This window comes from Lagenorhynchus albirostris, chromosome 10 (assembly GCF_949774975.1).
Source record: "Lagenorhynchus albirostris chromosome 10, mLagAlb1.1, whole genome shotgun sequence".
NCBI classification, from domain to species: Eukaryota; Metazoa; Chordata; class Mammalia; order Artiodactyla; family Delphinidae; genus Lagenorhynchus; species Lagenorhynchus albirostris.
In genome coordinates, this window is record NC_083104.1 from 84,117,956 (window position 1) to 84,190,044 (window position 72,089).

At 42.3% G+C, this 72,089-nt stretch overlaps 1 protein-coding gene across 1 annotated transcript; it reads right to left on the bottom strand.

Annotated features, from left to right (window-relative positions):
- Positions 1-3,490: 3,490 nt before the first annotated feature.
- Positions 3,491-40,896, bottom strand: SCGN (secretagogin, EF-hand calcium binding protein). The gene is made up of 11 exons (XM_060164255.1): positions 40,815-40,896; positions 39,814-39,884; positions 35,661-35,753; positions 31,947-32,036; positions 27,993-28,049; positions 27,606-27,683; positions 16,410-16,465; positions 10,899-10,944; positions 10,597-10,656; positions 8,797-8,865; positions 3,491-3,619 (listed from the first exon to the last, which is right to left on the bottom strand). Exons 1-11 carry the CDS (start codon positions 40,894-40,896, stop codon positions 3,491-3,493), a joined length of 831 nt encoding a protein of 276 aa, XP_060020238.1.
- Between the last annotated feature and the right edge of the window lie 31,193 nt (positions 40,897-72,089).

Consider the following 72,089-nt stretch of genomic DNA (forward strand, 5'->3'; position numbering starts at 1 on the left):
GGCTCTCTGGGGTGCCATCACACCTTTCCCCAACCCATCAAATATTTACAGCATGGGCTTTGATAAGAGACTTCTGCCTTCTGTCAGTCCCTTATTCAGCACTCTGTTCCCCTTTGGTGCTCCAGCAGAGGGCTAAGACCAGTTATTTTCCTTGGCCATTGCTATAGACTGAATGTTTGTGTCCCTCCAAAGTTTATATGGTGAAGCTTAATCCCCAACATGTTGACATTTGGAGATTTGGCCTTTGGGAGGTGATTAGGTCACAGGGCAGAGTCCTCCTCATAAATGAGATTACTGCCCTTATAAAAGAGACTACAGAGAGCTTCTTTGCTCCTTCTACCATTGGAGGACACAGGAATAGACATCTGTCTATGAACCAAGAAGCAGGTTCTCACCTGACACTGAATCTACCAGGACCTTGAACTTGGGACTTACCAGCCTCTAGAACTGTGAAAAATAAATGTTCGTTGTTTAAGCCACCCAGTCAATAGTATTTTTGTTATAGTAGCCAGAATGGACTGAGGTAACTATCCATTAGTGAACATACCAGCACCTATATTATAGGACATGAGGCTCAAACTTCTTGAGAATGTTTTTGAGTGAACTCATTCCTTAAGTGGAACAAACCCACCTTCCTTCCACTTAAAGATCTCCACCAGCCCTTTCTTTGGATGCTGGGAAAGGTCTTTGCCAGCCTAAGGTTATGACTGGGAAAGAAACCTGAGAGCTTCTGATAGAATCTCAGCCATATGCCATGACCGAAAGCTTGCTGGTGCTCAAGGCAAGTAGCTGCCCTCAATGAATCTTAACAAATTACCCTTAAAAGACTAAAGCTTCCCTTCCCCACTCACTTCCACCTCCGTTATCTCCAGAAAGACACTGAGGACTCTTTGGCTAAGAATTTATACAGTCATGGCTGGAGCAGTAACCTCAAAAGTTATTCTCGGGCTTCCCTGGTGGCGCGGTGGTTGAGAGTCCGCCTGCCGATGCGGGGGACACGGCTTCGTGCCCCGGTCCGGGAAGATCCCACATGCCGCGGAGCGGCTGGGCCCGTGAGCCATGGCCGCTGAGCCTGCGCGTCCGGAGCCTGTGCTCCGCAGCGGGAGAGGCCACAACAGTGAGAGGCCCGCGTACCGCAAAAAAAAAAAGTTCTCCTCATATATCTAAAGGGAGATTCATGAATTAATATATGTCAGCTTTGGGTCCAGTTTTTATTTTTTCCTTCTTGTGAGCTTAGGTTGTCTCAACCCTGGAAACAAATGTTTGCTCTTTGAAGGGTGTGTGGGTACACAGTTAGCTCAACATTTGGACAATGAGGAGAAGTCTGCCTTCTTGGCTTGCCCTGTACTCCTTCCTGGGCTCTCTTCAAGCTCCCATGAAGCATTAATCCACACTGAATGACCCAGACTTAGATAAATGTTCTGCTGAGGGCTGCTGTGGACCCCACAGTGAGACCAAACCTGTGGGGAAGGGCCAAGGTTTCCTGAAAGATGACCATTATTTGTATATATGTCCCACATCTTTATCCATTCATCTGTCGATGGACATTTAGGTTGTTTCCATGTTTGGGCTATTGTGAATAGTGCTGCTATGAGCATAGGGATGCATGTATCTTTTTGAATTATAGTTTTTTCTGGGTATATTCCCAGGAGTGGGATTGCTGGGTCATAGGGTAATTCTATTTTCAGTTTTCTGAGGAACCTCCGTACTGTTCTCCATAGTGGCTGCACCAACTTGCATTCCCACCAACAGTGTAGGAGGGTTCCCTTTACTCCACACCCTCTCCAGCATTTGTCATTTGTAGACGTTTTAATGATGGCCATTCTGACAGGTATGAAGTGGTGACTCATTGTAGTTTCGATTTGCATCTCTCTAATATTAGATTAGTGATGTTGAGCATCTTTTTAGTGCCTACTGGCCATCTGTATGTCTTCTTTGGAGAAATGTTTATCAAGGTCTTCTACCCGTTTTTCAATTGGGTTGTTTGCTTTTTTGTTGTTGAGTTGCATGCACTGTTTGTATATTTTGGAGATTAAGCCCTTGTCTGTTGCATCATTTGAAAGTCGGCCATTGTTGACTCCCTGACTCCCAACCTCTGATATGTATGAGCACAGACATGCTGCTTAGCTTCTATTTGCCTCCGTTTCTTCATCTCTAAGGTGGGTGTTGTGAGAGTACCTACCTCATAGGGTTTGCTGAGGACTAAATTAGTTACGGTACGGAAAGCATCTAGAAGTACATGGCACGTAGAAAGCACCTGATCAAATAGTAATTGTGGATACGACTTATCTCTATGTTGGAAGTAAGGGGCACCTAAGAGGAAGGGAACCAGGTTAGGACCTGTGTGCCAGTGAGGGAGATCTGTGAGTGGTAGGGTTTCTTGGGTTATGCTCAGCTCGGAGTGAACCATGCTACACTGTAATTTTTCTGAATTACCTACAACACTTCGTTAAACCTGAAATTCCTACACAGTCTGGTATAAGGTAGGGGTGTCCTGGAAAATAAAGTGTCAGGACAGCAGAGGAATCAATCTGTCTGCCCCTGCCCCAGGGGGACTGAGTCAGAGTTCCAGGAGTGAAGGGAGGGGGTCTGGTCCATGGGGGAGCCAGCAACCTGCAGAGGGGCCCACAATAGTCACAGGCATAGGAGGAGGCCTCAGGGGTCCCAGATTTGCCAGAGGAAACTGTTGGAAGGGGAATGGTTGGAGGGGGTGACGGATGCTTGGGTTACCTGGGAAAGATTTTCTCCATATTTCTTCTGTATTCCTGCCTGCTTGGCCACAAAGCACCTAAGAGCAAAACCCAGCCCAGGATGAATGTTCTGGTCTCCTCCACGCAGTGAGATGAAAATGACAATTGGCAACTCCTACTTTGACTCCAACTCATCCGGGCACCTGAGAACTACAGGGCTGGTGATGTGGACTCCATCCAGGATCTTGCCCTTCTCTCTCCTTCTTCTCTTTCCCCCACCCCAGTTAGAGAAGTAGTTCATCCATCCAGCCATCAGGTAGAACCCTCCAAAGGTCACAGCACAAAAGCAGTTCGCAGCGCATCTTTGTTTCCAGTTGCAGCTTTATTTCCACTTCAAAATCTATTTGTAAAAGTCACGGGACTGCCACGAATGCCACATACCATTCAGCAGAAAGCCGAAAAGAAGAGCACAGGTAGATGGACTCAGCTGCCCCACCTCCCCAGTGACTGGGGGAGGACAAGCCGAGCAGATCCTGGAGGTCAGCTGAGTCTTTAGCGGAACAGGAAAGCCCAGGGTCAAGGGGAAAATAACACAGACCCTGCATTGGGGGCTTCCAGTAAAGGCAGGAAAACACCAGGACATTAAAAAGAAGGCCCTCAGGTCCCTCTCCTTGCCCAAGAACACCACACCATTTGTTAGAAAGTTTGCCCACTGTGTCCCCAGTAGCAAAGCACAGATACAGTTTTACCAGCAGGAGCTCAGAAACACGCTAAGAGCCAAAGGCAAAGGGGTCTGGGGATTAGGGGTTGATTTTCAGCCCAAGACACAAAGCCAGCTCAGACTTCTGAATTTTTCCATCCTTATTCACATCGCAGTGACGCAAAAGAATCTCCCGGAACTTATCAAGGTCCACCCCGCTGATGCTGGGCTGAGGACAATAAAAATAACATGTCAGTAGGCAAGCCAATGGCAGCCCCACCCTTTCATGCCACCCTGCCTCCCCTCCGTGTTTGCTAAGCTTAGGGGACAGCCTGCCTTCTGAGAGCCCCTCCCTGGAGACAGGCCACGAGGGGGTGATTCTGTCTCCTCATCCCACCAGATGTTGCCAAGGATAAGTTTTCTGCCAACAAGCTCATTTCTCAGCATGTCCCTTCAGGCAAGAGAATGTCTATTCCCACATCACTTCTCTGCAGTTCTAACAGAAAGCCGGCCTTTTTCTCAACCATAATAAAGATATTTTGCCTTAGAGCACAGGATCGTCACCAAAATTCTGTCTCACTACGCTGCTGAGAGAAGGCACATTTATTATCTCCCCGTGGGAGGTTTCTGTGCCTCTAGTTTTTAAAAGGGTTACAATGCATGAAAATCTAACTAAAGACTTACGTTGTTGAGCTAGATAGGCCCCATCACATTTATTCCAAGGGACTGTTTCAGGGGCTAAGAAGGAATTGTGAATCAGGTCAGCTAGGAAAATATTCTAAACTCAAAGGCCTGCAAAAGTGAGCAATGCCGGAGCTAAGTGATTCTCCCTCGGTTATTTTATTTAATCCTCGCGGTAACTTTGCAAAGTAAATGATTATGCCTCGTTTACAGATTAGGACACGGAAGCTCAGAAAGAGCTGAGACATCTTGCGAAGCTAGAAGGTGGCAACAGCATTTTTGATCCCAAGTCTTTTGTCTCCAGCTAAGTGTTCATTTCACCAGTTCTCTCTGCTCTCATGGCGAAATCGCTGGCCTAAGGAAGCTGTATGAATGGTGACGAATCTAAATTTAAAAGTCAGCGTCTGGAGAGAAAGGAAAAAATCATATTTCCAAACCCCTTGATTGTGGACTAGTTATGAGTGAGCAGCAGAGGCTCACTCTGCAGGATTTGATTTCAGGAACCCTTGGAAGCAGCCCTTATCACCCAACCCCACCCCAAGGTTTCCTCACTTCCGAAGAAAGCTCTAGAAAACCTGCAGTAGGAAACAAAACCTTTCATTCTGCAACTAGACAGCCATATTAAGACAAGCTAATTTGCAGTGTCCCACAGGGTAAATGACTGACACGAAATCTACCCCTGATAGCAGGTGTTAACAGAGCGAAGGAGGGGAGAGAACAGCAGGAACGGGGAGCCATAAGGCAGAGCAAGAAGAAAAAACGCAGAAGCGGGGCAGGATTCTGGGAGATATCAGGAGGTGAAAGAGCCTGGGGCCAGAAGCTAAACTTGGCGAACTTCACTCCTCTGCCGAGAATCCCTGAGTGATTGGACTAAGAGGCTAACGCGTAACACATTGTCAATAGGTTCTCTTGTCGGGGCTCTAGAAGATAGCTCCCTGGGTGTCAGTGCCAGGCAGGTATCGATGTGGCCTGAGGAAAAGGGGCCTAGAGGTCCTGAACACAGCAAGCCACACTCTGTGGCTCTGTATCACAGGCTCATTTGTTGTACGGTTACAAGTGGAGATATTTGGTTTTCAGTATCCTCAACCACTTTTGCTAAATCCTTTCTGCAGCAAGTGACACCCTGCCCCAGGATCCTTCTAGTAAATTCCCACACTTAGAAAAGACTTGGGTGGTAGTCATGTACATACTAGCATATATCAATTTGCCAAGGCATTTATGCAATACCAAACTATTCTAAGCTCTTTTTTTAATTTTTTCTAATTTGTTTCCTTTAAGTGAGTAGAAATATCTTAGGTTGTGTGCAGGCATGTGTTGGGGAGGCAGTTGTGGGTATGAATGTGGGTGTGTGTGTAAAGGAAGTTTCTTTGGATCTTTTGAGTTGTGGGTTTTGGGTTTTGTGGGGGGTTAATTAATTAATTAATTTATTTTTGGCTGCATTGGGTCTTTTTTGCTGCACGCGGGCTTTTCTCTAGTTGCGGCGAGCGGGGGCTACTCCTCGTTGCGGTGGGTGTGCTTCTCATTGTGGTGGCTTCTCTTGTTGCGGAGCACGGGCTCTAGGCATGTGGGCTTCAGTAGTTGTGGCACGAGGGCTCAGTAGATGTGGCTCGCAGGCTCTAGGGCGCAGGCTCTAGAGATGTGGCTCGCAGGCTCTGTGGTGCATGGGCTTAGTTGCTCCGCAGCATGTGAGATCTTTCTGGACCAGGACTCGAACCCATGACCCCTGCATTGGCAGGTTAATTCCCAACCACTGCACCACCAGGGAAGCCTTTGAGTTATGTTTTTAATGCTTGACAAATCACCAGGAGTCAGGAGGACTGAATGCCACTGCTAAAAAAAAATGCTTGGATCACAGAAGACAAATCATTTGAAACCACTGAGGGCTTCCATTTTAATAGCAAGTTGCCAATATAAATGTATGCAGGTTCCTGATCTAAGGCCTCTATGAGTCCCCTCTTGCCAACAATCTTCTTGTCAACAACAGAGAAAATCAGATGGTGTACCTAGCAGGGAAAAGAATAAACTTTTGGAGGCCTGGGGGCAGGACCTCTCATCATCTCCAGGCAGACACCCTGGTCATCTCTGGCATCCCTTTTATTTGGCTTCCAACATTTTTGTTCACATTGCTACTTCTTGGTGGGTGCTTGGAATCTTCGATGTCTTGCCTTCCCACTTTCTAGTTTAGGTTGTAGATTCTTGTGTTGATTTCCTTGCTGTGCTAAGTGAGCTACAAGCTTTCAAAGACTTGTGTAGAAATTATGGTGTCTGCTCCCTTAGGGACTTGCTATCTGATCACACTGTTGGAGGACAGCCTTGGGTAGCATTTTCCAGAGGTTAAAGAAAAGGATGGGTGTTCTGGTAACCAAATAATTTTGTTAACACAAATTCAACATATGCATCATATATGACTGTACAAGAATTAAAAGGCTACAAAATAAGCTTACTTCAGGGTTATTATTGCAAACATCGGGGATCCTGACCAGGACGGTATGTTTAGAAACTGAACCAGCTCCCTGCTGACCCCATGGCATGCTCTGATAGTTGCTTTTAAAATAAATCCCAGATACTAGTTTAATTGTCCTGTGGCCCTTTCTTATAAGATGAAAATAAAGAAATAAGTCACAGGAGATGGCTCTACTTTATGAAGCTGAGAAATGTCAGATCCTCAGTGGTCTCAGTGTCAGGGTCTCAATGACCCAGTGGTCATACTTCACTACATCTTTCAAATTGTATGTGAATATATATTTAAGCAACCTGGAAGACTAGAAAGATCCAATAAAGATAGGCACCCTCAATCATCTGGCTTCAGGGGAGAACTAATTACTGTAACTAATTACTGTGTACATACTTTTTAGCTCAACAGATCAGCCTCCTATAAACTGCTTTTGTATTCCTGACCACAGTCTGACCCAATCCTTAGAAACCAGCTGTCTCAAATTGTCTGGTACTGACACGGAGAAGTGCTTTTTTGTTGCCCCAGTAGCCCCACAGAAATAGAGGGACAAGGACAAAAGTGGTGGGGATCCTCTGATTTCCCATAGAGGTGATATAAGTCCATCAAAGAGTGAGGCGGATTTCTGCCTCCAGCTCAGGTTTTTAGATGGTCATGAATTTTTCCCTTTAATTTTCTCTAGAAAAATGTCTTCTCTGCTCCGTTGCTGGTTTAGGTTTTACTTCCATCATCTCCCATTAACCTTTGGAAGCCATTGCCAAACCCAGAGACAGTTGAAAGATAATTGAAAGGATCTGAAGCCTCTGGGCTCTACACTCAGGCAATCAGGGGCCCTGGCTCCACAGCAAAGAGGAGGCCACACAGCTCTGGAAAACAGGTTCCCCATCCCATTTATTCTATCAAAAGCAAATTAAAACTTCAGTTAGGCAAGGCCTTCTGCTGTGCACCTTTAATGTCCCATAGATATTGCTCACTTTCTATTATAGAAGTCATTCTGGCATTAAATAGGTAATGAGTGAAATGGGATTTTAATTTAGCAAGCAGTGTAAAAGGCAATATCACACCAACGCCCAGCAACTATTCTGACTCTGCAAATGTTGGTGAAATCTCCAACAGGAGCACCACGTGAAGGGGACAAAGAAGTGGCAAGGGGCCAGTTGGGATGGGACTAATGAGAGTTAGGCATCCTGATAAGAGACATCTCATCCGTGCCTGCTTAACTGCAGTATGTAAACTTCCTGGAGATTTACGCAAAAATCGGTATCTGGGCATTTTTCCACGGCAAAACTCCATAGTTGTTTTGTTTTTTTTTTTAACATCTTTATTGGGGTATAATTGCTTTACAATGGTGTGTTAGTTTCTGCTTTATAACAAAGTGAATCAGTTATACATATACATATGTTCCCATATCTCTTCCCTCTTGCGTCTCCCTCCCTCCCAAAAACCCCATAGTTTTAATGAGATTTTTCAAAAAGGTCTGAGACTCCAAAAACCGTTACTAATTGTTGCTACTCAAATTTATTGCCATCTGGGCCAATCAGGAAATGACGATTATGTCCTATACAAACCTCAAAAGAAATCCCTAAGGATATGAGACTATGAAATTCAGTGTCTATACAGTCTCATAGAAAAACACCCACACAGGAGTTGGAAGGTATCTGTTTAACTGGATCGTGCAGCCAGTCAGTACAATTCATCAGGATCTCAAAGGAGATTGCTTTTTTAAACATTGTTTACCCTACGTGAAACAGCTCTGTGATGTAGATATGATCTAAATATCATCAGTCCCAATCACTGCCTTGCTAGGCAAAACAGCCATCTTAGGCTAGGTGTTAGAGCAGCCCCTTGGTGTTTAAAAAAAAAAAAGAGAGAGAGAGAGAATCCCAAGTACGGGATTTATTACATGAAATTAAAAGTTTTAGTTATTCTAATAACCAAGTCCACAGGAGAAGGACTTTCTGTAATGAAAAAATAAAGCAGTAAGATATATAGTGGCACTGTGCTCCTTTGGTAAAATAGATGACATTCAAATGATGGTAACAAGAAGCTTCTATGGGGGCTTCACTTAATTGAAACTACAAATGATCTTAAGAGAGAAGAGAGATTTTTGGGGCTTCAAAGTTTGAAAGCTCAAAGTTTGTTAAACAGACTACATCCCTAGATTTTCTCCAGCATTAATCTTTGGCCCTACTGATTCCCCAAAATAAACAGTGGAGTCAAAACGGCAACCCCAGTCCATGATGGGGCTGATCTACACAGCCGCGTGAAGTTACCTGGACAAGCTCCATCATGTCTTTGACAAACCCATCCACTTCCGGGCCTTCTAGGGCTCCAGTTTTACTCTGAAAAATAAAAGATCCAATCAACCAAATATCGTTTTCTTAAGTCAGAAAGCTTAAAGAATAAATTATACAAATAGACCAAATCTTTTGTGACTGCAAACAAGTTTGGAAATGGCATGTTCCAACTTATGGTCTCTGTGCAGGATGTGAACGCGCCACATAAATCAGAAGCACGCCCTGTAAATAACTCCCTCCATTTAACCAAATGGGAAGCAGTAGTTTTGAGTTCCTTGGCTCTTACAAATAGCATTACTATGACATGTACCGACTTTATTTGCTTCCTAAATACTAGGACTCAGTTCAGACTAGTGCTAATTGAACATCCACTGATCCTTTGAAGGCTAGATTGACATTTTTAAATTTTGCTTTATGATTTAGCAATGATTTAATGAGCATCAAAACACATTTTAAATTCAAGAGAGACTAGATTGAGTGAGCATATTAGAATTACTATATGGTTCATGCATAAAATCTTTTATTTTTTCTACCCATTTTATAAGAATGCCTATAAAATAAAATACATATTAACATATTTCAGTTTCTTCTCTAAAGTTCCAGTTAATGATAAGTCATCCATTCTCCTCAAGTTTTTCTAATCCTGAACCTTTAACATATTATAAAAACTCATTCCCTTCGTGTATTTACCAGACACTAATACAGTACTTGCTATATGCCAGGAACTCCTCGAAAAGCTTACGAACATGAATTCATTTAATTCTCATATAACAAGCCCATGAGGTAGGTATTATCATTATCCCCATCACCCTAATTTTATAGATAAGGAAACTGAGGCACAGGGAGGTTAACAAATTTGCCCAAGGTCACACAGCTCATGAGCCGTGATTCAAACCCAGGTAATTGGTCACAGAGTCCTATATACTTAAACAGTTTGCTAGACTGCCTCTTCCAGGTGATTTTCTTTTCTGCTTAGAATATGACACACAGATATCCAGTCTGATTAGTTTCAGGATCTCTTATGACCTTTCTCAACTTTCTTTTTGTTTTCCTTGCTCCGTGCATTATCCCACCTTGTCCTGAAGAAATTCAACCTCTTTGCCATACTTCCTTCTTTAGAATTATTATTTTCTCCCCTCTAAAGAAGGACCAAATAATAGGCTTATAAGAGAAATAGATTTTGTGCCAAATATGTCTGACTTTCCCCCTATTTCTTTAGGTTGGTTGTGTTTTTTTTATTTGACTGTTTGCTTTTGTGTTTGAGCATACTATGATAGATAGAGACCAAGAAGGAGAAACTTTCTTTTAGCTTGGTTACAAGGAGCAAAAAAATAATAATAGGGCTTCCCTGGCGGCGCAGTGGTTGAGAGTCCGCCTGCCGATGCAGGGGACACGGGTTCGTGCCCCGGTCCTGGAAGATCCCACATGCCGCGCAGCGGCTGGGCCCATGAGCCATGGCCGCTGAACCTGCGTGTCCGGAGCCTGTGCTCCGCAACGGGAGAGGCCACAACAGGGAGAGGCCCGCGTACCGCAAAAATAATAATAATAATGTTATTTTATTCTCTTCTCCACCATAAGTACTACTCCTATGTCTGTTTTTACTTAGTTCTCAGAAGTTTCATAGAGAAGCTGGGTACCTTGACATAGCAACACACACGTGCGATTGCTGTTCGTTATATAAGTTTAGGGTCTGTAAGTAGGATGACCCCACATAAGGGCTAAAAAAGCTTCCTACCTAAAGATGGCCAGCACAATATATTGAAAAGGCACACTTACGACATCATAGTGAGCAAAGATTTTCTCAAAGTCCCTCTTTCTTTCTTCAGTGGAACAAGCCTGTATATGGAGAAAGCATCATGTCAATCAGCAGTGTGAAACTTGTACATTTCTTCCACGGTCTTAGACAACTTTTATAAACTTTGAGTCAACAGTTCCTCATCCCTTAATTCTGACACTGAGCCTTATCAGTCTCTAGATAAATTAAAGGCAATACAATTAGATACCTTTCTTCCCTCCCTCTCAAATCTGTAGAGCAACATGAATGATACAAATCCACCTAGAGAAATGTCACCACTTACATCCATTTTAAATTGGAGAAGGAAGTTTTCCTGAAGAGCCAGAATCCTAAATGGGGGGAAAAAATTCAAAAAACGTTATCCACATGATATCTATCACCTCTCAATTACAAGTAGATTTATAACTCTGGTGTGAGGAAAAGGGCAGGCAACTTCCAGGTTATTCTGCAGAATAGGGTAGGTGCTTAAAAAGGAATTTGTACAATATAAAAACAAAAAGACGGGAAGGACTTTCACAAGGATTAGTAGTCACCATAGACAGACATCTAAAAATTCCAGCAAGGTTGCAGGTACACGATCAATATGCAAAATTCAGTTGCATTTCGATATACTAGTAATGGCCAATCCAAAAAAGAAATTAAGAATACCATTCCAGGGCTTCCCTGGTGGCTCAGTGGTTGAGAGTCCACCTGCCGATGCAGGGGACGCGGGTTCGTGCCCCAGTCTGGGAAGATCCCACATGCCGCAGAGCGGCTGGGACCGTGAGCCATGGCCGCTGAGCCTGCGCGTCCAGAGCCTGTGCTCCGCGACGGGAGAGGCCACAACAGTGAAAGGCCCGCGTACCGAAAAAAAAAAAAAATACCATTCCATTTACAACAGTATCAAAAAGAATAAAATACTTAGGAATAAATATGGCAAAAGAGACCTAAGACTTATAGACTGAAAACTATAAAACGATGTTGAAGAAAAACAGAGAAGAATTAAATAATAGTATTAAGGACATCCTGTGATCATGAGTTAGAAGACTTAATATTTTTAAGATGGCAATGCTCCTCAAATTTATCTACAGATCCAACACAATTCCTATAAAAATCCCAGTTGCCTGTTTTTGCAGAAATTGGTAATCTGATAATTGATGATCTGCAATTAATGTGGAAATGCAAGGGATTCAGAATAGCCATAGCTATACTTTTTAAAAGGGTAAATTACATAGTATATAAATTATACTCAATAAAAAATTATGTATTTCTCTTTCCTGCATAACTACAATTATACTTCAGTGGAATAGAATCAGTTTCAAAAGACTGAAGCATTGGATTTGTGTCGACTTTATAATCATGGGTATATAGAGAGAAAGGCAGAAAAAAATATCATACAACAATTTGGAAAGTTTTACTCCTTTGGATGCCCAGGGTAGAGAGAATTAAGTTGAGCCAAATAGAGGGTAGAATACCCTGAGACCCTGCAAGGAATACTGTCCTCATCTCTTTGCTGATACCAAGCCGTCTAAAGTGTATTGCCAGTCAGAGGACATATACTCTAGAGGTGATTGTCTAGGAGTAATCGGGCTACATTTCACTACTGGGGGCAGAGAAAGAAGATTCCCATGTGTAAATGTTTTAAGACCTTTTTGTCATTGAATTAGTTTCTTATTGCTGCTATAACAAATTACCACCAACTTAGTGGCTTAAAACAACACAAATTAATATCTTATAGTACTGGAACTCAGAAGTCTGAAATGGATTTCACTGGTGTTTCAAGGTGTTGACAGGGCTGTATTCCTTATGGAGGCTCTAGGGGAGAATCTGTTTTCCTGCCCTTTTCAGCTTCTAGAAGCTGCCTGCATTCTTTGGCTTATGGCCCCTTCCTCTGCTTCAAAGCCAGCAATATAACATCTTCAAATTTCTCTGTGATTCTGATCTTCTGCCTCCTCCTTCCATGTTTAAGGGACCCTCGTCATCACACTGCACCTACCCAGGTACTCCGGAATGATCTCTTTATTTTAAGGTTTTTAATTAGCAACCTTAATTCTATCTGCAACCTTAGTTACCTTTGCCATATAACATAAAATATTCACTGGTCCTGGGAATTAGGACATGAACATCTTTGTTTTACTTACCCCAATTGTCATTTTCAAATTCCATAGCAAATTGGTTTTAAAATAATGTAGTAACTGTCTTATTGCTTTGCATCTCTGCTCAATGCCACTTAACCCTTTCTTCAGTCCAGAACTATTCACTGAATCCTCCCATGTACATAACACTCCACTGCGTGAGAAGCTATTCAGGAGATTAAGGCATAGTCCCTACCAGCTAGGCAGGACTATAGTAGAGGGTGTTTGTAAATCTGCAGGGGAGCTTTTTGTTTATCACAGGGATAGAATGGCCATGACTAGTGCTCTGCTTCACTGTCCAGTGTACAATTGCCATCCAGCCTGACCCTGAGGAACCTGGTATTATAGTTGCTCCCTCTAAGGGTTCTATCCATGTATTTTTTTTTAACATCTTTATTAGAGTATAATTGCTTTACAATGGTGTGTCAGTTTCTGCTTTATAACAAAGTGAATCAGTTATACATATACATATGTCCCCATATCTCTTCCCTCTTGCATCTCCCTCCCTCCCACCCTCCCTATCACACCCCTCTAGGTGGTCACAAAGCACCGAGCTGATCTCCCTGTGCTATGTGACTGCTTCTCACACATTTGGTAGTATATATAAGTCCATGCCACTCTCTCACTTCATCCCAGCTTACCCTTCCCCCTTCCCGTGTCCTCAAGTCCATTCTCTACGTCTGCGTTTTTATTCCTGTCCTGCCCCTAGGTTCTTCAGAACCTTTTTTTTTTTTTTTAGATTCCATATATATGTGTTAGCATATGGTATTTACTTTTCTCTTTCTGACTTACTTCACTCTGTATGACGCTCTCTAGGTCCATCCACCTCACTACAAATAACTCAGTTTCATTCCTTTTTGTGGCTGAGTAATATTCCATTGTATATATGTGCCACACCTTCTTTATCCATTCATCTGTCGATGGACGCGTAGGTTGCTTCCATGTCCTGGCTATTGTAAATAGAGCTGCAGTGAACAGTTTGGTACATGACTCTTTTTGAATTGTGGTTTTCTCAGGGTATATGCCCCGTAGCGGGATTGCTGGATCATATGGTAGTTCTATTTTTAGTTTTTTAAGGACTCCATACTGTTCTCCATAGTGGCTGTATCAATTTACATTCCCACCAACAGTGCAAGAGGGTTCCCTTCTCTCCACACCCTCTCCAGCATTTATTGTTTGTAGATGTTTTGATGATGGCCATTCTGACCGGTGTGAGGTGATACCTCATTGTAGTTTTGATTTGCATTTCTCTAATGATTAATGATGTTGAGCATTCTTTCATGTGTTTGTTGGCAATCTATATCTTCTTTGGAGAAATGTCTATTCAGTTCTTCTACCCATTTTTGGATTGGGTTGTTTGTTTTTTTGGTATCAAGCTGCATGAGTTGCTTGTATATTTTGGAGATTAATCCTTTGTCATTGCTTCATTTGCAAATATTTCTCCCATTCTGAGGGTTGTCTTTTCATCTTGTTTATGGTTTCCTTTGCTGTGCAAAAGCTTTTAAGTTTCATTAGGTCCCATTTGTTTATTTTTTATTTTATTTCCATTTCTCTAGGAGGTGGGTCAAAAAGGATCTTGCTGTGATTTATGTCATAGAGTGTTCTATGTTTTCCTCTAAGAGTTTAATGGTGTCTGGCCTTAAATTTAGGTCTTTAATCCATTTTGAGTTTATTTTTGTGTATGGTGTTAGGAAGTGTTCTAATTTCATTCTTTTATATGTAGCTGTCCAGTTTTCCCAGCACCACTTATTGAAGAGACTGTCTTCTCTCCCTTGTATCCTTGCCTCCTTTGTCATAGATTAGTTGACCGTAGGTGGGTGGGTTTATCTCTGGGCTTTCTATCCTGATCCATTGATCTATATTTCTGTTTTTGTGCCAGTACTATACTGTCTTGATTACTGTAGCTTTGTAGTATAGTCTGAAGTCAGGGAGTCTGATTCCTCCAGCTCCGTTTTTTTCCCTCAAGACCACTTTGGCTATTCAGGGTCTTTTGTGTCTCCATACAAATTTTAAAATTTTTTTGTTCCAGTTCCGTAAACAATGCCATTTGTAATTTGATAGGGATTGCATTGAATCTGTAGATTGCTTTGGGTAATATAGTCATTTTCACAATATTGATTCTTCCAATCCAAGAACATGGTATATCTCTCCATCTGTTTGTATCATCTTTAATTTCTTTCATTAGTGTCTTATAGTTTTCTGCATACAGGTCTTTTGTCTCCCTAGGTAGGTTTATTCCTAGATATTTTACTCTTTTTGTTGCAGTGGTAAATGGGAATGTTTCCTTAATTTCTCTTTCAGATTTTTCATCATTAGTATATAGGAATGCAAGAGATTTCAGTGCATTAATTTTGTATCCTGCAACTTTACCAAATTCATTGATTAGGTCTAGTAGTTTTCTGGTGGCATCTTTAGGATTCTCTGTGTATAGTATCCTGTCATCTGCAAACAGTGACAGCTTTACTTCTTATTTTCCAATTTGGATTCCTTTTGTTTCTTTTTCTTCTGTGATTGCTGTGGCTAAAACTTCCAAAACTATGTTGAATGACAGTGGTGAGAGTGGGCAACCTTGTCTTGTTCCTGATCTGAGTGGAAATGGTTTCATTTTTTCACCATTGAGGATGATGTTGGCTGTGGGTTTGTCATATATGGCCTTTATTATGTTGAGGAAAGTTCCCTGTATGCCTACTCTCTGGAGGGCTTTTATCTTAAATGGGTGTTGAATTTTGTTGAAAGCTTTCTCTGCATCTATTGAGATGATCATATGGTTTCTCTCCTTCAATTTGTTAACATGGTTTATCACATTGATTGATTTGCATATATTGAAGAATCCTTGCATTCCTGGAATAATCCCCACTTGATCCTGGTGTATGATCCTTTTAATGTGCTGTTGGATTCTGTTTGCTAGTATTTTGTTGAGGATTTTTGCATGTATGTTCATCAGTGATATTGGTCTGTAGTTTTCTTTCTTTGTGACATCTTCGTCTGGTTTTGGTATCAGATTGATGGTGGCCTCGTAGAATGAGTTTGGGAGTGTTCCTCCCTTATCCATGTATTCTTGATCCAATGATTTCAACTCTCTATCTGCTCAGAATCTCTTTTTACCTTTTTGTGGACAATCAGAGGTGGTTTTGTGTTCGGCTAGACTTGACAGAAACATGCTGACATCATCATGTGTCACCACAATACCAGCCTCACAGAGAGCACTTTTGCAGATACTGGACCTCTTCTGCTGTCATCCTCCCCTCTTCCACTTCTAACCTGCAGGCACTTGGCGCCCCACGGAGGATACACCAACACTCAGAGACCACAGGGTGCAGCTGTGAGTCTGATTCTGTTGTTATCTGTCCTGAACTAACGATTCAGTATTCTCAGAACCGTTGAATGGGATTCAGGACTTTTTTTTGTTGTGGGACACTTATGTAGGACCATGAATGTCTGGCCTTTGAGGGCAGGGCTGGCCCATTTATAAAATATTTTGAAAATGTTGTGCATTGTGCTTTTCTGGGGAGAAGTGCTTTTATGATCTTCACAAAGATATCTGTTACCCCTAAAGATTCACCTATTCTTTAAGACTTCAGGTGAGACTTGATCTCTGCCTTTCAAAAAGAAGTGTATGGTGTCAGCAAACCCCTAGGAACATGTTTCTGAATCTATGACACCATTTTCACACTACTCACCTTGCCAAGTCATTAAGATCCAACCGGCCATCATTATTTTTGTCAAAGATCTTCATCTGGAATGCAGAAGGGGAAAGGAGTGTAAGAAATACTTGCAATGGAAATTTATTTTAAAAGTCGTTAAAGTGCTTTTCTGTTTTGCTCTTCTGGTTATATATTTGTCTAAATTGGCTGAGGTTGACTCATATCATAGAGTACTCTCTGTAGAGTATAAAAGAAATAGTGTTCCATGAAGGCAAAAGTAGCTGAGGAGGATATGATGTAGGAGAAAGGCTGCCTTGTGTAGGCCTCAGAGGATTGTAGGAAGGAAAAGAGAGAGAGAAGCAGAGATGGCAGAGTAAAGTAGATGTGTGACCTAGCTCTGCTGGAAGGGGATCTGGAGGGAGAGGAGAACTAGCTAAGGAAGGACAACTTTGAGCGGACAGAGTTGCTGGGGCTTAGCTTTCCTGGGACCCTCTGAGCACCCAAGGGTTTGGAGGCTGAGTCAAGGACCAGTGGACCTTCTATGGGGCTAGCTGCGTATGAGGTGATGCTGGAACAGAGGGTGGGGGTGGATCACTGAGTCAGCAAGCTGGAAGGAGGATATGGCAGAGAATTAGTGGTCTGCATCCAGCAAGAGTTAGAGGATGGCTTCAACCATGAATGTCAGCCAAGTAGCAGCAACTGTGTGTTCAACAGGCGTCACCATGGAAACCAGAGCATTGTGCCTTGGGACCTCGACTCCTCCCCTTCACCACGAGGTCCAGTAAGCTGCTTTTTCTCTCCTTACCCAGCTTGATGACATTTTTAGAGAAGGGTCTTGGTTGGATCCAGAGGACAGAGAAATCTAAGAGACTGAGCTTTTCCTTTGGCAGAGACTTAGCCTTATTCAAAGAGGCTGTTTGAATTTATTAGATCAGGCTAAATTTTTTTTTTAACATCTTTATTAGAGTATAATTGCTTTACAGTGGTGTGTTAGTTTCTGCTTTATAACAAAGTAAATCAGCTATACATATACATATATCCCCATATCTCCTCCCTCTTGCGTAGATCAGACAAAGTTTTAAACAAGATATAAGAGGTTTGTTCTTAGAAAGCTAGATTATCTTGAGTTTTAAGCAAATAGTAGCTCAGCTTGAAAGACATGGGCCCATCTTTATTGCTGTGCAAACTTACACAGCACGTGTAAGGGGGAAAAGCCCTTTGCTCAAAATTGGCTCAAGGAAGAACTGAACACTAATGTGTAAATTATGCTTCTGCCCATCAGAAAATTGGTTATGTGGTTCACGTAAGAATCAGAATCAGAAAAAAAAATCACTTGCTTAATTTTACTACCCCTGTGTGTGTACACATGGGGGTGATTAATACACATATTCCCGTGTGTCTACTCTTCTAGTTGACTGGGATATCTTTGACTACAAGAAATACACATAACAAGGGAAGCTTGAGACATGCCTATTGCACCAGACCAGAAATCAGACCTCTTGTCACATTAGTAAAGTCATATGATCTCTTTGGGTGCAGCTTCTCCAGCTATAACTGTGCCCATGATTTTAACTCTCCTTATCAGAAGAACCCTATTTTCAAATGAAATTCTGCATGGTGCTTGAATGTGTAAAGCAAAGAAATGGAGCTGTACAAGTAGTGGGTGGAAGTGGGCTGGAGCTTTGTCCTCTAGGTTCCCTCTCAATCCTGAAGTGTTGCCTCTGAACCCAACAGTCCAATAACCACTGACCGAATTAGGGCCCAGAGTGCATCCAGCTCTGAAAATTAATGATTTCATGACTTTGTCAAAGCACTTGAAGGGGAGTAAGATTGATGCTGAGCACTTTTCCTGGTAAAGTCAGCAAACAGAGTCCTTCAGAGCAGGTTCCAGTGTGGCTAATGGGAGGACTGAGTTCTTGGGAAGACTGGGTTCTTAGGTATCCAGGGACCTCAGTGGCACCTGTCCTTGCACTTCACCCCTGAGTAATCGATGGTCAGCATCTCCTCAAAGGATGCTGTTTGACTACTGAACGGTGGTGTTCAGAACACCCAAATTACATGCACCACAGCACTGTTTCATATGCAAGTTCACTGCAACCGCCACGAGGGTATCTTCCACCAGAAGCCATCAGTAGAGTAGTAACTGGTTGCTAATCCAGGTATATGAATTTACCAGGATTTTCTTCCTCCCAAAACTTGATTATGAAAAAGAAAAAGCCTCAGAAAATGACCGGTTTCTAAGAGGGAGGGAAGAGTAGGCTCCTAATAGTTCATGATCTCAGTAACTGAGAAAGTTGTTTGTAAACAGGTCCGTACTAACTCACGGAAGTTACTAACGACCTTTGATGAATTTTGAATGTTTGGCAATTTGGGGTGGAGGGTGGGTGGGCATAATGGCTTCTTAATTTTTTAAACTCTAATAGTGACCATTTGTAGAGCAGCCAAAACTTTGTATGTTATTTCATTTAATCATCACCACATTCTCTGAAGGTAAGAAAGAGCTGCATGCCACACACGCAAGAAACTGGAATGTAGAAAGATTGATTTGTCTAAGAAAGTAGCAAGCTTTGAATCCAAGCATATCTGTCACCAGAGCTCTAGAGCTCTTCCCATAAACCAGGCTCTTAGCTTTATAGAGTCTGGGTAGCTTAGAGTTAATGTAGTTTGCTTCATGGTTGGTTATGAAATAAAACAACTGGTGCTATAGATTATGCCAGAGATGTGGTGTTTACCTTTTCTAATTGCCCTTCTTTCCCTGGGAAAGCAAAAAAAGATTCTATTTATGTGAGTTTCCCTCTGGCCTTAGTGGTCACGTGCTCGTGGCACAGGTCCCTCCTGGAGGGCTGTGGTGACTCACGGTGCTGGCGGTGGGAACAAGATTCCATTCTGAAGGGCTGATTGTTGAAAAGTTGTGAAGGGCCCTTAACCACTGTTCTCACTTCTGCCACTGCCTTTTCCAAGATTGAACATCCACACATTTTTGAGTACTAAGTACATGAAAGGTTCTATAAGGTCTCCTGGAAATGGAACACAATGACTTACTGACAAACTCCTTAAAATTCTGTAGATCTATGGCTCCCCTCAAGAGACCCTTCAGAGACTGTAGATCTACCCAGCATTCTCCTTAGATTGAATAATAGGTTTACCTTAATTTTTCGATTACTTAAAGATGGCATGGTGATTGTGAAATGCAAATTCATTTAAAACCATTACTGGGTTAATATCGGGTTGGCCAAAAAGTTCATTCAGGTTTTTCCATGACATCTTACAGAAAAACCTGAACGAACTCTGTGGCCAACCCAAATAGTAACTTCTTACCAGAAACAGTAGATCCAAAGTATGACTGTTGTCATGTGGTGGGAGAGGCAGTCCGTGAATTTTTTAAACAATTGATAATTTGAGTTGCGGTGCAAGGTCAAAATTATGCAGATAGTTCAGCAGAGTGAAGAGTACAAAGTATAAGTCCTTCCTGTCCCTGTTGTAAAGGTAACTACCATTCACAGGACTGTGTATCCTTCCAGAAACTTTTTAAACATTTTAATATGTCCATCTTTATTTTTTTGGACAAATAGGACCCCATTCTATGTATTATTTTCCAACTTGCATTTTTTCATTAAGCAGTATTCTTAGAAATCACTCCTTATCGGTTATCTTTTTTTTTTTTTTTACTTAAAAAGAGTTCCTCATTAAAAAGTCTGGAAGTTGTTGCCATACACAATCTCAAAAAGGATTTAGAGGGCCCCCCCCATATTACTGAATCAACGATTGTATGTTGAATAAGTACCATGTGTCCGTCAACACGTGAGGCACTGTGAGAGATTCTCAGACATCATTAAGGTGGTACAGGCTTTTAGGAGCTTACAGTGTAATTGGAGAGGCAAAAATGAATATCTGAAGTAAGATTCAACATTATCTCCATGACCACTGAGTCAAAGAAACAGAACAATATGTTAGAATATTGACAAACACTGAGAGAGGAGATGGGACTTCAGATAAATCTCGAAGGAGGGGCAACTTGAAAGGTATGGTTCACATCCACTGGGGTGAGGAAGATCACCAATGGAACAGGACTGTGGGGGAAGGTCAGAATGTCAGTTTGGGACATGCTAAGTTTGAGAGGCTTATTGGTCATCCAAGTGGAGACACACATCCAGGTATATGCAGGCAGCTCAGAGAAGTGCTCTGAGTCAGAGATATAAATTGGAGGCAGTCACCTTTAGTTAGTATTTAAAACCATCAGACTGGTTGAGATCAACGGTAGAGTGAGGGTGGACATGGAATAGAAGAGATTTCAAGACAGCCTGGTGGCGGAGCGGGGGATAAATTGGGAGATTGGGACTGACATATACACACTACTATATAAAAAATAGATAACTAATAAGAACCTACTATATAGCACAGGGAACTCTACTCAATACTCTATAATGGCCTATATGGGAAAAGAATCTCAAAAAAGAGTGGATATATGTATATGTACAACTGATGCACTTCGCTGTACACCTGAAACTAACACAGCATTGTAAATCAACTAGACTCCAATAAAAGTTAAATTAAAAAAGAAAAAAAGCACAGACATGTCTCAGATTGGCCTGGATCAGAGACCTAGGGGGAAGGAAGCAGGTGCTTTAATCCAGGCATGAAGGGATGAGAGCTGGGACCAGGGTAGAGGCTGGGGGTATTCTCTTTGCCTGCCACATTCTCAGATTTTACTTTATTGTTTTACAGTAGTTCAAGTTCCATGCTCTAATTAGGGACATGCGCTTAATATCTCCCACATGTATTAGCTTACATTTTACAAAGCTCAGTATTACCAAATAATATTCTATTCAGACAGCTAATCTTTCCCCCTGCCAGGTGTTGGCAGCCTCTCTTAATTAGATGTCATAATTGGATTTTGTTAATAGTTTCCTTCCTTGTACAGAACATTAATTACGAGTTTACATGAGACAAGGTCTGCAGACCTCAGCTTTTCTCTTCTGATTGGATGTTCTGCCTTGACTTGTTGATTGTTATGTTTCAGACAGCTTTCAAGTGTGCCAATCCTTATTTGGGTCAATTTGAATTCATTAGTAGGTTACATCTCTTAAGTGAAGCATTTGATGCTAAACCTCAGAACCAAATCTTTAATGCAGTGCTGCTGTGACTGTGTCCATTGCTCATTAAAAAGCCATTAAAGCAGCCTTAAAGTGATTTCACACTTGGTGTATCACTTAGAGCTCGGATCCTAGAAGGTTTTTCTCAGAATGTTGAGTTTCTAAAAGTCAGTATACCCAGAAGTCTCTAAGGAAATGTAAAGAGTCTTTAAAAAAAAACAAACAAACTGTAGTCCAGTTCCCATATCTGTTCATTGGAAAAGTATAAGTCGCCTTTACAATTTAAGAAAGAAAAATGAAATAGGTGGGCCAAAATCTCATTAAACTCATCTAGTCTTGAGGGCAAACTCAGATCCTTGGGTGGAAACTCTTTCACTGGATTCCTCAACACTTACCTATCACCCCAGCACATAAAGAACCAGTGAGGGGCTACCTGGAGTTTAATTGATCATGGGCCTTCATGGGACAATTTAGAGCAAAAATGAATACTTAACTGCAGCACACATGAGCAGAAGACCCCCAGGGTTTTAGCAATGAAACAGACACATATAACAGGAGAAACAGGACAGTCTTGGTCAACTGTCATTTCTCAACCTCTAGATACTCAAAAGTTGGCTAAGACCACTCGGATTCCCCTCAGCTACTTCACAGGACTCTAAGCTTCTGGATCCAAGCTCAAAGCCATCAAAGGTGTACATTGCCATTTCTTTTTTCATTTCATAGGTTTTCTTCAGCTCAGGGCATTCCATTGTAAGAGCTGCCAGCCTGAGGTTTCTTAAATGTAAACCGTAGAGCTGTGGAGAGAAGCGCTCTGGGCAACTAGGGCTGCGGGGCTGATGCATGATGTGCGGAATTTCTTTTCAGCCCAGTACTGACTTTCTAAGCAGTCTACACTTCTCCTCCCTGCCTTCTCCTGCCCCTTATAATGGGATGTTTGACTGATGTGACCCCTGGGGCTTTATGCAGCCACAATTCACTCTTCTTCTCTTTCTCCCTTCCCCAGTTTAATCAGTGTTCCTCTTTTCTCCAGAACAATTTTGTGGAACCCTTTCTTGTTTCTTTCATTAATTTGTTTCCATTTTGGTGTTTAAGAAGTTGTCAATTCTTAGGAGTATTTAGGGACTTCATGAGGAGAAAAATCCATTTTTCTGGGTAATAAATTCTGTTGTGGCTGTCAGAGCTCCTGTATTATCTTTAAAAATACTGAGAGAGGGGCTTCCCTGGTGACGCAGTGGTGGAGAGTCCGCCTGCCGATGCAGGGGACGTGGGTTGGTGCCCCGGTCTGGGAAGATCCCACATGCCGCGGAGTGGCTGGGCCCGTGAGCCATGGCCGCTGAGCCTGCGCGTCCGGAGCCTGTGCTCCACAACGGGAGAGGCCACAACAGTGAGAGGCCCGCGTACCGCAAAAAAAAAAAAAAAAAAAATACTAAGAGAATCCTAATCTCCTAACATGGCTTTGTCCTCACCTTGCTGTTCACTTTATGCATAGGGATTTGTGTCTCTTCTTGATCTCATAGAGCTCAGCCCTCCCTCTTTTGAAAGTTTTCATTTTAATAATTTGACATTTAGACTTTCAGATGTGAATGTTATGGTTTGAATACAGTTTGAAGCTGGATTTGGGTCTGAATTTCCACTCCGTCCTTATCATCTCTGACCTGTAATCCTCAGTTTTTTCATTTACAAAATAGGGGTTTAAAAATACTTATTTCATAAGGTTCATGTGAGAATCATAAGATGTTTGAAAAGTGCTTCACACAGGGCCCAGCACAGAAGGAACTCTCAATTATTAGGATTAAAATATTTAATACTAGAGCAAACACTGGCTACGTTTCAATGAAAATAAAGTACTGTGTGGGGCTTCCCTGGTGGCGCAGTGGTTGAGAGTCCGCCTGCCGATGCAGGGGACGCGGGTTCGTGCCCCGGTCCGGGAAGATCCCACATGGCGCGGAGGGGCTGGGCCCATGAGCCATGGCCGCTGAGCCTATGTGTCCGGAGCCTATGCGTCCGGAGCCTGTGCTCCGCAATGGGAGAGGCCACAACAGTGAGAGGCCCGCGTACCGCAAAAAAAAAAAAAAAAAAAAAAAAAAAAAACTGTGTGTACTTTGTTAAGAAGACATCTTTAAAAAAATTTAAGTTTAATTCTTTTCACCTACCTCTTTTTTTTTAATTGAAGTATAGTTGATTTACAATGTTTCAGGTATACAACAAAGTGATTCAGTTATACATATATGTGTGTGTGTGTATATATATTTTTCAGATTCTTTCCCATTATAGGTTATTACAAGATATTAAATATAGTTCCCTGTGCTATACAGTAGGTCCTTGTTGTTTATTATATCTATATATCTATATAGCAGTGTGTATCTGTTAATCCCAAATTCCTAATTTATCCCTCTCCTGGCCTTTCCCCTTTGTCCACCTACCTTTTCTTGTCCTGCCTTTGCTGAAGCTCTAGAATTGCTGCTTCATTGCAGTCCATCTTATTTTTTAAAAAATCCAGAAAACTTTTCAAGAATCTTTTAATTGGATCTCAAGGTGAAATTGCTGTATTTAAGGGCTGAAAGGAAAATTGGACTCAATTCCTACTTATGGGTCGATACTGTAGGGCAGTGATGCACACAGTGGGGATGAAAGGGAGGGACCAGAGGGGATGTTTGCTCCCTTTCCCGTTCTTACCAAATTTCCTCCCAGTTGGAAGACTCCATAAGGTCAGAGACCGTATCTTCCTTGGTAGGTTCTCCCTAAATATTTGTTGAAGGAATGAACTCATATCTTTGTATGAACTAGCTTACCAGAGCACATTCTAACCTGACAGAGCAGCATTAAGAGAGTGGGGTTTTGGTGAGGGAGGGGATATTCTCGGTCACTTTGAGACCCTACCTCTCAGCCCAGAAAAACCATCTCAGACCCAGCTTAAGAAAAGGAGCAGAGTAACGCGACTTGCAGATCCACAGGGGCATATACTAGGCTCGCCCTGCTCTGACTGTCCCTTCTCGATTTGCTCTGCTCTGTCTCCAAGCCTCCAGCTCTAGCCCTCACTCCTGTCCCACTGCCTGGTTGGGATCCTTCTGGGTGACTCTTTGTGATGAAGGACCCCATTGAGAGACATAAGGAGGGAGCTCAGCACTTCCAGGCTCCCTTTCTGGTTCTGCCCTGGAGGGTCTGGTTTTAAACAAGGAAAGAGAAAAAGGAGAATTTCGGAACATGAAGCACTGCTTGAGGAAAGCTGGGTCTGGGCAAAATGCTGCGATGTGCAGTATGCAGTATGCGAGGCACCTCAAGAGGGATCGAGAGTCGTGATGGAGCTGGAGGGTCCCAAGGAACACAGACGAGGGAGGCAGGAGGGTCCCAAGGGCAAATTTCAGTCATATTGTTAGGGTTTATTCATAGCTGTTTATGAGGTAATAACTGAAAATTCAGTTCAGACAATGCGCATTAAGTAGCCCACTGTGTGCCAGGCTCCGTGGGAGGGCTGAGAACGCAAAGATAAGATGCCACCTTGCCCTTGAGGAATCACAGCCTAGTGGAGTACGAGATCCATAGACGGTGGCAGTGTCATCCTTGACTCCCAGCTGCTTCATCAGGAAACCCTACTGATTCCGTCTTCCGACAGATCTAGTTCTCACCTCCTCTGCTACCCGACCCTGGTCCAAGCTGCCATCCTCTCTCACCTGGATGGAGCAATGGCCTCTTAACAGGTCTTCCTGATTCCCTCCTTGCCCATTTCGGGCTCTTCTCAACACAGCAGCTAGATCATGGCATCCTCTGCTTCAAATCCTCCAGTGGCTCTCCATGTCCCTCCAACTAAAACCCCAGGTTCTCACAGTGGCCCCAGAAGCCCAACCTGGTCTGGCCTACATCTCATCCTTGCTTACTCTGATCCAGCCACACTGGTCTCTTCCTGTTCCTGGAAATCCCCGGCACACCCCTGACCCAGGGACCCTGCTGGCTGCACCTTTGGTCCTTTCTCATGTTGCATCTTCTTGAAGGGCCTCCCCTGACCACCCTATTGAAAATTACACCTCCCCAAGCGCCCATCCTAGCTGCCCTGCTGCCACTGCCTGGTCTACTTTTCAATTTTTTCCATCCCACTATTACCCTCTATCATGAACTGTAATTTATTACTTATTGTGTTTATTGTTAGTGTCAGTCTCTCCTTTGTCTGTTTCACTCACTGTTGAATCCTTGATGACTAGAAGAGTGCCTGAGGCATAGCAGATTTTAAGGAATATTTGTGGAATGAATTACATGGATGACTATGATGTTAGGACAGTGAAATACACAAGATAATATAGGGACACAGACGGGAGGCACTTGGATCCACTATAGAAGAAGGTTATGGAAGATCTTCTAGGGCAAGATGACGTCTAACTAAATCTTGAAGGATGAGCAAGAACCAGGTGGGGAAAAGTAAGGAAAAAATAGCCAAGCTGTGTGAAAAAGTCAGAAAGCAGTGGCTTAGTATTCTAGTTGGAGGTGGAGGGAAGCCCCTCAGAGTCAAAGGTATTCAAAGAAATACTGGAAACATGCTGGAGATTCTAAATGCAAGCATTTCATTGTGTGGGGCCTGTTTTATACATTAATAAAATCAAGATAACAACAGCCAGTGCTAACATTGTTCAATCAATGTTGAAAAAAATGCCCAACTGGAAGAATAATCTCCTTCTTATTCTCTCCCCCAGGCAGTTTTCAGTCTAATTTCCTTTTTCAGATTATTCATTCTATTAGAGGGTTTCACTGGAACTTTCACTCTTTAGTGCTAAGTACCTATTTACTCAGGATTTCAAACAGCGTTTTGCATGCTGTTACCACAGGTCAGCATAGTAGAAAGCCAGATAATTTCCTTGATTGAGACCCTGGCCTGCGCTGTGACTCTGTCCTTGGCATCAGCTTTGCTCCTGTCCAGGCCATTTACAAGGTGTCATGGTCAAGAGCACATTCTTCCTTCCCGGGGCTAATGCCCTTGGCTGGAAGCAGCATTTGGAGGAGTCAGAGTACAGAGTGAGAGCCAGGAAGATGCAGGGTTGAAAGCCAGGAGAGCCCAACTTCCAGTGTAACTGGTGCCTTAGGCTAGGCAACTTAACCTTTCCCAGTTAATCTGATTTTTATAAAACGAGTCTAGGGATTCAACTTGGTGGTGACTTAGTCACTTACCCTTTCCAAGCCTCAATCATCAGATACACAAAGGAGCAGGAACAATGCCAGTGCTATAAAGGAGTTGTTAGAATGAATACAGTATTTGGAAACATCATTTAAAGGCCTAAATAGATGAACCTAGTGGTGCACATTTTAACAGGGATCCATAAAACTCTTCTCAGTGATGCGCTTCCGTGGCTGTTCACCGGAAGGTTCAGTAAGATGCGTCTACTCAAGAGCTCTTTCTATAATTAGTGTAGCAATTGCACAAGTAATTGTAAAGTACTTTTACAAGTAATTTGTAAAAAAAAAAAGTAAAAAAAGTAAAAGAAAAAAAGTAAATTGACCTTTACCAGCAATTTCCTTGCTTGTTAATTAAGAAACCTACAGAGTTTGATTGGAATGAAGCCCACATCTGGGGATGGGAAGGGGCCTGGGGGGCAGAAAAATGGTAGAGAGGCCAGATCCAGTTCAATACAGAGTGTTGATTAGCACTGGGAGAAAAGCATCAAGTTAGGAACTGGAACAGAATATGAGGATGAGTTCACCAAAGGCAGCTTCTCCTGCTTCACCATTTTCCAGGGAGCTTTGATGCTGAAATAGTCCTGGGGTCATGTGGCATGAGGGGCGAGTGAAATAATGACAACAAGGGCCACAACAACCGCTACTGGAAGAGCTAACATGTACTGAACATTTATTATTCCCCTGATGCTCTGCAAAGTGCTGCATGTGCATCCACTCACTTGCCCTCGCAGAAACTAGATACTATTAATCTCCATTTTTCAGATGAAGTAAATAAAGTTGAGAGCCTGGACTGTTTCTCAAGGCCATGGCTAAAGATGGCAGAGGTGGGACACACAGCTCCCATCTATCTGATTCCCAATTGCTCTAAATCAACTTGCTAAATGAGTAGAATCATCCACTGTACCAGACAATGTTTCTGGGCCCTGAGGAGGCAGCGGAGAAGCGGTCCTCATGGAGATCGCATTGCTCGGTTACCCGCCATGGTACCAGCATATTCTTCCAGCTTAGCCTCAGAAATGGCCTTTTTGTGGTGGCGGAAGAGGTCTCGGAGGGAGTTCTGTGACATCAAGAAAAGAGCTGCATTTGATCTAGTGAGCAAATAAAAATCTAGAAGTCTCAAGAGGCTGTCTGTATTTTAAGAATTGTGATCCGTTTGTTTTAGGAAGGAACTGAAATGCATTTAGCAAGCCATAAATCCAACATACAGTTTCTAAACCTTCTAAACATGAATCCGTTTTTTTAAGTAACAAATTCATATCCATGTTTCTTGGAAACACAGAAATCAATCTCATGATACATATATATCAAATTCCCAGCGATGAGCAAACCCGCCCTTCACCCAGACACAGCTCCTGGCAACACTTACACAAAGCTCAGCGGCTGATATAAAGCCACTGCTGTCAGCATCATATTGGCGCCAAATCTGAAATACACAAAAGCCATTACTCCATTTACCCTCAAATAATTTGGGGTCAACTTATGCTGCTGTCTACTATGGTTCAGCATCTGATAATAGTACTTAACTGGGTGCAACTAAGACTCTGCATGGAGAATTTTAGGCTTTCTTTGGTGACAGCTATTGTTTGGGCAGAACTCACTAGAAATGACTCACTGCATTTGCTTAGAGCCACTTAGGAGGACCACAGTGCACTCACTGAAAGGGAGCTATGGAAAGTTCAAAATGGAAAGATATCAAGGGATGGCCTTCAGTGGGAGGCAATATGGCAAACCAAGCAATCTTCTTTGTACTAAATTCCTAAAAATGCAGAGTACTCTAAAAAACAACTCTTTACATACATAGCTCAGCTGGCAAGAAAGTGAGGGGACATCTAAGAGGTCTGACATGATAGGAAAACACAAAACAGAAACCAAAGTCTATCCTAGGTACATCTACTGATCGCTGATAACTTAGCCTGTAGCTTTATCAGAAAACTGCACTGCACAAGGTAGACAGGAGACAAATCCTGGGGCCACCCAAGGTGAGAAGTCAAACTGAGGCACCTCCATAAGACTAAAACCCCGAACAGCAATAACCTTAATGCAAAGGTGAACTTCCCCAAAATAAATTGCACGGCAGAAAGGGCCCCTAAGGAATCTTGCCTTTGTGGTCTTGGCTCCAGGTAAAGGGAATAAAACATCTCTGATAATTCCCAGTAGCAAGCCAACCCTTTCATTGGTTTAAGAACAGCATTCATGGGATTTCCCTGGCAGTCCAGTGGTTAAGACTCTGTGCTTCCAATGCAGGTGGCTCGGGTTCGATATCTGCTCGGGGAACTAAGATCCCACATGCTGTGCAGTGTGGCCAAAAAACCCCACAAAAAACAGCATTCAGCCAGCTGAAGATAGAGTTACTTAAACTGGAAGACAGAACAGCTGAATATTTTTCAGGAAACATTGAACTGCTTTCTTTAGTAAATGGTGTGATTTTGACCACCTCTGATTTTTCCATATCCAAGCCTCACAAGTTAACAAGTTTTCCTAACTCCTATACAGAATGAAAAAGTAGGATTAAGTGTTTTTTTTAATTGACAAATGTTTCATTGATGTGGAATGGGTTTCCTGAGTCATCAACTGCAGGGACCTTAATTCTAGATCACAACTAGGGTCCTGCCTGAATATCCTGCAGGGATAGTAGGAGATGCTGATACTTAGTGAGAAGTGTTCAGAAACATTGCCCCTTTCAGTCCCTGTCACCAACGTTTCTGCCTGAATCTAACCAGGCTTAGAAAATCACCTGGTTAAATGTGATTTATATCCTAACTTTAATGGTATGACTATACCAGAAGAAGAATGAAAATTTCAAATAACAAAAACATTTTAACCTGCTTTTTAATGCTGTTCTCCAAACATTTTCCATCTAACTTATCTTACAGTTTTACTGCAACTGAGCTATTGGTGGGCCAAAGATCTTTATGTGACTACTATATATGCCTGTCTTTAAAGAATGAAAGCAAAAAGGTTTCCAGGCAAACAAAAACAGAGTTTATTACCAACAGACTCTTGGTAAAGGATATACTCCAGGAAGGAGGAACACAAAGGAGGAAAATCTAAGATGAAGAAGGAATGATGTACAAACACAATGGGAAACATGTGGGCAAATGCAAACATCTTGTTAGCATAAAATTTGTGGGATTAAAGAAAACAAGATAGAACTAATATTCTGGACAATAATGGCAAGTGAGCTGATAGTTAAAGTGTCTTAAGGTCCTGTAGTTCAGGGGGAATATAAAGACATTAAGGTAGGATTTCTTAAATATAGGAGAGTACATAGGTTATAACAAATTTAATTTAGAAAAAGAATTCAAGCATCCAAAATATTTTTTTTAATTGGGTAGAGAAAGAGAAAGCACTTCTTGACAGAAGAAATTGACAAACTAGAAGGGAGGGAGGAAAAATGGAGAAAGTTTTTTTAAAAAAAAAAAGATGGAAATGGCATATGGAACTTTTCTTTTTCCCATTTCTCAAGATTATTCAAGCCTACACAGGCATAATATTTTAATACTTTCTCTGATTATAAAAGCAAGTCATATTTATTGTACGAAATTACTGAAATAAAAAACACTACAGTCTTCTGATATTCCTACCCCAAGATAAGTCACTTGTCATTTCTATGTGTTTCCTTTTCATTGTGTTTCTATTATATATGTGACAAAATGAAGGGGAAGTCATATGGCCTGCACACTTGGATAGTCTATTATTTTCATTTAAAATTTTCTGTGAGCATTCTTAAACACAACTAAAATTATTTTGAAAATGTCATTTAAAATAATCTGTAAATAATAGAATAATGATTCGACACGATTGGAAAATACAGAAGTACAGGGAACATAAATATTATCCAAAATCTTACCCCTAAAAAACCCAATATTTATCTAGTGTGTATTTACCCGTTGTCTTATTTACATGGGTGTTAGGGTAAATAATTCTTTAAGCAAAGTTAAGATCATAACGCATATACAATTTTGTTTCTTAACACCATAATGCACTTCCTTCTTGTCATTAGATAGTCTTTGAAAACTTGACTTTCAGTGATGCATGAAGTTCCACAATGGGGTTTTTCTCTCATGAATCTCCAGGGCGTAGAACAGTTGCTGGCATACTGCAGGGGCACATTAAGTATTTGTGGAACTAATGAATTGTATGAATAGGATAGCAAGAGCAACAGTCTCAGTGCTTGCTTGCCAGTGCTGTGTCTTTTTGTTGATCCTCTTCAAGTCTTTACCACTTTGGAAGAGTTAGTTGTTTCTAATTTGCATTTCTTTGGTTACTGTTATATATCAATTGTCTATGCATATTTCTTCTGTGAATTGTCTATGCAAGTGCTTGCTCCATTTCTCATAACTTCCACTTGGTCAGAAGATAAATACAGTAGTGCACAAGGGTGCCAAGTTATTATCTCCCAAGTGGGGACCTGGTAAGTCTTTCAGGAATGGGGCCCTGGGTGCAGGAGCTGTCTTGAATCTGCCGCTCTGGCCTTGAAGACACCCTGCTCTGCCTTCCCTGGTCTTTTTTCACCCACAGACAGTAACACCTAGAGGCTGAAAGAGGAGATAAGAGGAGCCATCGATTCTGCCTTTTGGTTTTATGCTGGCGCAGCGATTGCAAAGAGATGCCTGCTGGCTGGATCAGCCCTCTAATCAGTTGTATTTTGACCATACTGTGCCTTCAAAACTAGAATCAGTCGCCAACATTTAAAAATAAGTAGTTTCGGGCTTCCCTGGTGGCGCAGTGGTTGAGAGTCCGCCTGCCGATGCAGGGGACACGGGTTCGTGCCCCGGTCCGGGAAGATCCCACGTGCCGCGGAGCGGCTGGGCCCGTGAGCCATGGCCCCTGAGCCTGCGCGTCCGGAGCCTGTGCTCCGCAACAGGAGAGGCCACAGCAGTGAGAGGCCTGCGTACCGCAAAAAAAAAAAAAAAGTAGTTTCCCATAGAGTCTAGATGCCTAGGCTTCATTCTCAGAAGGCAGCAGTTGGCTGGAGCTCACAGGACTCTGGGCTCTTGATGGGCATGTGCTCTCCAGGCTCCACGGCCCCCTCCCTACCCTCCCATTACATGCCTCAGGTACCTGCCGGGCCCCTCGTCTAAGCCTTCCTCTAGCCCAGGCTAAGGAGTGTGTCAGCTCAGGGGCAGCCCGGGTCAGCACACTGAGAGAGCACATTGGGGCTTGGGGCCAAAGTCCAGGCTCGACACAAGGGCTTCTTTGCATGGTCTTGTCTTCTGTGGACAGCTCTCCCTTGGGGAGTGGGCACGAGTGGTGGCAGCCACAGCAGGTGGCTGGAATCCTGGCCTCACCCTCCATAGAGACACAACCAAACGCTTACCTGCATAAACTCCACACTGCTGTCCAAGGGGGTTTCCCGGCGAAAGAGCAGAAGAAAGTTTTCATCCTCGGACAAGAACATGCAGGCAAGCTAAAGGAAAAGGGGGAAATAGCAGCTGGTGACACTGGCCGGTGCTCCATGGGTAAAAGGCATCAAGGAACATATTAGAGGGCAAAAGGGCTTGGATCTCTCAGGATGGAGAGCCCGACACGTAGTTTCGTGCCCTTGATTGTCATTTTGGATTCATTGATTCTTTCAGGAAGTATTGCACCCTTCTAGGTATGAAACACTATGAGTAGCTGTCTTCCATGAGCTTACAATCCAAAATAATAATAATCATCTTTATTATTATTTAATAATAAATGTGTTAGTGCTTAAAATGTTCCAGACCTTATTCTGAGAGGCTCCAATTTTATATTAACAACTCTGTAATTACAGTAGAAAATAAAAATACCCAGTAATTTTTATATGTGCCATGAATTGTTCTAAATACTTATATATGCTAACTCATTTAATCCGAACAACCTATAGGGTGCATAACACATCATTATTACTATTTATTAGTTAAGGAAACTGGGCTTCACAGAGATAAGGAGCTTGCCATCATTATGTAGTTAGTAAGTGGTGGAGTCAGGACCTCAACTAAGCCCACACTTTTAACCCCTGTGCTGTGCTGGTGAGGTGCTGTGTATACAGATCACTTTGGTGCCGTACAGAAAATCAGGAATGATGGCTGTCTGGCTTGATTCTTGAGTTGGCTGTGGTTTATATTCTTTTATATTATTAGCATCTATATGATACTTTCAAAGTTGGTTCACTTGTGGTAAATTTAACCATCCAGCCGTCTATATGAGCACCAGTTCTACTGACTGACTTCCCTTGCTCCCATGAACAAAGGTAACATGTCTTCCCCTATGTGATGGTAATACTTGTTTCGGCTCATAGGCACGTTTGGCTGGGTTCTTTGCCAAACCTATGGTATTTCAGTGTATACTGTCTCCTTTCTGAATTGTCCCCCATAAACAACGGCCATTTCTTCTATAACCGTAGTTCTCCCAGCATCTTGTTCAGTGCTACAGAGGAAGTCCAGAGCAAAAGCTTTTGCTAGGTTGTAGGAATGATTAGCCCACACTCCCATTCATATTCTCTAGTTGGATGTAGGTCAGCTCAAGGGCACATCGTGTTAATAACAGCTGTTGTAGATTGAATACCTACTACATGGCAGGCACTGGCAATGTCCTTTTCATCTATCATCTCATTAAATTCTCACACCAATCCTTCAGGTAAATATGAGTATTGGCATTTTAATACGAATGGGAGGCAGCACAAAGCAGTACGTGGTTGGCTTTAGTGTGGATCCTTCCTTCTCCGTATTCACCTATTATTTGATCTTGGACAATTTAATTGATACCTCTGTGCCTCAATTTCCTCATTTGTAAAATGGAGATAATAATATTTATATCCTGGTGCTTATGTGAAGACTAAAAGTCAGGTGAGGCACTATTTATAAACTGTTTAGCACAGTCCCTGGTACCCATTAAAAAGTTAGTCTGTGGTAACTGCTCTGTGGATGAAGACGATGAACTTGAGGCTCAGAGAGATGAAATCACTTGGCCAAGGTTTCATATTTCACCTGTCGACTTTGTGTTTTTCCTACCCACCACACAAGGTGAGCTGCGAGCTGCTCTTCAGGACTAAGTGTGTTTTCGCATGGGGTGGCACAGGCTGAGAAAGCAAATTAAAATGTAATTCACCAGCCCTAAGTCTCTAGAACGCACTCCGTCTTCAGTTTGACCAGAGTGGCACAGAGGAGCCCTGGACACAGATCATCCCCAAGCTTCACTTTGGCTCTTAGATGCGACTCCTTTCCTGTTTTGTTTTGTGCTAAAATAGCTCAAATGTGTGCAGGTGAGCTGATTTTATGTCACAAGTACCTGTAATTGGAGTAAGAGAAATGGCCAGTGGTATAGCAGGAGACAGTAGGAGAGACCTTGCTACTCTTTACACTCACAGACTCATGAGGTTTTCAGGGGACCAAAGCAGTCCTATACCATCAGCTTCTCTACAGACAACCTCAGTTATGCTCATTGGCAGGACTCCATGACAGAATGGTTGGCACGGATGCCAAAGTTTTTGCCAAGTTCCCAATTGCTTCAGGAAGATCTACCAGTAATTGGTAAGATAATGTCATAGTTTTTCATTATTTACCATGTTTCATTCATTTATTATTAAGTTAACAAATATTTATTGAGTGCCACTATACGCTATGCTCCGTTCTATGGGCTAGAGAATGTAACTGTGAACATGTAATTATGAATACTTTGGTTATTCTACCTTGATGCGTACGATTACTTTTCCATTAATCAATACACTGATACGTTTACATCAATTATAATGTAATTATTGGTTATATAAATAATTTTTGCCTTTTAGTGAAAACTTTGGAAGTAGCTACACTCATAAATCTGGAGTTTAGCTTAGTAGTTTTCTGAAAAGGCAGCCTCCTGGTGTGAACATGTCTATTTTTTATAAGAAGACATAATCTTGCCTTGTTCATAACTTTTTGAAGAAAAATTACTATTTTCACCAACAATAATGAGTAAGTATGACAGCACTAAGAGACTAGCTCTTCAGGTTTCAGGTCATATGTCCAGCAGGCAGTTTTGTCGATGAAATAAATATCTTACTTTCATAGCAGCTCTTTTTTTTTTTTTTTTTTTTTTTTGCGGTACGTGTGCCCCTCACTGCTGTGGCCTCTCCCGTTGCAGAGCACAGGCTCCGGACGCGCAGGCTCAGCGGCCACGGCTCACGGGCCCAGCCGCTCCGTGGCATGTGGGATCCTCCCGGACCGGGGCACGAACCCGCGTCCCCTGCATCGGCAGGCGGACGCTCAACCACTGCGCCACCAGGGAAGTCCCTAGCAGCTCATTTTTATGTATGGATTTATAACTCTATAGAATAAACCTGTATAGATTCATACCTATAAGTGGGTTACAACTTAATCCAGTGCCACTTACTGTCCATACGATGCTAGGAAAGTAACTTAGCTTCCTCATCAGTAAAATAGAGCTAATGTTCCATGTCCATCTTCTATAGCTACTGTGGGGATAAAGTAACTTAATATGTGTGGAAATCCTTTCTAAACTGGAAACCTTTTTGTAACTGGAAGGAAAAATGATCAGGTTAAAGATAGACTGTGCCTGGCGCTGCATGTCTAACACAGTTCCTCGCTTTAGTAGGTACTTAGTAAGTGTGGCTTGAGTTGAAGTAGAGACGGCTGCTTTCTGTTTTGTTTTTAATGATGTTCACGGACTGATCTTTCCAATCTCCAGTGGGAACTGATACTGAACTTTAAACTCATTTATTGTCAGTACGTTTTCCCTTATGTCAAGGTTGAATTTGAACAGGACACTGTGGAAGGAGACAAATATTAGATCAAGCAACTGAAAAGCCTCCAGCCTCCAGCATATCAATTCTTCAATTATAAAATAAGTACAAACATTGATTGACCTAAATAAAATGATGGAAGCATCATATACTCTTTGTTATTATGCTGATGAAAAAGGAAAAGTGAGTACTTCAGAAATGTTATGTAACCCAGCTGCCTTGCAGAGGGTTCTAATTTTCCAATCAAATGTAAAACTTTCATTATCCTTCAGAGAAAATTATAGCCCAAGAAGGTACAGTCAAGAAAGTTACAGTCATAAAAGGTACCTCTTTCATCTGTATGCGACCGTCTTTAGAGACATTGTGGGCAGACGTAAATTGTTGTTTCATCTTCTGCACATTTTCTTCCATGAGTGCATCCTATAGTGGGCCAGACAGAACCACATTAAAGCCACTGAGATTCCAAAAATGTAGTTAGGATATCAAATATTCAGAGTATATAGCCTGATAATTATGTTAGTCTAACCTGGAAAGTAAGTTACTTAGCCACTGAAAGTGATCCCACCAAGTTGCACACCAGAGAGAGTGAGAGAGACAGAGAGAGACAGAGATGGAGATTTCTTAAACAAATAACCACTAATCAGAATCCTAACTAGGTAAGACTTGTAGCTAGTGAGCTCCTAAAATATGAATGAAGAGAAGCTTAGAGACTAGACTGTTGATAGAATGAATTTGAACATCATTCTATATTTGGTTGTGACAAAAGATTGTAATGAACATATAAACTTTCTTCCCAAGAACTCAGAGGTTTTTTTTATTCTTTTCTAATTGGAAAGTCCAGCTCTTCTGGGTCCCCAGTTTGCTAGAGTTTATTCTTTTAATCTTGGTCTCGCCAAGGAAAAGAATAATTAGGGGAAAATAATTAAAGAGGAAACCAAAGAAATAATCATTGAACTACTGAAGACGTCACATATCCCTTCCTTGTACAACCTTTTCCACACATTAAATTGTTCTTCATCAGTGGGCGGCAGGGTTATTACAAAGAAAGGTGACAGGTATAATCAACAATGGAGAATGAATTTTGATGTAGGGGCTGAGAGGCACAGATACTCCCAAACAGTGCCGTATTCCTAGACTTCAGACTAGATCAGGTATACTAAATTTATTCTCCCTAATACTACTACACTATCCCTGCCAACCAGGTCTCCTCATTTGACACTCCACTAAGTACCGAGAAATTAGCCTCTGTAGTCTTGGCGCCGTAGATTGTGTGGCTTGTATGAGTGTGTATGTGCATCATACAGGAAAATGACAATGGAAATCACGCAAGAAAGTGGGTCTTCACTTTGAATTTCAGCTTGGCCTTCGACCTTTAGTTTGAAGGCCCAGAAACTTGACTTCCGTCCTCTCAGACCTCTAACTCCAAAGTCCATGATTATCCCTTGGACCTAAAGCAAAAGAGTCTAGGGCTCCCTCTGTTGTAATTTCCCATCAGCACCAACCCTGCTCACCTTGTCTGAGACTCTAGGCCCCAGCAGAGTATTTATCATCTCTGAAGCATTGAAACAGGCCCAGGATGTGCTACAATCTGTACGTGAAGAATGCATGCACAGCCCCAGAAAGCAATGCTATGCAACAGACTGGCTAGATCTGGACCTGGTTCAGAGGCCAGTTCTGAGTATTTGAAAAGACAAAAGGTGGAGATAAGAGGGGGGTGAGTAACAGAAGCAGCAAGAGCAGCCGATGGTTCCATTAGGTCAGTCCCCTCAGAGGCTGTGAGGACCAGGTAATTACAAGCAGGCCGGCTGCTCTCCAAGACTGACTAGCAGGCAGCTTGCTGTTAGAAATCTTCAAATTCCTTCCCCCAAGGTCTCTGTGACTCGCTAATCAGGGGAGGAAAGTAGAGCTATTCAGGCCTCTGATGAACTGCTTGTCACACTTAAACACCAGAGTGAGGGGCTGCCTGGTCATGGAGGCCCCCCGCTGCTGCTTCTGTACTCAGTGGGGCATCACTGATTAAAAGTAGGTGTCACAAGTGGTGATTATCCCTCCGCTGAGAGGGACATGTCCTCTTGTTAAGGACATACTTAGGGCCTATTCATTTCTCAGCAGGAAAAAAAGTCCAGAATTAGGAACAGTTTCCTTAATCATACTTGTCCCGGTATCATGGAACGCCCAGTGAAGGTCCCTGTAACTATGTTCCCTGGGGTAATGCCTCAGCATTTTGAAAGGAAACAATGGCAGATGACAGCATTTCTGATTAACAGTTTAAACAGCTTATCCCCTGGTTCCAAAACCTGTCTCCTTTGCCAAGTGCTGAGGAGAGGTACCTGGGGCTACAGCCACAACTCAGCAGGACTGGCCTAATTATATTACAGTCCCCTGTCTGACAGGTAATCACTGTTCCTGGAGGGAACAGAGTGAAAGAAGATGCAGTGTGACTCAGGGTGCTTTTAAAATGCAAGACCCCAGACAGACCCCCAAATGTACTGAAATACCTAAGAGGTGGGACCTGGGGCTTTGCATGTTAACAAACACAGGTAATTCTTAGGCACTGGCCTAAGGACTCTGCAGCTTTCCAACCCCTTCGCCTCTGGACTCAGGAATGCCTGCACTGAACACAGTTGCACAGCAGACTGGTGAGTCATTTGTTGTTTCCTTTCCTCCGAGGACCATGCCTGTCCATGTGTGAGAAGGTGAGGCCATGGGCCAGATCTGAGGGAGGGGTGATGATAAGATCAGGCAAGCTACGGGAGATGGCATCCACCTTCTCCCTCACTAATGGGAACGATGCCTTTGAAGTCAGCCCAAGCCCCAGAAGAAGGCAGCTCGCAGTGTCCTCAGTCTAGAGCAGACCCCAGTGTTTGAGTAGCCCTACCCCTCATCCCATGACTGAAAATCAGACACTTTCAGTTTCAATAGTGACAGCAACTTTTCTCCTCCTTTAAATCACTAAAGCAAGGAGCTTTCTGAAAAGGTGTGAAGTTCCAAGTCTCTGGGGTTTAGTTTCTGACCATCCAGTTTATTGCAAGACTTTGAATGGTTTTGCCTCCGTCTTTTTGTTTTCCTCAAATACTCCTGTCATGTTTGACAAAATGGCGTCAGACCCATGGGTTCTGGAATGACATGAGCCTTTGCATTCACAGTAGTAAGTGGCAGCAAAGCAGAGAAACAGAGAGACAGAGAGAGAAGGGAAGGAAAGAGAAAATGAGAGGAGAGAAATTGATAAAAGAAATGAAGGGCAAAGAGAGATAGGAAAGAGAGAAGAAAAGAGAGGAGTGACAATGAGAGAGCTTGAGAAACAGACTGAAGATAGAAAGCAGGAGAAACAGAGACAGGAGAGGGACAAAGACAGATGGAGAGACATGAGAAACAGAGCTGAGAGAGAGACAGAGAAGTCACAGAGAAAGTCAAGGGATGATGGGAAAAAAAAAGATGATGGGAGAGGAGAGCCATGAAACACAGAATGAGAAACAGAAATGGGTAGAAACATAAGAGAAAGAGATCAGAAGAGAGAGAGAAAACGAGAGGCAGACGGGCTGCGGGCGAGGGAGGGTGACAACGAGTTCTGTGTGTGGCTGTTAGAGGCAGATGGCAGCCTCTCTTATTCTGAGCTGACTGCCCTTCCTCCAGAAACAGCGTCCCCAAGCTGCTTGTTCTCCTCACTGGGCTCCTACGTGTAAGTGTGATGCACTCCAGTATTCTTCCATGTAAACAACTATGGCTGAGGATAAGCTGTCGCCACAATTCGTTTTAAACACTATTGTCTCCAGAGCTACTCCTCTTCCCATGTATCCCCTGATGGAGTCTTTACCAGGTTATCCCAGCCCCAGGCTGGTGCGTCTCTGTGTGCATTTTTCCTCTGCTTTGGTACAGGACTCATCAAAAGGTAATCTGCATCTCTCAAGGCCAGGTTTACCGTCAGGGAGGGATATGGACACTGGATGGATTGGTTTACATTTATACTTGGGCTCTGGGAATGTTTATTATTTTCTGGTTTGCCATTTCCTAAGAAATTTGTAACCTTTCTAACAAAATGAAAAATGCTTTTGAATGGTTTGTTTGTGGTTTGCTATCCAAGTAATATTAAAGGCACTAAACACCCAGAGCCTCAAAAGCTCTTAACATCTTTTCCACCTTTCTGAGCAAAGTGAGCTACCTTATCTCTAGGTTTAAATCCATTAGCAGAGACATAACCAAGGAGACGTTCAAAACAGGGTTGTTTGAATCTACAGTTAAAATCTCTGCGTGGATGACAGATGTCACACTAAAAGTCAGTGACCAGCATGTCAAATGCTACAGCTGAACCTCATAAAACCTACCTAAATCCCTCTGTGCTGCTAGGAGAGGAAGACAAATTACATGCAAGGAAGAAAAGAGATCAGATGCGATTAATAGGTACAAATCAACATAAGACTTGGATGCTTTTTAGAATTCACTAAGAGAACATAAATTAATGCTTAGTGGCACAAGTACTTACATCAGTACAAAATTTCGGCAACATGTGGTAAAAGAAAGCATCCAGCTCCTTCTCTTCTATGTAACCTTTTTCTAAATGCAAGAAGGTATCCATAAATAGTAGTCACTTACACAGAATAACGTGTGACATTTAGTATTTAACACTTAACATCTAAATTTGTTTTTAATCTCAAATTTATAAAATCCCCATGGACACTATCTATTGTAACTCTAATGAAGTGCTAGTATCTACCTCTAGATGACATGGATGTGAATAGCAAATACACATTTGAGAGTCAGTGCTTTGTGCTGTGGTTTGTACAAATAGTGGGGAAAGGAAAGCTATTTATACATGAATTTTAATCCACAAATAAACATGAGTTTTAGAATAAACTCTAACCCAAGGATTTTGCAGTCTTGGAAAAATTTAAGAGATGTAAGTATTGAATCGTAGTTTGCAAGGTTAAAACGCACACTTTAGATATTTCCTTTATGTTTCTTTTTTAATGAAGACAAAGCAAATGTAAGTAGTTCTTTTCAAGTAGTTTTTTGGGGAGTGAGGGTAGTGTCTTTTTGAAAGCTGATAAAATTCACCCTCTCTTTGAGAGACTGGGGGTTACACAACAAAGTCATTGAGTAAAAATGAGCATTTGAGTAAAAATGTCATAGAGGGCTGACTTCAGATACCCGAGTGTCAGCCCACAAGCCTCTAATATATAAAATATTTGTCATTATATATACGGTATATCACTACACACACACACACACACACACACACACACACACACACACACACACGTTGGGGGGTGGGGGCCGGGGTGTAATTTCAGGTCCCTCCTCCCACCCTGAACGTTCACGAGGTACCAAGAAGTGCAGCTCCAGTATACCAGACGTCTGTTAGGTATACTGCGTTAGGTATATTGCATTAACAGCGCTGGAAGACAACTTTCTGCAGGGAAAGACGTATGGGGAAGAGGAAGCTCTAGGTCCGTTCAGCAAGGCTGTACAGGTGGCTTTACTCACCCTCTGAGTCAAAGCGCCGCCAGACCTGCCAGAAGCCAGCGGCGTCCGAGCGCCCCTGAGTCGGTTCGCGGGTGCTGTCCATGGTATTGACAACGAAGCGCAGGCACCGGCCGGCAAGAAACACCTAGAGAACTTTGATAAGGACTCCTTTACGGTATCTTCTGACACTCTTGCCGGCTTCTTTCGCCCTCTGATTTCCTTTGAGCACCAGTCTGAGGGGCGGGCACGGGGGCAGCTGGCGAGGCAGCTGCTGGCGCCTTAGCGTCGCTGTGCCGTCCCCAAGGCCCCACCGCGGACTCTCGGGGAAACCAGCTGCTGGGAATCCGCCCTGCTCAGGCACGTCGTCCCTGACCCGCCCCGCGTGCGCTGTCTGTGCTGGGCACAGCCAGCGGGGAGCTCTTGTCTGTCTCAGCGCTGTGGGGAAGTGGGGGAGAAAGGATCTGTCTCCGGGCGGTCATGGTTCACTCTCCTTGCCCTTTAACCTGTTTGTCAAACTCAGAGAAAGTATCCCCCTTATGTTTCACTCACCTTCCAAACGTGTGTCTCAAGGGGTTTTCTAGAGACAGCTCCCCCATTTAGAGGGTTGGAAGGGTGTCAATGTTAGGATCCTTTGGCCTGATGATTTAGAAATGTCGTGTGTGGGGAGGGTGGGGGTGAGGAGGAGAGGGGTGATAGCGCTGGGGTGAGAAAGAGGTTACCAGTAAGCAAGGAGTCAGCAGGGCGATTACTGAGCTCTGATTGTAGAGGGCATGCACGTTGCAGAGCTATAATGCACTATAAGGACTTGCATCTAAATAGAGATTCTGCAGACCACAGATTCTGTGGTCTAAATCAGGCTATTAAGATGCTGAGGGAAGTTCATACTGTGCCACGCTCTTCCAGGAAAGGATTGTCTAGGGGGAGACATGGTGGCCGACTGCAGAGTTCTTAGTAGAAGTTTAGATGGTTGTGTTTGGCTCCTGAGAACCACACTAAGACCAGAGGAAAAACCATTTGGAAGAACACAGAGCTCTCGTGATCAGAATTGTTCACAACTTGACTGGATGTTTTGTGAAATAGTAAGCTGAGTGATACTGATGGCTTCTGACCATGTGCTTAGAACCTTTTGTAGGGGAATCTGTAGAAGGAGCTTGGGCAATAGGAGAGTTGGACCAAATATCGATCTTTATGGCACTCTAACTCTGCTATTAATATTTAATATTATTTTTTAAAAGCACATGTACATAAGCCACCTAAATTAGAGTATTTAAAAGAACATGACACTAATGGTCAGACAGTCCCGGGTTAGGATCCCAGCTCCATCACTTACTAGCTTCGTGACCTCCATCATTAGTTCTCATCTCTAAGTCTCGGTTTTCTCAACTGTAGAATGAGGATTATAATAGCTTTGGAGAGTTGCTGTGAGGACCAAAGCCACTCTCAACAGTGCACAATAAATTGTAATTGTTGTGGTCTTGTAGAGGATAAGAGGTGACTATATTGTAAAAAAAAAAAAAAAAAAAAAAGTTTAGAGAAAAAAAGCAAAGTCTGAGAAACTGTCACAGCCAAGAGACATCCAAGAAGACATGATTAAATGAAACATTGAAACATTGTATCCTGGTGGTATCCTAGAGCAGAAAAAGGACATTAGGCAAAAACTAAGAAAATTTGAATAAAAAAGGACTTTAGGTAATAATAATAATAAATTATGTAGAAGCAAACAGGTCTGGGTTTAGGGCCAGCTTTGCCTCTTACTAGCTGTGACATTAGTCGAGTTACTCAAAAGAAGCCTCACTTTCCTTACCTGTAGAGGAAGATAATAGTAGTATTTGACTTGTATTACTATCATAAAGTTTAAATGAAAAAAATTCTTACAAACCTCTAAGCACAGAAAACACAGTAAACATTCAGTGTAGGTTAGCTACTAAAATGATGAATCTTCCCTACATACACATTTGGAAGATGGTGATATAAACTTCAGGATTTTTGAGGAATGTGGCTTAGGTTGAAGGAAGAAAAACAATATCTTCACTCTTGGGGAAAATGTTGGGTACAAAAATTGGAGAACAAAGTAGGAGGAGAAGATAAGGCACTCAGTATCCATATATCCACATATCACATGTGGTCCTGGGAAACTATTGGATATAATGTCAAACATCAGTCAGGAAGACTGATAAATATGAACTCACAAGGTTGGTGACTGTTTTCTGATAAACAGTGGGAAAAAAGAAAACACAAGGCAAACGTCAGCAGTAATAATCAACGTCTAATGTAGTGGATGGTTAAATGATGTTAAGTCACTATGATAGTCTTTGCTGCATACACAGGAATCTTGATTTTCAAGCCTGATGACACACAAAAAATGCTCAGAACATAAGGTTAAGATTAAAAAGCAAGTTACAAAAATGCATGTATTGCATGACCCAAATCTTTAAAATAAAATACATGTTTCTACACATAGGAAAACAATGGAAGAATATACACTAATAATATAAATGATTATCTCTGGAATGGGGAAGAGGGAGAATAATGGGTGACTTAATTTCGTTATCTGTAAATCTTCTATTTTAAAACTTTCTACAAAAGCATATAATGCAAACATAGTTTTTAAAAGTTGTAAAGGTGAAATCTAAAGAACAAGGAAAGAAGTACAGCTACAAGGACTGCTGTTCTTCTCAGAACTCCAGAGCAAATGGAACTTGGACCAATTTCCAGGAGCCTGGCATGTGGAGCTCTCTGGGGAGTTGTAATTTCCCTTCAATGACTCCCTTCCTTTTGTTTTTTTAAATTTTATGCTTTTATACAGCAGTTTCTTATTAGTCATCCATTTTATACACATCAGTATATACATGTCAATCCCAATCTCCCAGTTCATCCCATCACCATCCCCCCCGCCGGAACTTTCCCCCCTTGGTGTCCATACGTTTGTTCTCTACATCTGTGTCTCAATTTCTGCCCTGCAAACTGGTTCATCTGTATCATTTTTCTAGGTTCCACATATATGTGTTAATATACGATATTTGTTTTTCTCTTTATGACTTACTTCACTCTGTATGACAGTCTCTAGATCCACCCACGTCTCAACAAATGACCCACTTTCGTTCTTTTTTATAGCTGAGTAATATATTCCATTGTATATATGTACCACATCTTCTTTATCCAGTTGTCTGTTGATGGGCATTTAGGTTGCTTCCATGACCTGGCTATTGTAAATAGTACTGCAATGAACATTGGGGTGCATGTGTCTTTTTGAATTACAGTTTTCTCTCAGTATATGCTGGGTCATATGGTAATTCTATTTTTAGTTTTTTAAGGAACCTCCATACTGTTCCCCATAGTGGCTGTATCAATTTACATTCCCACCAACGGTGCAAGAAGGTTCCCTTTTCTCTACACCCTCTCCAGCATTTGTTGTTTATAGATTTTCTAATGATGCCCATTCTAACTGGTGTGAGGTGATACCTCATTGTAGTTTTGATTTGCATTTCTCTAATAATTAGTGATGTTGAGCAGCTTTTCATGTGCTTCTTGGCCATCTGTGTGCCTTCTTTGAAGAAATGTCAATTTAGGTCTTCTGCCCATTTTTGGATTGGGTCGTTTGTTTTTTTGATATTGAGCTGCATGAGCTGTTTGTATATTTTGGAGATTAATCCTTTGTCCGTTGGTTCATTTGCAAATATTTTCTCACATTCTCAGGGTTGTCTTTTCATCTTGTTTATGGTTTCCTTTGCTGAGCAAAAGCTTTGAAGTTTCATTAGGTCCCATTTGGGTTTTGTTTGTTTGTTTTAAACATCTTTATTGGAGTATAATTGCTTTACAATGGTGTGTTAGTTTCTGCTTTATAACAAAGTGAATCAGTTATACATATACATATGTGAGAAATGTGAGAATGTGAGAAATATTTGCAAATGAAGCAACTGACAAAGGATTAATCCCCAAAGTTTACAAGCAGCTCAGGCAGCTCAATATCAAAAAAACAAACAACCCAATCCAAAAATGGGCAGAAGACCTAAATAGACATTTCTCCAAAGAAGATATACAGATTGCCAGCAAACACAGGAAGGAATGCTCAGCATCGTTAATCATTAGAGAAATGCAAATGAAAACTACAATGAGATATCATCTCACACCGGTAAGAATGGCCATCATCAAAAAATCTGCCAACAGTAAATGCTGGAGAGGGTGTGGAGAAAAGGGAACCCTCTTGCACCTTGATGGGAATGTAAATTGATACAGCCACTATGGAGAACAGTATGGAGGTTCCTTAAAAAACTAAAAATAGAACTAACATATGATGCAGCAATCCCACTAATGGGCATATACCCTGAAAAAATGGTAATTCAAAAAGAGTCATGTACCAAAATGTTCATTGCAGCTCTATTTAGAATAGCCAGGACATGGAAGCAATCCATTTGTTTATTTTTGTTTTTATTTCCATTACTCTAGGAAGTGGATCAAAAAAGATCTTGTTGTGATTTATGTCAAAGAGTGTTCTTCCTATGTTTTCCTCTAAGAGTTTTACAGTGTCTGGTCTTACATTTAGGTCTCTAATCCATTTTGAGTTTATTTTTGTGTATGGTGTTAGGGAGTGTTCTAATTTCATTCTTTTACATGCAGCTGTCCAGTTTTCCCAGCACCACTTATTGAAGAGACTGTCTTTTCTCCATTGTATATCCTTGCCTCCTTTGTCATAGATTAGTTGACCATAGGTGGGTGGGTTTATCTCTGGGCTTTCTATCTTGTTCCATTGATCTATGTTCCTGTTTTTGTGCCAGTACCATATTGTTTTGATTACTGTAGCTTTGTAGTATGGTCTGAAGTCAGGGAGCCTGATTCCTCCAGCTCCGCTTTTTCCCTCAAGATTGCCTTGGCTATTCGGGGTCTTTTATGTCTCCATACAAATTTTAAGATTTTTTGTTTTAGTTCTGTAAAAACTGCCATTGGTAATTTGATAGGGATTGCATTGAATCTGTAGTTTGCTTTGGGTAGTATAGTCATTTTCACAGTACTGTTTCTTCCAATCCAAGAACTTGGTATATCTCTCCATCTGTTGGTATCATCTTTAATTTGTTTCATCAGTGTCTTATAGTTTTCTGCATACAGGCCTTTTGTCTCCCTAGGTAGGTTTATGCCTAGGTATTTTATTCTTTTTGTTGTAGTGGTAAATGGGATTGTTTCCTTAATTTCTCCTTCAGATTTTTCATCATTAGTATATAGAAATGTAAGAGATTTCTGTGTATTAAGTTTGTATCCTGCAACATTACCAAATTCATTGATTTGCTTTAGCAATTTTCTGGTGGCTTCTTTAGGATTCTCTCTGTATAGTATCATGTCATCTGCAAAGTGGCACTTTTACTTCTTGTTTTCCAATTTGTATTCCTTTTATTTCTTTTTCTTCTCTGATTGTCATGGCTAGGACTTCCAAAACTATGTTGAGTAATAGTGGTGAGAGTGGACATTCTTTTCTTCTTCCTGATCTTAGAGGAAATGTCTTCAGTTTTTCACCATTGAGAATGATGTTTGCTATGGGTTTGTCATACATGGCCTTTATTATGTTGAGGTAGGTTCCCTGTATGCCCACTTTCTGGAGAGTTTTTGTCATAAATGGGTGTTGAATTTTGTCAAAAACTTTTTCTGCATCTATTGAGATGATCATATGGTTTTTCTTCTTCAATTTGTTAATATGGTGTATCACATTGATTTGCATATATTAAAGAATCCTTGCATCCCTGGGATAAATTAAAAGGTGTATTATCCTTTTAATGTGTTGTTGGATTCTGTTTGCCAGTATTTTGTTGAGGATTTTTGCATCTATATTCATCAGTGATATCGGTCTGTAATTTTCTTTTTTTGTAGTATCTTTCTCTGGTTTTGGTATCAGCGTGATGGTGGCCTCATAGAATGAGTTTGGGAGTGTTTCTTCTTCCACAATTTTTTGGAAGAGTTTGAGAAGGATGGGTGCTAGCTCTTCTCTAAATGTTTGATAGAATTCACCTGTGAAGGCACCTGGCCCTGGACTTTTGTTTGTTGGAAGATTTTTAATCACAGTCTCAATTTCATTATTTGTGATTGATCTGTTCATATTTTCTATTTCTTCCTGGTTCAGTCTTAGAAGGTTATACCTTTCTAAGAATTTGTGCATTTCTTCCAGGTTGTCCATTTTATTGTCATAGAGTTGCTTGTAGTAGTCTCAGGATGCTTTGTATTTCTGCAGTGTCTGTTGTAACGTCTCCTTTTTCATTTCTAATTTTATTGATTTGAGTCCTCTACCTCTTTTCCTTGATGAGTTTGGCTAATGGTTTATCAATTTTGTTTATCTTCTCAAAGAACCAGCTTTTAGTTTTATTGATCTTTGCTATTGTTTTCTTTGTTTCTATTTCATTTATTTCTGCTCTGATCTTTATGATTTCTTTCCTTCTGCTAACTTTGGGTTTTGTTTGTTCTTCTTTCTCTAGTTCCTTTAGGTGTAAGGTGAGATTCAAATGTTTATTTGAGGTTTTTCTTGTTTCTTGAGGTAGGCTTGTATAGCTATAAACTTCCCTCTTAGAACTGCATTTTTGCATCCCATAAGTTTTGGATCCTCGTGTTTTCATTGTCATTTGTCTCTAGGTAATTTTTGATTTCCTCTTTGACCTCTTCAATGATTTCTTGATTATTTAATAACGTATTGTTTAGCCTCCATCTGTTTGTGTTTTTTACGTTTTTCTCCCTGTAATTGATTTCTAATCCCATAGCATTGTGGTCAGAAAAGATGCTTGATACTATTTCAATTTTCTTAAATTTACTGAGGCTTTATTTGTGACCCAAGTTGTGATCTATCCTGGAGAATGTTCCATGCGCACTTGAGAAGAAAGTGTAATCTGCTGGTTTTGGATGGAATGTCCTATAAATATCACTTAAATCTATCTGGTCTATTGTGTCATTTAAAGCTACTGTTTCCTTATTAATTTTCAGTTTGGATGATCTGTCCATTGGTGTAAGTGAGGTGTTAAAGTCCCCCACTATTATTGTGTTACTGTTGATTTCCTCTTTATAGTTGTTAGTATCTGCCTTATGTATTGAGGTCCTCCTATGTTGGGTGCATATATATTTATAATTGTTATATCTTCTTCTTGGATTGATCCCTTGATCATTATGTAGTGTCCTTCCTTGTCTCTTGTAACATTCTTTATTTTAAAGTCTATTTTATCTGATATGAGTATTGCTACTCCAACTTTCTTTTGATTTCCATTTGCATGGAATGTCTTTTTCCATCCCCTCACTTTCAGTCTGTATGTGTCCCTAGGTCCTAAGTGGGTCTCTTGTAGACAGCATATATATGGGTCTTGTTTTTGTATCCATTCAGCAAGCCTGTGTCTTTTGGTTGTAGCATTTAATCCATTCACGTTTAAGGTAATTATCAATATTTATGTTCCTATTACTATTTTCTTAATTGTTTTGGGTTTGTTTTTGTAGGTCCTTTTCTTCTCTTGTGTTTCCCACTTAGAGAAGTTACTTTAGCGTTTGTTGTAAAGCTGGTTTGGTGGTACTGAATGCTCTTAGTTTTTGCTCGTCTGTAAAGCTTTTGATTTCTCCATCAAATCTGAATGAGATCCTTGCTGGGTAGAGTAATCTTGCTTGTAGTTTCTTCCCTTTCATCACTTTAAGTATATCATGCCACTCCCTTCTGGCTTGTAGAGTTTCTGCTGAGAAGTCAGCTGTTAACATTATGGGAGTTCCCTTGTATGTTACTTGACATTTTTCCCTGGCTGCTTTCAATAATTTTTCTTTGTCTTTAATTTTTGCCAGTTTGATTACTATATGTCTCGGTGTGTTTCTCCTTGGGTTTATCCTGTATGGGACTCTCTGCACTTCCTGGACTTGGGTAGCTATTTCCTTTCCCATGTTAGGGACATTTTCGACTATAATCTCTTCAAATATTTTCTCTGGTCCTTTCTCTCTCTTTCTCCTTCTGGGAGCCCTATAATGTGAATGTTGTTGCAATTAATGTTGTCCCTCTTAGGCTTTCTTTATTTCTTTTTATTCTTTTTTCTTTATTCTCTTCCACAGGAGTGAATTCCACCATTCTGTCTTCCAGGTTACTTATCCGTTCTTCTGCCTCAGTTATTCTGTTATTGATTCCTTCTAGTGTAGTTTTCATTTCAGTTATTGTATTGTTCATCTCTGTTTGTTTGTTCTTTAATTCTTCTAGGTCTTTGTTAAACATTTCTTGCATCTTCTTGATCTTTGCCTCCATTCGTTTTCCGAGGTCCTGGATCATCTTCCCTCTCATTATTCTGAATTCTTTTTCTGGAAGGTTGCCTATCTCCACTTCATTTAGTTGTTTTTCTGGGGTTTTATCTTGTTCCTTCATCTGGTACATAGCCCTCTGCCTTTTCATCTTGTCTGTCTTTCTGTGAATGTGGTTTTTGTTCCACAGGCTGCAGGATTGTAGTTCTTCTTGCTTCTGCTGTGTGCCCCCTGGTGGATGAGGCTATCTAAGAGGCTTGTGCAAGTTTCCTGATGGGAGGGACTGGTGGTGGGTAGAACTGGCTGTTGCTCTGGTGGGCAGAGCTCAGTAAAACTTTAATCCGCTTGAATGTTGATGGGTGAGGCTGGGTTCCCTCCCTGTTGGTTGTTTGGCCTGAGGCGACCCAACACTGGAGCCTATCTGGGCTCTTTGGTGGGGCTAATGGCAGACTCTGGGAGGGCTCTCGTCAAGGAGTACTTCCCAGAACTTCTGCTGCCAGTGTCCTTGTCCTCACAGTGAGCCACAGCCGCCCCCCATCTCTGCAGAAGACCTTCCAACACCAGCAGGTAGGTCTGATTCTGTCTCCCCTGGTTCTGTCTCCCCTGGGGTCACTGCTCCTTCCCCTGCGTTCCGATGCGCACACTACTTTGTGTGTGCCCTCCAAGAGTGGAGTCTCTGTTTCCCCCAGTCTTTTCAGAGTCCTGCAATCAAATCCCACTAGCCTTCAAAGTCTGATTCTCTAGGAATTCCTTCTCCCCTTGCCCAACCCCCAGGTTCAGAAAGCTGATGTGGGGCTCAGAACCTTCACTCCAGTGGGTAGACTTCTGTGGTATAAGTGTTCTCCAGTTTGTGAGTCACCCACCCAGCAGTTATGGGCTTTGATTTTATTGTGATTGTGCCCCTCCTACCATCTCATTGTGGCTTCTCCTTTGTCTTGGGATGTGGGTTATCTTTTTTGGTGAGTTCCAGTGTCTTCCTGTCGATGACTGTTCAGCAGTTAGTTGTGATTCTCATGTTCTCACAAGAGGGAGTGAGAGCACATCCTTCTACTCCGCCATCTTATTTCCAGGAATTGTACAATGACTTACTTTCATTTTCTTTGTATCCAAATATCTGTCATGGCACTAGGTAGATAATGTTCAGATACTTTGCATTCTCTCATACAGAGATTTCCTTCTGGGAAAATTATCCAAACTCTTGACAGAGAAGAGAGCCATTAGGAAGGTATTTAAAGATACTGGATCAGCAGGAGTCATCTTTAAGACTGTCTCACTTGAAAGGTTTTCCTGCCTGGGAATGGAGTGATGGGAGCAGGGGTGAAAGAACCGAAGGTGATTTACTTGAGTCCCTGACTATCCAACCAGAGAACTCAGTAAAGCAAATACAAAGAAGCTAGAATTAACTTGAGATAAATTATGCAATTTATAGATTAATTTAGCCCCTTCCACAGAGATTCTGATTTAAATGGTCTGCAGGAGGACTCTGCATTGATACTTTTTAAAAGCTCCCCTAGAGATTATATCAGAACCAACAAGTAGTCTTTTTTCTCTAAGTTTCCTGCTGCTTATATTTTGGTCATTTTATTCTTTGGGTAGGGCTGCTCTGAAGAACAATCTGGAAAAGGAAAAGACTTCTAAGGAATTAATATTATTTTTTATTAATAGCCCAACTCTTTCAAAAAAAGATTAGAATTTACATTGTATGTCACTCTGGTAAATTTTAACAACTGATGGCTGAAACTAAGGGCTTCAATGAGTTGTTTTTCTTTTTTAATCCCTGCTGATTTCATTTTCTCCTGCAGTCATGTCCTGCTTTCCTCATTAGCACAGCTAATTGACGGTTAGTTGTACAAGAGACATCAGTGGTGTCTAATTTGAAGCATTGCTATTTAACCCTGATGCATGCATTAAACTTTGAGTTAGAGTATCTGCGTCTTTTTACAAACTCAGAATGATATTTCTAGCTGGAAATATAAACAATGCTTTTCTTAATATCATCACCCAGTAGTTATTAAACATTCAAACATGGGAGACACCTCACAGACTATATAGTAGACCTTAGGATTCAAAGAGATTTGCTTGGTTTGATGCTACACCAACTCCAGAGGGCAAAGAAAGTTGACTAGAAGAAATCAGACAATGTTTATCATAAGAAAATGCTGGAAGTAGAGTTAATGTCTTTTTAAAAATATACCTTTTATTGTTTCTTTGGTAATCACATGAATAATACAGATCATTAAATAATAAAGATCAGAAAATTCAAAAGAAATATGTTCTCCCATAATTTCACCACCCAGAGATATCCAAGAATAATAAGATATTAGTGTATATCCTTCCAGTCTTTTTTTTTATATGCACAAAAATTGGATTATACTGCTCTGTTTCACTTACTATTATGAACACCTCTCCATGTCATTGAATTTTCTTCAGTGACATCATTGTAAGGGTGGGATTGCCATAATGTATTTAACTAGTGTCCTCTTTTTGGACTTTTAAATTATCTCTAGGTTTTCAATATCATAGTGCTGTGAGAGCTAAACATTTGCACACTCTCATAATTATTTCTCTAAGATTCTAAATGCAGAAGTTCTGGACTGAACAATACATAGCATTTTAAGTCTTCAAAACACATTGTTAAAAAGACCGCCTCCATCTTAATTTTACCAATTTATTCTGCCATTAGCAGTGGAAAAGTGTATTCCCCCCCACATTAACAATAAAAGCAGATATCTTTAAATGGGATTAATTTTTAAGTAGTAGTTAATAGTTATTTTATCGTGAATGTTTCAGGTAGTTTAGGATTTATTAAGAGGTGGGCTATGTGTTAAAGTCTGTCATACTCATATGGCTGATCAGAATCTCTATGCTGTCTCCCTGCGCCTTAACACATAGTTTCTGTCACAGTGTCTTGCAAACACTGGCTAATATTTCTATATTGCACCAATAATACCACTTAGTTTTATTATATTTCACTAAATTATGGAAGGAGACTTTGATAGCCTATAAAAAAGAGCAAAGCCAAAGCTACTGACGAGTTGCCATGGGGATAGGGCAGGATGGGGATGTCGGCTGCTTCTTCTAGCTGCTAGGGAATCCAGTTGAACCTGGATCCACACAGGCTATCCATATCGACCAGGCCCGGAGGACAATGCCTGGCTGGAGGACCGAGCAGAGCGCAGAAGGCCAGCCAACCTGTGCCTTTGGATTGGAGGATTTAATCCATTTACATGTAAGCTGTGTGGCTGACAAGGTCTTGGTGCTCCAGCCGGGTGTAAGGCCTGAGCCTCTGAGGTGGGAGAGCCAAGTTCAGGACACTGGACCACCAGAGACCTCCTTGCCCCATGTAATATCAATTGGCGAGTGCTCTCCCAGAGATCTCCATCTCAACGTTAAGACCCAGCTCCACTCAACGACCAGCAAGCTCCAGTGCTGGATACTCCATACCAAACAATTAGCAAGACAGGAACACAACCCCACCCGTTAGCAGAGAGGCTACCTAAAATCATACTGAGTTCACAGATAGCCCAAAACACACCACTGGATGTAGTCCTGCCCACCAGAAAGACAAGATCCAGCCTCACCCACCAGAACACAAGCACCAGTCCCTTCCACCAGGAAGTCTGCACAACCCACTGAACCTACCTTACCCACTGGGGGCAGACACCAAAAACAACGGGAACTACGAACCTGCAGCCTGTGAAAAGGAGACCCCAAACACAGTAAGTTAAGCAAAATGAGAAGACAGAGAAATACGCAGCAGATAAAGGAGCGAAGTAAAAACCCACCAGACAAACAAATGAAGAGGAAATAGGCAGTCTGCCTGAAAAAGAATTGAGAGTAATTATAAGATGATCCAAAATCTTGGAAATAGAATGGAGAAAATACAAGAGACATTTAACAAGGACCTAGAAGAACTAAAGAGCAAGCAAACAATGATGAACAACACAATAAATGCAATTAAAAATTCTCTAGAAAAAAAAATTCTCTAGAAGGAATCAATAGCAGAATAACTGAGGCAGAAGAACGGATAAGTGACCTGGAAGATAAAAGAGTGGAAATAACTATCACAGAGCAGAATAAAAAAAAACAATGAAAAGAATTGAGGACAGTCTCAGAGACCTCTGGGACAACATTAAACACACCAACATTCGAATTATAGGGGTCCCAGAAGGAGAAGAGAAAAAGCAAGGGACTGAGAAAATATTTGAGGAGATTATAGCTGAAAATTTCCCTAAATATGTGAAAGGAAATAGTAAATCAAGTCCGGGAAGCACAGAGAGTCCCATACAAATAAATCCAAGGAGAAACATGCCAAGACACATATTAAACTGTGAAAAATAAAATACAAAGTAAAAAATATTAAAAGCAGCAAGGGAAAAACAACAAATAACATACAAGGGAATCCCCATAAGGTTAACAGCTGATCTTTCAGCAGAAAGTCTGCAACCCAGAAGGGAGTGGCAGGACATATTTAAAGTGATGAAAGGGGAAAACCTACAAGCAAGATTACTCTACCCAGCAAGGATCTCATTTAGATTTGATGGAGAAATTAAAGCCTTCACAGACAAGCAAAAGCTGAGAGAATTCAGCACCACCAAAGCAGTTTTACAACAAATGCTAAAGGAACTTCTCTAGGCAGGAAACACAAGAGAAGGAAAAAACCTGCAATAACAAACCAAAAACAATTAAGAAAATGGTAATAGGAACATACATATCAATAATTACCTTAAATGGAAATGGATTAAATGCTCCAAACAAAAGACATAGACTGGCTGAATAGATACAAGAATAAGACCCATATATAGGCTATCTACACGAGACCCACTTCAGACCTAGGGACACATACAGACTAAAAGTGAGGGGATGGAAAAAGATATTCCATGCAAATGGAAATCAAAAGAAAGCTGGAGTAGCAATTCTCATATCAGACAAAATCGACTTTAAAATAAAGACTATTACAAGAGACAAAGAAGGGCAATACATAATAATCAAGGGATCAATCCAAGAAGAAGATTTAACAATTGTAAATATCTATGCACTCAACTTAGGAGCACCTCAATACATAAGGCAAATGCTAACAACCATAAAAGGGGAAATTGACAGTAACACAGTCATAGTAGGGGATTTTAACACCCCACTTTCACCACTGGACAGATCATACAAACTGAAAATAAATAAGGAAACACAAGCTATAAATGACACATTAAACAAGATGGACTTAATTGATATTTATAGGACATTCCATCCAAAAACAACAGAATACAGTTTCTTCTCAAGTTCTCATGGACCATTCTCCAGGATGGATCATATCTTGGGTCACAAATCAAGCCTTGGTAAATTTAAGAAAATTGAAATCATATGAAGTATCTTTTCCGATCACAATGCTATGAAACTAGATATCAATTACATGAAAAAAACTGTAAAAAATACAAACACATGGAGGCTAAACAATACACTACTAAATAACCAAGAGATCATTGAAGAAATCAAAGAGGAAATCAAAAAATACCTATAGATAGGGAGGGTGGGAGGGAGGGAGACGCAAGAGGGAAGACATATGGGAACATATGTTTATGTATGACTGATTCACTTTGTTATAAAGCAGAAACTAACACACCATTGTAAAGCAATTATACCCCAATAAAGATGTTAAAAAAAAAATACCTAGAAACAAATGACAATGAAAGCACGATGACCCAAAACCTGCAGGATGCAGCAAAAGCAGTTCTAAGATGGAAGTTTATAGCAGTACAATCCTACCTCAAGAAACAAGAAACATCTCAAATAAACAACCTAACCTTACACCCAAAGCAATTAGAGAAAGAAGAACAAAAATATCCAAAGTTAGCAGAAGGAAAGAAATCATAAAGATCAGATGAGAAATAAATGAAAAAGAAATGAAGGAAACAATAACAAAGATCAATAAAACTAAAAGCTGGTTCTTTGAGAAGATAAACAAAATTGATAAACCATTAGCCAGACTCATCAAGAAAAAAAGGGAGAGGACTCAAATCAATAGAACTGGAAATGAAAAAGGAGAAGTTACAACAGACACTGCAGAAATACAAAGGATCATGAGAGATTACTACAAGCAACTCTATGCCAATAAAATGGACAACCTGGAAAAAATGGACAAATCTTTAGAAAGGTATAACTTTCCAAGACCGAACCAGGAAGAAATAGAAAATATAAACAAATGAATCACAAGCACTGAAATTGAGACTGTGATTAAAAATCTTCCAGCAAACAAAAGCCCAGGACCAGATGGCTTCACAGGCGAATTCTATCAAACATTTAGAGAAGAGCTGACACCTATCCTTCTCAAACTCTTCCAAAATATAGCAGAGGGAGGAACACTCCCAAACTCATTCTACGAGGCCACCATCGCCCTGATACCAAAACCAGACAAAGATGTCACAAAAAAAGAAAACTACAGGCCAATATCACTGATGAACATAGATGCAAAAATCCTCAACAAAAGACTAGCAAACAGAATCCAACAGCACATTAAAAGGATCATACATCATGATTAAGTGGGGTTTATCCCAGGAATGCAAGGATTCTTCAATAGACGTAAATCAATCAATGTGGTACACCATATTAACAAACTGAAGGATAAAAACCATATGACAAGCTCAATAGATGCAGAAAAAGCTGTCAACAAAATTCAACACCCATTTATTATAAAAACCCTCTAGAATGTAGGCATAGAGGGAACTTAACGTAATAAAGGCCATGTATGACAAACCCACAGCCAACATTGTTCTCAATGGTGAACAACTGAAACCATTTCCACTAAGATCAGGAAGAAGACAAGGTTGCCCACACTCACCACTATTATTCAACATAGTTTTGGAAGTTCTAGCCACAGCAATCAGAGAAGAAAAAGAAATAAAAGGAATACAAATCAGAAAAGAAGTAAAGCTGTCACTGTTTTCAGGTGGCATGATACTATATGTAGAGAATCCTAAAGATGCTACCAGAAAACTACTAGAGATAATCAATGAATTTGGTAAAGTAGGATACAAAATTAATGCACAGAAATCTCTTGCATTCCTATACACTAATGATGAAAACTCTGAAACAAAATAAGGAAACTCCCATTTACCACTGCAACAAAATGAATAAAATACCTAGGAATAAACCTACCTAAGTAGACAGAAGACCTGTATGCAGAAAGCTATAAGACACTGATGAAGGAAATTAAAGAAGATACAGACAGATGGAGAGAGATACCATGTTCTTGGGTTAGAAGAATCAACATTGTGAAAATGACTATACTACCCAAAGCAATCTACAGATTCAATGCAATCCCTATCAAACTACCAATGGCATTTTTCACAGAACTAGAACAAAAAATTTCACAATTTGTATGGAAACACAAAAGACCCCGAATAGCCAAAGTAATCTTGAGAACGAAAAACAGAGCTGGAGGAATCAGGCTCCCTGACTTCAGACTATACTACAAAGCTACAGTAATCAAGACAGTATGATACTGGCACAGAAACAGAAACATAGATCAATGGAAGAAGATAGAAAGCCCAGAGATAAACCCACGCATCTATGGTCAACTAATCTGTGACAAAGGAGGCAAGGATATACAATGGAGAAAAAAACAGTCTCTTCAATAAGTGGTGCTGGGAAAATTGGACAGCTTCATGTAAAAGAATGAAATTAGAACACTCCCTAACACCATACACAAAAATAAACTCAAAATGGATTAAAGGCCTAAATGTAAGACCGGACACTATAAAACTCTTAGAGGAAAACATAGGAAGAACACTCTTTGACATAAATAAAGCAAGATCTTTTTTGATCCACCTCCTAGAGAAATGGAAATAAACACAAAAATAAACAAATGGCACCTAATGAAATTTAAAAGCTTTTGCACAGCAAAGGAAACTGTAAACAAGACCAAAAAACAACTGTCAGAATGGGAGCAAATATTTGCAAACAAAGCAACTGACAAAGGATTAATCCAAAACAAAAAACCCAATCCAGAAATGGGCAGAAGACCTAAATAGACATTTCTCCAAAGCAGATATACAGATTGCCAAAAAACACATGAAAGGATGCTCAACATCACTAGTCATTAGAGAAATGCAAATCAAAACTACAATGAGGTATCACCTCACACCGGTAAGAATGGCCATCATCAGAAAATCTACAAACAGTAAATGCTGGAGAGGGTGTGGAGAAAAGGGAACCCTCTTACACTGCTGGTGGGAATGTAAATTGATACAGCCACTATGGAGAACAGTATGGAAGTTCCTCTAAAAACTAAAATTAGAACTACCATATGACCCAGCAATCCCACTACTGGGTATATACCCTGAGAAAACCATAATTCAAAAAGAGTCATGTACCACAATTTTCATTGCAGCTCTGTTTACAATAGCCGGGACATGGAAGCAACCTCTGTGTCCATAGACAGATGAATGGATAAAGAAGATGTGGCACATATATACAGTGGAATATTACTCAGCCATAAAAAGAAATGAAATTGTGTTATTTGTAGTGAGGTGGGTGGACCTAGAGTCTGTCATACAGAGTGAAGTAAGTCAGAAAGAAAATACCATATGCTAACACATATATATGGAATCTAAAAAAAAAAAAAAAGGTTCTGAAGAACCTCGGGGCAGGACAGGAATAAAGATGCAGACGTAGAGAATGGACTTGAGGACACGGGGAGGGGGAAGGGTAAGCTGGGACAAAGTGAGAGAGTGGCATTGAGATATATACACTACCAAATGTAAAACAGATAGCTAGTGGGAAGCAGCCGCATAGCACAGGGAGATCAGCTCGGTGCTTTGTGACCACCCAGAGGGATGCGATAGGGAGAGTGGGAGGGAGACGCAAGAGGGAGGGGATGTGGGGATATATGTATATGTATAGCTGATTCACTTTGTTATACAGCAGAAACTAACACAACACTGTAAAGCAATTATACTCCAATAAAGATGTTAAAAAAAAGAGCGTTTGCCAACATTAATTCTATTCTGTATCATTAGTCTTTTTTTTTTCACGCAGGCTCAGCGGCCATGGCTCACGGGCCCAGCCGCTCCGCGGCATGTGGGATCTTCCCGGACCGGGTCACGAACCCGTGTCCCCTGCATCGGCAGGCGGACTCTCAACCACTGCACCACCAGGGAAGCCCTATCATTAGTCTTTATTGTTTCTCAGTTTTTTAAAGACAGAAGGTGGACACATCAGGATGTGATGTTAAGCCTTTCTCACGAGTGGTCTGGGTTCATAGAGCTCTTTAAAATGGCCAATTTATTCCTAGCTTGTCCATAAGGAAAATTTGGCCTATTGAAAGCCCTTAGGGCCCTAGGAACCCACCTTCATTCAAGAAGTCAATTTGGTTCAATTTTCTAAATGTTTGTTGCCTGCCCAGTGAATACCAGGCACTGAGCAAGATTGTGCAGGGCAGTCTGGGACAGTGGCTAGCAGCAGGTAATCGGTACTAAACTCAAAATAGACGACCTGAGGCTTGTGGCCCAGGAGCTAGGGTCTCAAGGAGGAGTAACCAGTAGAAGCAGATGTAGCATATATGACTTACTCATTGGTGAAATCTCTGCAAAAACATTAATTCTTTTAACTTAGTAGCATATTAATCATTGATTATTTTTTGTCTACAAACAGCATGTAATATAAGTGAGGTTTCCAATAATGAATCACAAGATCCTAGTTAATTACATAAAATGATAAACCTTTCTGTAGTGAGACAGTGGTCATTGAAACTCTTCTTTATGGGATGACTTAGAACTCATTTTCAGCTCTGCTGCTGCTGCCAGGCCTTTCTCTACTCAACACTGCGTATGTCATGCTGTGTGTTCTATCTAGGGCTCCCTTCCAGGGTAACATTCTTTTTACTCTCTTCCAGCAAAGGTCTGCCTGGTATCTGCCTCAGAGCTGACCCAAAAGAAACTTGGCAATGGAGGTAAGTCCCATCTTTTCATCCGAACTGCGACTTCTCCATGGTGGTTTTTCTCAGTTAGCTATTGCCAGGTAACAAATCACTCCAAAACTTAGAGAAGCAGTCATTTAATTGCTTACAATTCTGCTGTGTGGCCTTGGGCCCAGCAAAAGAGGCTTACTGCTGCTCCTGGTGGCATCACCCTGATTGGGCCTGAAAGGTCCAACGAATGGCCTCCCTCACATGGCTGGTAGTTGGAACTGTCAGCCAGGAGCTCAGCTGGGAGTGCCTACAGATATCCCTCCGTTCTCCTCCACGTGGCTCACTTGGGCTTCTCCTAGCATGGTACCTGGGCTCAAAGAGGGAGCGTCCCAAGAGACAAATACAGCAGCTGCAGCTCCTTTAAGGCCCAGCTTTATAAGTTAGGTAGCATCATTATTGCCATATTCCATTTGTCAAAACAGAGTGAGAGCCCCGCCCAGACTCTGCTTTTCAAAGGGAGGCATTGTAAAAAAAAAATTGCACCTGACTTTAACCCTCTTTAATCTTTCTGACTTTGAAAAAATGCCTGTTCCTTTAAAAATAAATTCCTGCCTTTGTCTTGTGGATTCTCTTCCTTTCTCAATATGTGTATATTTTTGACATTCATTTTTAAGTCCCCTTCAGATGGCTTATTATCACTGCTGGTGAGTTTCCTTGTTGCTTTATAAGCTTTTCCCGTGAGCTCACCTTGATGGGAGTCCCATGCAAGCCCCCTGTTTTGTGGAGGCAGTCTTTTACAGCCCAACGAGGAAGCATTTTTCTTATACTCATACACGGAAAGGACAACCCCTTTCTGGCTCCTGGGTTTTTGGTGTGAGGTGTTAGGACAAGAGGGAGGGCTTCCCACATCAGCTCAGTCCATTATCTTAGTCTGAAGTTCTTGTGATGATCTATTCCCAATGACAACAAAATCTCTCTTTTACAACCTGGCCTCTGCCAGTGGTTTGCAGTTCCTTTTCAGATTTAAAATCACACTTCAGAATGGTAGCAATTAATTTTAAAAGTTAACAGTGATTTCTTCTCTAGGATGAGAAAACCAGTAACACTCTTCAGTTAAATAAATAATGATGTAGCCAGTGTCTGTGACATAAGTGGCAAACATTTTTCCCAGTTTACCATTTATTTTTTGACTTTCCTCATGGACATGTTTGACACACAGATTTTTTTTTATGTTATTAAGAATTGGAGTTGTCAGATTTTTCTTTTATGTCTTTGGTTTGGTGAGAAAGGAAGGTTTTAATCATTCTAATTATTTTTATCAGTGTCTTTACTATTGGATCACCTTCCCATTTACCGACTGTACATAATTTTGCAATTTTATTACTTCTTGTAAGTAATATGGTTATTTCTAGTACATCATGTGTGGCTATTAGCATAACTGATGCCCTCTAGGGCCTGTACAGTTCCTTCCATCCTTTTGCTGACTCTACCCAGGACTGTTCTGTGCGATAAATCACTTCTCTATCATCAAGATCTTTGTAGTTAATAGATATTGTTTAATAATCATTAGGACCAGGTGGCCGCTATGCTCAGCTAGTCCCCAATGATGAAGACCTCTGCTGTTGTATTCCTGGCACCTGCAAGACTATTTACCCATTCATAAATCTGGACTTCAGGAATGCTCTTCTTGTTTCCAAGCAGCATACCCCCATACCTTAGGTTAACTATAAGCTTGTCCCAGTGATTCATCAAGAGAGTCAGCAATGGCTTCAGAGACCTTAATTGCTCCATACTTACTATAGTCACATAGTAGCCCCTATGGCTGATTTAGTCAAAGAAACAACCACAGTGAAACTAGCTTAGGTAAAAGAGGTTTATTGTAGGATATATAAGACTATCACAGGGATGGCGCACAAGCAAGACCCATGTGTTTCATGGATATTGGAAGGTCGTCAGGCCCTTTCTCCTCTGAGTTGCTTAGTTCTTGTCTGCTCTTGGCAACCTCTCTTGCATAATCCCTCTCCCCCCTCCCCTCTCTCCCCCTCCCCTCTCTCCCCCCTCCCCTCTCTCCCCCTCCCCTCTCTCCCCCCTCCCCTCTCTCCCCCTCCCCTCTCTCCCCCTTCCCCTCTCTCCCCCTTCCCTCTCTCCCCCCTCCCCTCTCTCCCCCCCCACCCCAAGTCTCTGAGCACAGCTGCTTCTCTTCTGAATGCATATGACCCTCCTGCCCACAAATGGTCACAGCATCCATGTCTCTGTGACCTTCTCTTTCAGGAAGTGGAAAGTTTTGTAAAGGACAGATAGTAAATATTTTAGACTTTCTGGACCCATAGATCTCTGTTGCAAGCATGGACAGTCATAGATAATATGTAAGCTAGTGGGTGTTGCCAGATTGGGCTGATGGGCAGTAGTTTGCCAACCTCTGAACTAATTCTTCTTTACTTTTCCAAATTATTTGGAGAGAGAGAACCTGGTGGGTTCCCTGTGGGTCAGATGTTCACTCCTGATTCAGTCATTTAGGGAAGAAGGTCTAGGTTTGCCCTTCTGGGATTATGGGCTGGGAAGACAGATCTTTCTAGCAGAGTAGCTCAACTTTGTTATCTGTGAATTGGGGTAGAGCGAGTTTGCAGGTCTCACTTCCAGACTTCAGTATGATTATGGATGAGGAAAATTTCCTAAATGCTGGGGCATCCTGGGTCCACAGTAAACTCCGTAGGAAAAATAAGCAGCTCCTATTCTAAAATGCCCAGATCCCCATGATAGTGGCCCAGACCCCTTCCTGGTTAGAGCTTCCACCTGTACAGCATAAGGAATGAAGTCTCTGTTGCAGGGATACAGGGTTTCTTTTTTGTTTTTGACTGAGTTGTTGTCACGTGTCACTCCTTCTGATGTAACCTAAAAACAAACCATTAGATGTTCTACTTTAATAAAATAGCTGTGCCCTGCTCCGTCCTATGTCATCCTTAAGCCAGTGTTGGGATGGAATAAGCTGAGGCTCAGGAATGGGGATGGTGGTGGTAAAAAAGGAACACTTTTCCGTATCGATACATCCACAGGTCCTTTTTGTGCACCGCTTCACTTTTTTAAAAATTCTTATTCAATTTTTATAGTAACCCTAACTGGAAGATAATCAGTACCCCTAATTTTCAGGTGAGGAAACTCCTCTGTGGATTTAGATCCAGCAGTTAGGTGGGATGGCTGGGCGTTGGGGGAAACCACCGACGTTGCTTTCCCACTCACCCCTCCTTCCCACTTGTAGGACAAGCGTAGTGCATATCACATCTCTGCTCCCAGGCTCTACCTATGTCCCTGCTCCCTATGGCCCCTCATTTCTTTACACCCTCTGTGTTCTGGACTCTGCGCCACACTCACCTCATGCCATGACGGCCGCCTCATCAGCAAGAAGAGCCAGCACAGTGGTTCCATCAGACAAGGACTGGCCACAATGCATTCCCAGCTCCCAGGACCTGGACTGTGCCGAGAGTACGTGGCAGGGCTGTTAGGCACACGGAGCTGTCTCGATGCCCAGTTTACTCAGGACACCTTCCATATGTGGAAGAAAACCCGAGTCACTTCTTCCAGACCCCACAGACTAGCTAGCAGTGGTCCCTGTGCCAACGAAAAGTCAGGAGCCGTGGCGCCCGGGATGCTCTACCAACATGGTGCTGCCCTTCCTGCTCTCTTTCCTGCTCACTCATGGCTGTGGGTCTGGAAAGTCAGGAGGAGAAACTACCTACACTGTGCTTTTTAATTTTTTTAGAAGACCATATACATTCGTAGCCTTTTCTCCAGGTCTTTCTCCGCTTATGAAACAATCTAGGCTGAACAGCTTTGGCACCTCACCCCGCCCGACCCCCAGACCCGACCACCACCACCAAGCTGTCTGGACTTGATCACAAAAAGGGATGAGGCTGAGACTTGGGAGCTGGAGGTGGGGAAGAAATCGAAGGCTAGTTCCTCTGATTGCCGCCTGCATGCCTTAGATAGCCCAGCCGCTTCCTTGACTTTTCCCGGGGAGGGAGTTGGAAGCTAATAATGCCCCTTCCCTGCAGGTAATTGGCATTAAAGCTACAATCAGTGCTTTTACCAGATTGGCTGCTCTGGGCTCCCGGGGCTCCTGATTGTAATGAAATAACCCCTTTTCTGGAGTGGGACCTTGCTCCCTCCACCTCTCCGCAGTGTGGTCTCGCTGCAGAGGGAATACTGGAGGATCCAGCATTATTAGTTAATGCCAGGCAAGGAGGGGCTTTTTTTCTGGAAAAAGACAGGATGCCCTATTCGCATCAGCATAGTGGGGCAAACCTTGGGGCTTACGCAGCCACGCACTTTCCCATCACTCACAAGCCTTCATCTCCTGCCTCCCAGAGCTCCGGACTGGAAATCAGGAGATGGGTTCTTCCCCTTGGTGAGGTAGCTTAGCGCTAAGGAGTAAGCGATTTTGGCGATAGACTGGATCACAAACTATGTGAGCTTGGGTAAGTTACTCAACTTCTTTAAACCTTGAATTCCTTATTTGTAAATGGGGATGGTAATGCTATCTACTTCACAGGGTTGCTCTGAGGGTTAAATCAGGGGTAACGTGTGTAAAATGCCTGGCATGTTGCCAAACTCAATTAACGTTTACAATTCTTATTATCATCTTCTCCTTCTTTCTGGAGGAATTTCAGAAGGGCCCTAACTGTTTTCTTTCTCAGTTTCTTCACCTACAAATTGTGAATATCTGTGCATTTGGAAACATTTAACAAATACCAGAAGCTTTTGAGTACCAAGACCATCATATTGGCATAGAGCATAGAGGGTAACAAGAAAACAGAGGCAGGGAGGCCAGTGGGAAGAGGAAGTTACTATGGATAAGAGAGGGGGAAAAAAAGATGAAATGGAAAGAAATGAAACAGCAAACTCAAGCTAAAGGGATTAATGCCCCTCAATCAACCCCAGCAACTTTGAAAGTTTCCCCAGAGGCTTAAGCTCTCTGGGGCAGCTCCAGGTTGGGCGGCTCTGGTAATGACGGACCAGGTGTGGTTTCCAAGGAGAGAGGAGACTCATAGGCTAGTGTTTGGCACACAGCAGATACTCCGTAAATATTTGTTAATCGTTAACGAAGAGATCACAGCCCAGTTTTTCAAGGTGGAAAAGAGAGATGGCAGTGGCACCAGGGAGAAGCTGAGAGAGAATTTCTGGATGTTTCCAGAACCCAATTTATGCAACCTCTGCTACTGGAAGATGAGTTTGCTTTCCTAGAGGGGCTGCAGGGGCAGCCCCTCCCCCCAAAGGGCATCATCTGTCAGGCCAGGAAGTTTGGAGAGGCTGAATGAGAAGAGCAGGTTCCTCTAGTCTCCCAGACGTCCTGGGAGAAAGAATAGAATGCTACAGTGATTGCAGGGGAGGAAAACTCCGTTTGCAGGGACTGGGTTTACAGTCCCAGGAGGTTTTAGAGGCGCTCTGAGGCTAACCCAATGAGTATTTATGAATTATAAATATGTTCTGTTAAATAAGCTCAACTACTTTAAGTACTTTAAATTCATTTTGTTCAAAACTGTCACTGATTGGGTTCACTAGAAAGCCATCTCCGGGCTGGAGACTGGTGTGTAGGAGGGTCATTGAGAAGTGTTCTTGGGATCAAAGGAAGGAAGGCACCAGGTTGGGGCAGAGGGAGAAACTGAGCTATGACGCTGTCTCAATGAAGGCCTCAGCCCGCCCTGTGGAGGGTTCTGAAGATGGGGTCACCTTTTCACAGCTGTTGTGAGCTGGGGTGAGGGGCTGGGCCTTCATCAGCCACCGGATGAGCCACCAGGGAAGGGGTGTGACCTTGGGCAGGTTGGCTCTCTTCAGTAGAGGAAGGTCCCCCAAGGAGCAGACAGCCGAAGTGATAAATCTGTTATTCCTAAAATAAGGAGATCCGGGTGGTGGCTCCCAGGCCCCACCGCAATGGGGGAGCATAAATCAATAGAAAACGGTAGGGTAGGAAGAAAATACCTCCTCCCGTCACCGCCTTTTCCCCTGCCATACAGAGCACTTACCATGAGAAATTATGTCATTCATTAACTTGTTTATTTTCCGTCCCCTCTTTTAGATTGTTAGCTCCATGAGTCGAAGCTCCATGAGCCAAAAAATGGGGACTCTGTTCTACCAGACGAGCACCCAGACCATCTCCTATTGCGTGATAAGCACTCAACAAATATTGAACAAATTAACGAGATGAGAAGCCATAACTGGTGGCAAGAAGCCGGTCACGTATTGCAGATGTTCTCAGGAGTCGGGGAATGAGAGGAGAGAATAGACTATGAAGCCAAATTCAATGAGACAGATTGGGTTGTGGAAATGCTCCGTCTGATGCTGTAATTGGGGATGGACAGTCCTTCCAGTCTCCAGGTGTGTTGCATGGTTCTTCATCCAAACTGGGCCTCCCTGGGAAAGCGAGTGAGACAGTAAGGTACATTTCATTCTTCCTTCTTAATCCACGACGAATCTTGTCCTACTCAGTAACACTGGCCCCAGCCTTGTTGTGTACCCTCAAGGGGACTGCGTACGTGCTAGTGGTCACTCGGCTCTGCTCCCCATAGCCTGAACACTTGGAATTTCAAAAGCAAGATGCCGGCGTGAAATTTGCAAGAAACCCACATGGCACATGGGGTTCTTGCTGCTTTGCTTGTGTTTCGGTCTCGGTCACTGTGGCTCCTTGTGCATCATTGCTGGTAACGGGAGGTGCCGGAGTCTTGGCTCTACTGATCATCTCGCTCACCTTGGGGTCTTGCTTTCTTTGTCTTTCAGGATTGGCTGGAGGGCTAACTTCAGGTCAGTAATCAATTAAATAAAATTGGATTTAGTGGAGTGGAAGTTTCTTCCTCTTGCCCTTTCCAGGAAGAATCAATCTCATTAACATGTTCATGCTCCCAGGACTTTTTTTTTTTATCTCCTCCTCCCTTTTTCAATTGAACTCATTAATGACACAGAATTTTTTTTTGAAGCTATTCAGTGGTTGGAGTGGCTGGCAAAGCTTGTTCAGGACAAGCTGTCTGCACAGCAGTCCTCCCAGAATGGGCACTCCTTGGGCAACAAGACTGAATTGATTGCTTTCCTACTTGAACAGACTCAGTCCCCAAGGCCTCTCTGGGCCAGCCCCTTCTGGACCATAAGATTGCCCTCAGACCCAAGGGCACTAGGGGCACTCGTTTCCAACCCTCTGCTCCTCTGCTTGGACCTCTGAGGTCCCCAGAACCCACGAATCCAGGCACGCTGAGCCCCTTTCCCACCCACTAGCCCAGCAGGAGGACGAGGAATATGGAGAAGGGTGGGAAGAGGCCAGGGTGCTGGGAACATACGCCAAAGGCCTATTTCCACCCGAACGTTCGTCTCTGTAAGCCTGGCCCGACCATCCTGCTCAGGTGTCTGCTAAGGGACCGTCAGCATGCTCTCATAGGAAGCTACAGAAGCAGACCTTCTCCCAGAGTGCATCCCTCCAGCCAGGAGTCTTAGGGGGCCTCTGTATTAATCATGCCTTTTTATTTTCTGTAAATATGATGCACTGACATCTTGGGGCCTTGCTGACACTGGAGAAACTGCCCCTCCCAGGGCTGGCCAATTCCTAGAGATAGTAAACAGCATCTGTGTGCCTTTCATTTGCAAATTAACCAATCCAGAACCCACACACTCACCACCTACCTCCCCACTCAGGGCCACTATTCCCCTGCCCTAATCACTCCAGGGCCAGGTACCAGCAAACTTGGGACGGCCACCGTACTCCAGAATCCACTGAAATTATTCAAACTAACCAATCCTAAACCTTCTTGCCCTGCCTTGCCTATTCCTTCCCACAGAAACTATAAGCACCTTAATTTTTTTTTAAAGCAATGACTTTATTTTTTTTATTATTATTTTTTAACATCTTTATTGGGGTATAATTGCTTTACAATGGTGTGTTAGTTTTTGCTTTATAACAAAGTGAATCAGTTATACATATACATATGTTCCCATATCTCTTCCCTCTTGCGTCTCCCTCCCTCCCACCCTCCTATCCCACCCCTCCAGGTGGTCACAAAGCACCGAGCTGATCTCCCTGTATAAGCACCTTATTTTATTGCACTTTGCAAATGTGGTTTTTTTCTTTACAAATTGAAGGTTTATGGCATCTCTGCATTGTCAGATGATACATTTTTAGATTAGCACTTTTTAGCAGTAGAGTATTTTTTAATTATGGTATGTACCTTATTTTTTTAGATATAATGCTATTGCACACTTAGTAGATCACAGTATAGTTTAAACATTACTTTTATGTGCACTGGGAAACTGAAAAATTCGTGTGGCTTGCTTTATTGTGACATTTTCTCACTTTATTGCAGCGCTCTGGAGCCGAATACGCAATCTTCGAGGTATGCCTGTACCATATAGACTCTTGCCCATGTTCCCCCCCACCCCCCCGGCTCCTCAGAGGTGGAAGATGGGGTGTTGGGGGTGGATGAAATGGTGAAAGGCGTCAAAAGGTACAAACTTCCAGTTATAAGTCATGGGAATATAATGTACGCCATGGTGACTGTAGTTAATACTACCGTATTGCATATTTGAAAGTTGCTGCACACAGTGGGGTGCTGCTACAGAACCTGGCTTCAGACCATGTAAGATCCCCTGTGCAGTAAGCCATTGATGTCTCTGTCACAACAGGTGGAAGACATTACGAAAGGCCTATCCGAGTTGTCTAGTAACGCAAAAACAAACAGCGTTTGGGGCCTAGAAGAGCTGTGTGCGCGACATACAAGACCCCCATGGACATTAAGAGTGACCAAGGGATCCACTTTGTCGGCCATGAAGTTCAGGAATGGGCCGATAAGAATGACACACACCGGCATCTCCCCCCGCCTCACAACCTCACTGCTGCTGGGCGGTGAATGAGCTGCTTCAACAACAGCTGAGACGGGAAACCCGCTCCTTCAACGTGTGGACACATCCCAGGAGCGATCGGCCCAGTGCTGACGCCATGTTAACCCAGAGGCTGCTAGTCAACGCCGTTCAGGTTCAACTGTTGACCACTGAAGGACCGTTGCCAACTGCTGGCCAGGACGCTAACTCACTTTTGCCCTCGCCACAGGCTCTACCCACAGGGGAACACATAACATGGCCCTGGGACTGGCAGGTAAGTGTGGTTTGGGTTTGCTGCCTCATGGAGAAAAGGATTAGAAAGAGACTAAAGAGTTTTCACCTGTCTCCTACCCAGCCCCACCTAAGAGCACTAAGGTAATTAATCCGCGCCCCCTACTGGAGAAGGGCACCATTACACTAACCCTGCAGTTATGGCCTCTCCAGTATTCGGCACTGGCTGTGGGGACTGAGGGTAGACAGGCCGTGGGGTCCTGCAGGCCAGGACAGAAACCACGGGCAGGGGTGGTGGTATCTCATGCTGTTACTGCTTGTATTTTGCTCAATGGTCGTCATCTTCCCTGTATTGTGCCTGTTAAACACCTTACATTTCACCCCTCGTCTGAGCAGAGGGACTCTCTTCACAGACTGGGCAACAACAGTGGCCTCACTGTGAAATGAGTTTGATGGCTGGGTCTACAGGGAGGCGCCGTCATGGTCCTCCTCTGGCCCCTCCATGACCCGATAAGCTCCTGACTCCATAAGTTTGCCCACGTCTTGGCCTCCTGATTCTCTTTCGCTGCTGTTGTCTGTATTGCATTTGTGGTAGCTGGTTGCAGTTCGCCTCTGTGTACCTGACCCCTCAGAAGAGGGACAACGAGGAAGAAGGATGGGCCAGGACTGTAAGGGTCGTGCAGGGTGTTTAGGGATGGAGTGTATGGTCAGGTCGCTCAAGATGGCTGTTGCTCCCTGCACATCCCCTGCTCCACCGACACCTGAGTCACCTCCGCCCTACTCACAGGAACGTGCTTTCCCCCTGCCCCTTAGGCCAGAATGGCTTCACCTGCTAGTTTATTAAAAGGAAACATCGGCCCTGGTGAGGGGCTGTGTGGGAGGTGCCCCGGCTGCCGGTTTCCCTGGTAACTGATGAGCCTAGCTAACATTGGTCAATTTCCCCTATAAATGGTAGACCACCACCCCCACCCCCCCCCACCACCGCCACTATAGGAAAGACTGCTGTTGTGTCCTGCTCGCTGGCTGCCTCACACGGTGGGGTGTTGCTCCAGGACCTGGCTTCAGATTTGTAAGCTCCCCTGACCAATAAGCCGTTATGTGTCTGTCATTGTCTCCCGGGTCTTACTTAGGTCTTGAAGCTGGGCAACTGCAAGGCTTGCAGGCCTGCGGGGTGCAGCCCAACAGAGTATTACAGTGGAAACTAATTACATTGATGTGTACAGTTACTAAAAATATTTTAAAGACAAATTTTGATTTAAAAGTGAATGCTTTAGAGGTGAGTGTGCTTTAGAGGTGCACGTGCTTTATCTATTAAATAACACGATCTAACAGGATATCTTATAACTACCATAATTCTGAGTTGTGATGTGTGAAGGATGTCTTGCAACACCTGCAATGATTGTAAACTGGTAGGAAAATATCCCAAGTGTTGCTAATACAACCGTGGCTTGTTGCATATCCTCAAACTGAGGGAAATGCTAAATTGCAAACGACGTTAAAGAAAATAAAGATGTAATTTTCACGATCCAAGTTCACAGATGCCTTGAATCCTACCCAGCCCTTGGCCTGCAGGTTAATGACCTTGTTTAGAGTTTGGGAAATCAGTGGCAGGTGGACAAGCTGGTCTCTTTGGACTGAGTCTGGCTTCAGCTCAGGGGCACTCTCCAGGAGCCCAGCAGTCCAGGCCAGCAAATCATATCTTTGTTAGCAAATGGTCCCCCCTGCCCTCTGGCCTGGAGTGGGGGAAAAGCCATGCTTTTCCTTTGCAATCTTGGGTGATGAGGGTACCATCAAGGTATCTGGGATGGGATAGAGCAAGCTCGGCAACCTTTTGCAAAATCAGTTTCCGCTCTATAGAAATGTAAGGGCATGGTGCTTCTGACCCCTTATCTCCGTCAAGAGTTGGGTCTTGTGAGTCCTAGATCTCTACAGTTATCACAAAGTTTGATTTTTGTCATTACTGGGCACGCCTCATGGTCACTCTACACTCATGAATCACTGGTATTGGACACGATTATTTCTTTTTTTTTAATTAATTTTTTTAGAGTATAGTTGCTTTACAATGTTGTGTTAATTTCAGGTGTACAGCACAGTGAATCAGTTATATGTATACCTATATCCACTCTTGTTAAAATTCCCTTCCCATTTAGGTCACCACAGAGCATTGAGTAGAGTTCCCTGTGCTATACAGTAGGTTCTCATTAGTTATCTATTTTATACATAGTAGTGTGTATATATGTCAATCCCGATCTCTCAGTTCATCCCACCCCCCCTTCCCCCTTTGGTAAGCATAAGTTTATTCTCTACATCTGTGACTGTATTTCTGCTTTGCAAATAACTTTATCTGTATCGTTTAGATTCCACATATAAGTGATATATGATATTTGTTTTTCTCTTTCTGCCTTAACTTCATTCACTCTGTGACAATCTCTAGGTCCATCCACATCTCTGCAAAGGGCACTATTTCATTTCTTTTATGGCTGAGTAATATTCCATTGTATATATGTACCACATCTTCTTTATCCATTCCTCTGTCAGTGGACATTTAGGTTGCTTCCATGTCTTGGCTATTGTAAATAGTGCTGCAATGACCACTGGGGTACATGTAATCTTTGTGAATTATGGTTTTCTTCAGATATATGCCCAGGAGTGGGATTGCTGGATCATAAGGTAGCTCTGTTTTTAGTTTTTTAAGGAACCTCCATACTGTTCTCCATAGTGGCCGCACCAACTTACATTCCCACCAATAGTGTAGGAGGGTTCCCTTTTCTCCACACCCTCTCCAGCATTTATTGTTTGTTCATTTTTTGATGATGGCCATTCTGACCTGTGTGAGGTGATATCTCACTATAGTTTTTTTTGGTGTTTTTTTTTTTTTTTTGCTGTATGCGGGCCTCTCACTGTTGTGGCCTCTCCCGTTGCGGAGCACAGGCTCCGGACGCGCAGGCTCAGTGGCTATGGCTCACGGGCCCAGCCGCTCCGCAGCATGTGGGATCTTCCCGGACCGGGGCACGCACCCGTGTCCCCTGCATCGGCAGGCGGACTCTCAACCACTGCGCCACCAGGGAAGCCCCCTCACCATAGTTTTGATTTGCGTTTCTCTAATAATTTGTGTTGTTGAGCATCTTCTCATGTGTCTGTTGGCCATCTGCATGTTTTCTTTGGAGAAATGTCTATTTAGATCTTCTGCCCATTTTTTGATTGGGTTGTTTGTTTCTTTGATATTGAGCTGCATGGGCTGTTGGTATATTTTGGAGATTAATCCCTTGTCAGTTGCTTCATTTGCAAATATTTTTTCCCATTCTAAGGGTTGTCTTTTCATTGTGTTCATGGTTTCCTTTGCTGTGCAAAAGCTTGTAAGTTTAATGAGTGGACACGATTATTTCTGATGCCCATGGGTCATCCTACTGATGCTGAAGAGAGTGGGAAGCAAGAGATGAGGGAGGGGGACGTCATCACCAAGATGCGAATTGTAGCCTTGGAAGGGAATAAGGTTACCTGGTGGTGTGATCAAAGCGAGAAGGTGGTCCATGAGGGGCCAGCCTCAAAATAATTTGATTACTGAGAGAACGGGCTTCCAGGACTGGCCAGGCCACAATGTGAATGTGCCACCAAAGGGTCAGATATCCCCTTGAACTCTTTTGATCTCATAAGTTGGAAACAGCCTGCCTTTACTCTCCCCTCTGAGGACCTGAGAGAAGACGGTGATCTCTTGACCCCTTGGATGGATGTAGGAACATCCCTAACATGAGCTGCCCCCTGTACCAACCACCTCCCACTCTGCAGGCGCTGTTCCAGGGCTCCCTCCTCCATGGTTCCTGCCATGGGTAAGGACCCTGTTCTATGGAAGAATCCGTGTACAGCACACCTCTGAATTCTCTGCAGGGATTCAGTGTCTAGGAGGTCAAAGCACATCTTCCCAGCAGTGGTTTTTCTGCATCCAGCCAGGCTGCTCTGATCACATGGAAACTAACTCGGAGTGTCTGCCACCTTGACAATATTTGTCTTTGAGATAATTCCTTCACACCTTAAGAAACAGGTTAAATGTATACTTTTCTTGTCAACAAAGACTTCACGATCACAGT

Bases quoted from the DNA above. Each gene is read 5' to 3' on its own strand.
- SCGN (XM_060164255.1), bottom strand. From the start codon at position 40,896: ATGGACAGCACCCGCGAACCGACTCAGGGGCGCTCGGACGCCGCTGGC. The intron at 16,466-27,605 runs GCGGGTAACCGA...TCTGCATTCCAG, and splicing joins AAGAATATGCTGGTACCATG to ATGAAGATCTTTGACAAAAA. The intron at 10,657-10,898 runs GTAAGTGGTGAC...CTCCATATACAG, and splicing joins TTCTCCAATTTAAAATGGAT to GCTTGTTCCACTGAAGAAAG.